Source organism: Dermacentor albipictus, unplaced genomic scaffold (assembly GCF_038994185.2).
Source record: "Dermacentor albipictus isolate Rhodes 1998 colony unplaced genomic scaffold, USDA_Dalb.pri_finalv2 scaffold_14, whole genome shotgun sequence".
In the NCBI taxonomy this organism is placed as follows: domain Eukaryota; kingdom Metazoa; phylum Arthropoda; class Arachnida; order Ixodida; family Ixodidae; genus Dermacentor; species Dermacentor albipictus.
Genome location: NW_027225568.1, coordinates 4,052,186 through 4,124,274, shown reverse-complemented (window position 1 = coordinate 4,124,274; position 72,089 = coordinate 4,052,186). Strand labels below are relative to the sequence as shown.

Sequence of the window (72,089 nt, the reverse complement as noted above, 5' to 3'; positions counted from 1 at the left end):
CGGCTTCCGTCGCGTGCTTTCACTCACGCATGCAGCACACGACGCGCGGCGACGGTGTTGTCGCCCTTAGACTTCATACCGAACTTCGCGGTGACGGCAACGGGGACGCCGACGGAAATGTTGCGCCTGGAGTGTCCATATAATTTGTATCGCTGTAAAAGAAAATCCTAGAGAAAGAGAAAAAGAATGACATGAGCGCCCACGGCGATCTTTCCATAAACAGAGCAGTTTCTTCGTCTACGCTTTAAATAGCGCCAACAATTCCTCTTCCTCCATCCTAGGCTCGGTAGTTTAGGGTAGACATTGACTCCGCAGTTGAGTTCAAGCCCCATGCTATCAAGATCATATCTGTTTGTTGGACGGTAATCACCTACAAATGGTTCCAGGATATCATTTAATGTTATTTACCGCATGCATTTCCCAATTTCCAGCATGCTCGTTCCAGTGTGTACGCAGGTGACAAAAATGTTTGGAAAACTTTGTGCAATAATCTAAAACAAGGAAAAAAGAAATATTCCTAATGCGCGCGCAAATGCTGCACCTGTGCATATGATGCGGGTGAATCCTGCTGCCATGTGAATGGCGTAACAATAACAAGGGAAAAGAATAAAACAAAAAGCTATTGGGAGCATATTTTTCCAACACGGCACCTTTTCCACACCGCAGTGAGTCATAACAGCGCTGTATAAGAGGGTGAATTTAAGGCCATTGCCCCTTTGACAAAGAATACCAAAATTGAACACACAACTGTAGTTATGGAAACGGTGGTAGAAGAAAGTGCCAAGAGCACGAGGAAAGCGCGTGGCATTCGATATACTTATAGCATCGTATTTGAGATGTATTATGTTCGTATACTTTTTTATATTTTTTACTTTCTTTCCTTGGTTCGAATACTTGCGGAGAGCGTTGTAGGATGTGCTTTAGCGTCAAATCCGTGCGTATTTAGGTATTACAGCAAGAGCTGCTAAGGGAATGTGAGTGTATGAATCTACTCACCCTAAAGAGCGAATGTCTGGTTCCATTATTCGGGATTTTCTTTCACTCGCATATAGCTTGAACTTTAAAAGAGAAAAGAAAAAAATGCCGCATCAAGCTTACAACACTGTACTTAGTAATATATTACAAACACATTTCTATAATCTACCTATTTATCAGGTCATAAGATAGGGACAGCAACATCGATACTTTGTCGTAAATACAGAGGCGCAAAGGAAAGGATAAAGGCGTGGGCTTCTTAACGTTTCCCTATATTTCGGGCACCTGAAGTATGCAGTCATGGAAGAGGCACAAAATGAGTTATTAGTCAATCAGTCGGTCGGTCGGTCGGTCAGTCAGTCAGTCAGTCAGATAGTTAGTTATTTAGTTAGTTGTTGGGGTTTAATGGTGCAAGGACTATTCTGGTCATGGTGCGCCAGTCACAACACAATAGAAAACGCAACGATAAAGCAGATAAAACAGCCTTCCATTATTTTGTTATATAAATAACCAGTTGTCTCGAAAAAGTCAAACAATTAAGTTAGTAAATGGCAGTAGCGGCTCTTTCTCCAGTAATAGGGCAGGGTGTAAAGGTATCTGTAAATTATATAGGTTGTGTAAAAGCTTCCGTTTCTGTGTTTCAAAGTATGGAACTGTCATAAGAATGTGTATCATTGTAACAGGTTGGTGGGATTTTTCGCAAGTCCGCGGGTTCTCTTTTCGAAGGAGAAAATTGTGTGTAAGATGTGTTTGTCCAATCCAAAGTCGACACAAGGTCACCTCATAGAACCATTGCTGGTGACTGCACGACTTCCACTCGCCAGTTACGGGTTTAGTAAGACGTAGCTTGTTCGCTTATACAATGGTCCCATTCGTGTTGCCATTTTCACCTCAGGGCCTTCCTAATGGCAGTGATTATTTCTATACATGGACGCGTTGTGTTTCTTATGTCTTTGTACGCTGCCATTGATGCGCATCTATCCGCCGCTCCATTACCCGGTATATCAACATGGCATAGTACTGAGCAAAACCTCATTGATCTGCCGTATTTGTTTGTAGTCATATTGTTTAAAATATCCTCTAACAGGGGTTCACATACGGATTTCACGTGTACAGTATTCAGTGTGCTTAACGAATTAGTATGTATGACTGTGTTTTCGTGTTTGTCAGCGATGATCTTTTCAGCTACAGAAGATATTACGCAGACTTCGGCTGTGTAGAGAGATTCATGCTGTCTACACAACCGCTCGCAAGTTGCCAAGTTCTATGCACGACGAGCAATTTGTAGATCATCAACATATAATGAATGCATTACAGAGGATGGAATTACATTATTTACCTAGTTCAATTTTACCAGAAACAGTGTTGCGCTTAATACACATTCCTGTGGCACACCCTTTTGATGAATGAATACGCGTGGCAGCACTGTTCCTAAACCCGCTTGAAATGTTCGGTCGGACATGAAATCGGCTAGACACTTGAACATTCTACCGCGGATCCCCAAATTCGCTAAATCCCTCAAGATACCAAATGTCCATGTTGTGTCGTACGCCTTTTCTATATCAAAGAAAACAGTCCGAAAGTATTGCTTGTGCAGAAAGGTCGCACATATCTGGTGTTCTACGCGGACTAAGTGATCTATTGTACAGTAACCTTTCTTGTAGCCGCACTGATGGTTATCGAGCAGGTTCTGGGTTTCAAGGACGTATGTCAATCTTATGTTTATAATGGCTTCACAACACTTCACGAGGCAGCCTGTGAGTGCTATGGGTCTGTAGTTAGTTACTGTTGTAGGATGCTTTCGAGATTTCAAGAAAGCAATTATGATAGCTTTTTTCCGCTCATTCGGCATTTTCCCCGTCTCCCAGATTATGTAAAAGAAAGGAAGCGTGGTTTCAACCCCTTTAAGAGATAGGTGAGCGAGAATTTCGTAATCCACTGCGTCCGGACCTGGCGCACTTTTTTTTTTTGCCAGTACTGAGCATTTTGTTCATTTCCGTAAGCGCTAAGGGGGCATTATGCGATATCAATCTGAGTCTGTTATGGTCGCAAGCTTTAGTTTTTCTGCTGATTGCTTAGATTCCAGCGCTATGCCGCCGGCGTCTTTTCGTCGTTGACATACATTAATTCTCATGCAGTCCTTGTCATATACTCATAGTGAAGCCATCATGACCCTTCCATTGTCGTCACTGCAGATTCCTCATCCCATTTTCATCATACCGTCATTGCCATATGTCTTCGTCGTCAAGGCAACGCCGTCATACGCTCGGTCACCATCCCATTATCATGCTGCCGTCGCCGTCGCACCGTCCTCGTTACACTGTCTTCATCATTTCGGAATCGTCATGCCACGGGTATGCCGTCGTTTGCTTGGCGCCTTCGGATGCGCTAAAGTATCCCCAGAACTCCTTCGAGCGCTCGAGAATAGCATATGAGACTACAACTTTAAACGAGAACGCTATGAAGTTTTTTTTTTCACATTGAAACTTCATAAAATAAACGGGACCTTCAAATTCCCAAGCGATTTAGCGAGCTCGAGACAGGGAGCGAAAACGTCTGACCCATACCGCAGCCTACCGCTTGAATGTTCGCACTACACACTCTAGCCGCGCTATGCCTGTTTCCGTCGACGTTTATTTTCTTTTAGCTAATCAATTCTACACTCCAAGTAAAACAACAAATATCTCCCTTATGTTTTCTTGGTTTAATTATCTGTTGATTATATATGGGTTAGGGTACCTTCAAAGTGCTAGAATAGGCCATGATGAGACCTCAAAGAGCCGGGGCGTAATGAAGGAAGGCCAGCAGTTCGGCCAAGCTTGTACTCTTCGTCAGCTCTGCCGACTCCGTCTGATAAATGAACTAGTCATATGGAGACATGAATTTTAACCCCAGGGACGCGTCTAGTTTTATTGGCTATCATTACTTGCACGTCACCTCTTGGGCGGACGGCAAAGACAGACTCACGTGGGGAGCCTTCTTTCATTTGTTAATCCTTCCACAGAGTGCATATGCCGTGCAAAAGTTATTAACATGAAACATGTTTTGTAAGTTCTATTACAAGCTTTGCGAAAGTTTCGCAAACATATTTTAAAAAAAGGGAACCCAACGGACGCGACATCTGCTGAAAACATACAACGCACTGACATCAAACGCACGTTCTCCACCAAAAACGACGTAGTATACGTGGACGCAGCCGCACAAAATCGCGAACGAGGATGCAGAATGGCCATGGTCATCAACGCAAGCCTTTCCGAAATTACAAGTGGCTCAATAAGCTCAAGAAGCGTGACTCAAGCTTAAGAGCCGTCGCTCTAGCTGCGACAGAGCGCTTAAGAAGCTGCCAATCACTAACCATTCCATCTGATTCACAGGACGCCTGCCAACATTTCCTCAACAGCAGAATAGGCAACCGTGTAACACTCCACATAACCCAGCCACAGCCGATCCAACACAATATCCTGTGGGTGAGCTTAAATGGAGGAATCGCGGGGAACGAAGAGACGGACAGGGTTACTCGATGGTATACAATCCGTGTACCCGAAGAATGCAAACTCAAAAGTCCACCTTCTGTTCCAAGCGAATACTCGGATTTATTGGCACACTAGTGCAGGGGAACCAGGATACGATATCCTGTCCACATGAATAACTCACGAGGGCGGAGGTCACGGATTCGAGACAGCTCCAGACAGGAACCTTGCCCAACTTAAATCCACCCACTAAAACGTGTACCCCGCCAGATGCGCAGCTAAATACCCGGAGGCCACCATTTATGAGAACACATGGCAATGCCAACATACGACAGCAGTCCCCAAAACCATAAATCCAAGTGGGGAGCAATGGCAGGCACGGCTGGCCGCCAACCGCTCCTAAGGCCGAATTGGTCTCGTGCAGCGAGCACGCAGGGCAGTTGAAACCGCTGGGGCTCTGGACAAAGGGTCCCGCCCCTGCTAAACCCAGTAAAGAGCGTCAAGAAAGACCCTGACAGACTGCCACAAAAGACCCTGTAAATAGAAACCGATAAATGTTTTGGATGATGTTCATGATGATGATCATGATAAAGAGACGGTGCGCTCTCCTGCACAACGATGTGTGCGTAGTGCGCGCGTAGGAACTTCTTGCCTTCTCGACGGGGAATGATACAAGTCAACAATTCAAGAATGATACAACGATACAAGTCGCCAGAAAGAGGTGATACGCCTTCGCAGGTGCAGGCTGCATGCCGCTTCGCGGCGTCTGCAGATAGACAGGCAGGCATTCACGTTGACAACTTGCATTGCTTGACTGCCCTGACGATTTCACACCTTTGAACGCGCTCTACCACGGCTAACAGTATGTGAGGCATGCCTTAGCTTTAGCTCGGGAGCCCTCATCGTGTCATTGCAAGAGCAATTATATAGACACTTCCAGAGACATTTCCGCCGCCACCGTCGACATGATATCCCGTACACAGTGCAAGTTCCATAACGGCGTGGCCGCGAGCTGCATGATATAGGAGCGAGTGAGAGCGTGCGAGGATTAGCCGAAGATGGTGGCTGGATCTACCTCGTTAAAGGATGGAAGGCGGGGAGCAAGCGCGCCGTCTTCCATCGTGCGCAAGGCAAGAGAGATTCTAAGGAAGGAAGTTGAAGTGTGGGATTTAAGTGCAGCGCAGTAACTGTCTCTCCGCGGAGGACACCTCAACCGCGCTGCACAAGGGGAAAAGGGGAATTAAAAGATAGGTGAGAGAGAAAGATAAATAAAAGCGCGGCGGCGACAGCCGCAGCGGCAAGGCCGTGGGTGGGGCATGTTTACAGGCGGCTTCGAAGCGCCGCGTCCTCGGCGAATGCCAAGAGCGCGCGGAAAAGGCGCCTGTGTTGCGAGATGCAGCCCGAGGGATGCAGCAGATCGTCCAGCGTAGCACACGGTAAGTTGAGCGCACGGTACACTTGCGCAAGAGCAGATCGGGCGGGCGAGAGAGCAGGGCACTCGCACAGCAAGTGTTCCAGTGTCTCGGTCGCGCCGCAGTCCTCGCAGCGGGGAGAGGGGGCTCGTAGCAGACGATGCTTTCTCTCGGCGGGCCACACGGAGCGAGTCCGTAAGGCGAGGAGGAAGGCGCGCTCGCGCCTAGTGAAGCCGGCCTCCGGGAGATGGCGTGGCGGGCGTCCCCGCGCCCCGCGCTAAGGTCCCTCTATAATTGAGGACTTTTACCCCGCGCAACCCGGTCGCGTGTTTCTATTTACGCCCAAGCCCAGCGCTCGACCGCTGCGCCACTATGCGGTGCTCGCACGAACCACCGTTTTAGGTACTTTTTCACCGAAGCGGCGCGGCACGCGCCCTAGATCTCACTAGGTACGTCCCTAGGCACTAGGGAGATGCGGTACGCCTGGGGCGCACACGCCCAGCACTCTGCTCAGCCCAAGCCCGCTTTGCCTGCATTCGCAAAGTTTGGGCGCGTGTAGGTAAGCTTTTTTTTTTTTTCTGCATGTCACGCGATAGTTTGTTTAATATGCGTAATGTGTGGCGCCTGTGCCTTGCTACTGTTTCGCCTGGAAGAGAGGCAGTGATGTGAAGAAGGACGCTTCGTTGCAGCGATGATATGGCTGGTGCGAGAAACGCTCCATATACCACACGATTATCCCAGCTTTTGTAGATCGAAGTGCCTCGCGCACCATATACACCTCGTTATCACGTCCCTTTATCCCCTTATCCATACTGAAAAATTTCGTCGTGTGTTACTCCTAGCGCACGCACGCACGCAACATTTATTTCGGAGTAGCCTAGGCGGCGTGTATTGAAAAACCCATACGCGTTTAGCGACGCGATCACTTGTATCAAGTACAAGTGCTCCACATGTAGAACGTATTGTTTTGTAATAAACTGGTAGACACTCGTGCCGCCCCTTTTCAAGGTTCCAACATAAATGTTATTCTTTTTTTGGAACAGTATCAAACGTGGCTTCATACCAATGGAAGCTATCCCCGATGAACTTTTAGCGACTATACTTTTCTGCGATTTAAAACGCGACAATGTATTTTGCATTATTCGTCATTCATTTTTGTCACCCTGTTGCACTCCTGTATTCCCGTTTCACATGGTGAATTCGCGTGTGCAGAATCATATACGCGAGAAACCATGTGAGCCGCGCAATTTTCCGAAACTCGGTGCGAATCCGCATTTGTGGTAATTGCAAATGCTCAAGCAGCAGCCAAAAATTAAGTTATTAGTATGCTCAATGTATGAGGGGCAGTGCTGCAGTTGAACAAAAACATTGTACTCGTTTTCCACTGCCAATTAAACAGTGAACCGCATTTGTATGAAGAGGCCGTACCATTACTTTTATTTGATGTTGATGAGCCCGTGTAGCTACATTTCTGGAAGTGCAAATTAGAAAAAAAAAAGAAAACGCTGAACCTTTAAAAAAGCACACAACATTGCAAAGGCTCAAATTTTCAACTGAATAGCCTCATAGGCCTCTTACCCACACTGATGTGCTCGGTGGCATTTCCAGCCACATAGATGGGAAAGGGTGCAGTAGCTGAGCGGAGTTTCAAGGTGTTGCTTGCTTGAATGAATTTTTTTTTATAAGTCCTCATGGGCCTCCTGAAGCTCCGATCCTACAGTGTACGCTGACAATTTGTAGAAAAAAAGTTTGTTGTGTTAATCATTGTAGCAGCTCCACTGGACTTTGCTATTGTATACTGCAAGGTTGTCCCACTTTAAGGCTTTCTTTTTTTGCAGGTCGTCAAAACACTGTCATGAGAATGCATTCAAAGAACAGGATACAGAGCGTTGATGTGACCAAGCACAGAGTTGTTCTGAAGGCGATTTTATTATTGGCAGCCAACTTCCATTGCTTATCATGTGGTGAAGTGCATATTTCCCACTCAAAGTGCTGTACAGGTGCCATATGGGGGATCAAGTGAAGTGACCCACTGTTTTGAGTTTCTCCCCTGCCAATAATTTACTTGTAGCACACAGAGAAAGACACGCTATCTTTTGTACAAAAAGGTGCCTGCAATAGTGTGGCTCTGGCCTGCTGCTCCACCCATTCCCTTTACTTATTGGCAAAGTGCAACTCATTGCTTTAGTTGTTATAGCTACTGGGAGAGTTCATATTGAAGACAATGAGTAGGGTCGGAGAGTCAGTGGCAGGAGAGGCCCTCATAGCATTTCATATCAAGAAATTGGGAAATGTATGTCAGCAACACATCACTTTCATTGTACAACACGGGAATTGCTCTGCAGCATGCTGTAGTATAAGGAACGTATTAATACCCATGTGAACCTCCAGTTCTATATATATAAAAAAAATTCTGATGTTTAAAGCAAAACCACCGTATGATTAAGAGGCATGCCATAGTGGATGGCTCCCAATTACTTTTGACGATTTAGTTCTTTTTTAACATTCATTACAATGCAGGCAGCAGATGGATGTTTTTGCATTTTGACTCCATCAAAATGCAGCCACTGTGGCTGCAATTTAATCCCGCTGTCTCATGCTTAGCAACAGTTCTGCCTTAGCCACACATGGTGGGTGTTATAAAAAAAAAAAAACTGTACTGTGAAAAAAATTCAGTTGGTAGTGGCACTTTGTTTGGATAAACTTTATTTTGTGTACGGTTAGGCACGCATGTACATGCACTCTTCTCGCTGTCTATTTTTTACATCTCTTCTTCATACAGTGGTAAAGAAGAAGGCAAATAACAGTAAAGATATTCACACATCATTCAACACACAGGCTTCTCGGCCACAAGCACCACCTCCACAATGTGTTTGTGCACCATATATTACACAGAACATTTCGATTAACTGCAGTCTCAAGTGCCCAATGTTAAAGGTCTAACACGGCTTCAAGTGTGTATTGGGCACTGTTTTGTCAGGCACCCAATATATTTTTTTCTTTGAAGAGAATATTTAGTAACATCTGGGTGCTTGCTATGTGCACCTTTCTGGTAGTTTTAGAATCGCACTCAACAAAACTCCTGCGATATCCATCCAAATTAGTATAACGAAAGGTGCATAGTACTAAATGTACTGTCGGGAACAAATAGAGACTACTTAACAATACCACGTGTTAAAACAATTTTATGTGGATAATAAATGCATATTTTTTCAGATAAGGGGATTCAAGTAATATTAGTCTCAGTAAATTACAGGTGTACATCTTCAAATTCTAAATGAACATGTCAACAAAATTTAATGCAAATTTGTCTTTACTTTGGAATCGTGATTGCCAAACTGCACCTAGCTCGTGCAGGAAGAATATTTGACAGAAGCTTCATAAGCGGCACCAGTTTAAAGATATTCCAGATGCAGTGACATCCTGGTCTCTATTCTACCCGCCTAACTATGTTTGGTCAGTGTGTGAAAGCTTTGCGTGCAACGTTTAATTCTAGTGCACATTTCTTGAAGCTGCTGCCAATTGACGTACTTACTAACAAATACTTTCCCGACTGGCTAGCTTTGACTTTCATTACTACATGGCCTCTAAAAGCAATAGGTAAAAATCTAATGAGCAAGCTGTTTGCATGTTCATAAGCAATTTCAATATATGCACCTGATGTCCACCACAGCAAATAATGGATTACTGGAAGAAATGCACAAATATATGCAACTCTTTTTTTTTACATTTACTTGACTGAAACACATGCTATGTGTAAATGTTACTGCAGTGTTGCAGTATATGTATACTACCTGATGTCCTGAGAGAGACAGATGGTCTGGCATCCATTTCCAAGTTACAACACAGACATATCTGTGCACTCCAGTGCAGTTTGCACTCCTTGAGAAGCTTTTGTTTCCACCGGATATAAAACCGCTAAGAGTAAAAGGTTTCTGGCTTGGTAACAAGTGAAATAAGACCTAGGTGCCTCCATAATGCCAAACAGCTTAAGTGCTGACTAGTAAAAGAAGCCTGTGGATTGAAATATATAAATCCCTTGCCATCACAAAAAGTGCATGTTTTCTTGTTAAGTAATTTATTTAATGTACCTTAGACTCTTCAAGGAAGCATTGTGTAAGGGGGGGTTACATGACCAATAACACAATACTACATAACTTCCGTCACAAGCTTGAGGTGAATTTTTTGCAGTAGTGCTGTATTATGGATTAGTCCGATTAGTCCATAATTTGTTCATTTTGTGATGTGTTGCACTTTCTTCTTCACTTGCAGTCAAATGCTCTTTTAGTGCTTTTTCGCAAACCTGCTATGGTCTCACTAGTGACTGGCAGTATTGTAAATAAATAAAATAAATAAATATTTTGTTGTGTTGCATATTTTTGTTCACTTGCATTGGAACCTTGTTTTGTATTTTGCAATTTGCTTTGTTGCATTACATTTTGATGTTACTAGTTTGCTTGTACTTTCATTGTAATAACTAAACCCCCCTTACTCAATGCCCTTTGGGCCTGTAAGGTATTTTAAATAAATACATAATCATTCTCGGAAATAAAAGTCTTGAAGCCAATAATTAAAAAGTGAGCAGTTCCGATCATTTCAAGTTAATCAAGTGCAACACATAGTGCAAAGAAAGTTAAGGCACCGAAACTGCAATTTCTATCATGAAGAAATCTTTAAATTATTAAATAAAAAATGTCAATGTGTTGTATATGTGTATACAGTAGGTCCAGTATGGGCTACATTTTACAGAGCTGTTGTTAAATATGTGCTTGCTGTAAATGATACTTGATCTCTGAAACACCCCACCCAGCACTTGTATCAAACAGTAATGAGGACAGCCATTCTTTTATGAAAAAGATGCATTTTTATTGCACAACCAGAAATTACATTCAACGATGTATATATGCATCTCAGTATGTCTATTCTTAAACAGTAATTACTCTACTTCTTGGGTGACGTGGTAAAAACTGCAATACACAATGCAACCAAAAGAAAAAGGCTTAGTCTTCCACACCAAAAACAAAATTGCTCAACACCAGTGATAAGCAACCACTAATAGTATTATAGTTGAAAGGCTCACACTAGCACGTTGCTCAGAGAGGAGAAAAAATAGACTAATGTAAGTGCATGTTGAAGATTTCACCTTTTAAATTTTTTAAATTTGTCAGACTTGGCTGCAAAATTCGTTCAGGTTCACAGTAGTACCAACTGTAATTACTAATTGAACCAAGGTGATCAGTGATTTGCAAGTCTGTAACCTTATATCTTAATAATTTATAATGCATGTACTGCTGCCTTGCTTGTGCTCTCAACTATGTGCACAGGCAGCATTTTCAGCCAGCTACATACCCAGCCACTCGCCGAACAAGCTGACTGGACAGGTGGTCTAGCCTGCAAGATAAAAATGTGACACGTTTCACAGGTCAGCCAAGAAACCAACTAGCCCACCTTGCACCTGAAAATTGCTTTGCTTAGGCACTGAAACGAAATGGCTTCATTTTCCCATTTTTCCCCTCGAAGAATTATCTACACAGTCTAAGGGTACTTTTGTCCTCGTCACGGTCATTAGAACGGCTTTCATTATCTTGACAATTAGCATGGGGAGGTTGTGAGCAGTGACAAGTGATACGCTCCGAGAAAAGTGGCCCTCGTAATTACTAGTTTTATGGTACATGAGTATCCACAAAAAGCTTGAGGGGCCCGGAAACACTTTCTATGAAAACTGAAATATGCATTGCAGCGAGCGCATTGCCCTTCCCAAAGGCTTGCCAGAAATAATTTTTCAGATTGGCCGAATATTTTCGGAGATACGAAAAGGATTCTGCATAGTTGTCACCTTTTTGGTTATTATTATCATCATCATCATCAGCCTGGTTACGCCCACTGCAGGGCAAAGGCCTTTCCCATATTCCTCCAACAACCCCGGTCATGTACTAATCGTGGCCATGCCGTCCCTGCAAATTTCTTAATCTCATCCGCCCACCTAACTTTCTGCCGCCCCCTGCTACGCTTCCCTTGCCTTGGAATCCAGTCCGTAACCCTTAATGACCATCGGTTATCTTCCCTCCTCATTACATGTCCTGCCCATGCCCATTTCTTTTTCTTGATTTCAACTAGGATGTCATTAACTGGCGTTTGTTCCCTCACCCAATCTGCTCTTTTCTTATCCCTAAACGTTACACCTATCATTCTTCTTTCCATAGCTCGTTGCGTCGTCCTCAATTTGAGTAGAACCCTTTTCGTAAGCCTCCAGGTTTCTGCCCCATAGGTGAGTACTGGTAAGACGCAGCTATTATACACTTTCCTCTTGAGGGATAATGGCAACCTGCTGTTCATGATCTGAGAATGCCTGCCAAACGCACCCCAACCCATTCTTATTCTTCTGATTATTTCTGTCTCATGATCCGGATCTGCCGTCACTACCTGCCCTAAGTAGATGTATTCCCTTACTACTTCCAGTGCCTCGCTGCCTATTGTAAATTGCTGTTCTCTTCCGAGACTGTTAAACATTACTTTAGTTTTCTGCAGATTAATTTTAAGACCCACCCTTCTGCTTTGCCTCTCCAGGTCAGTGAGCATGCATTGCAATTGGTCTCCTGAGTTACTAAGCAAGGCAATATCATCAGCGAATCGCAAGTTACTAAGGTATTCTCCATTAACTTTTATCCCCAATTCTTCCCAATCCAGGTCTCTGAATACCTCCTGTAAACATGCTGTGAATAGCATTGGAGAGATCGTATCTCCTGTCTGACGCCTTTCTTTATTGGGATTTTGTTGCTTTCTTTGTAGAGGACTACAGTGGCTGTGGAGCCGCTATAGATATCTTCCAGTGTTTTTACATACGGCTCATCTACACCCTGGTTCCGTAATGCCTCCATGACTGCTGAGGTTTTGACAGAATCAAACGCTTTCTCGTAATCAATGAAAGCTATATATAAGGGTTGGTTATATTCCGCACATTACTCTATCGCCTGATTGATAGTGTGAATATGATCTATTGTTGAGTAGCCTTTACGGAATCTTGCCTGGTCCTTTGCTTGACAGAAGTCTAAGGTGTGCCTGATTCTATTTGCGATTACCTTAGTAAATAGTTTATAGGCAACGGACAGTAAGCTGATCGGTCTATAATTTTTCAAGTCTTTGGCGTCCCCTTTCTTATGGATTAGGATTATGCTAGCGCTTTTCCAAGATTCCGGTACGCTCGACGTCATGAGGCCTTGCGTATACAGGGTGGCCAGTTTCTTTAGAACAATCTGCCCACCATCCTTCAACAAATCTGTTGTTACCTGATCCTCCCCAGCTGCCTTCCCCCTTTGCATATCTCCCAAGGCTTTCTTTACTTCTTCCGGCGTTAACTGTGCGATTTCGAATTCCTCTAGACTATTTTCTCTTCCATTATTATCGTGGGTGCCACTGGTACTGCATAAATCTCTATAGAACTCCTCAGCCACTTGAACTATCTCATCCATGTTAGTAATGATATTGCCGGCTTTGTCTCTGAACGCATACGTCTGATTCTTGCCAATTCCTAGTTTCTTCTTCACTGTTTTTAGGCTTCCTCTGTTTCTGAGAGCATGTTCAATTCTATCCATATTATACTTCCTTATGTCAGCTGTCTTACACTTGTTGATTAACTTCGAAAGTTCTGCCAGTTCTATTCTAGATGTAGGGTTAGAGGCTTTCATACATTGGCGTTTCTTGATCAGATCTTTCGTCTCCTGCGATAGTTTACTAGTATCCTGCCTAACGGAGTTACCACCAACTTCCATTGCACACTCCTTAATGATGCCCACAAGATTGTCGTTCATTGCTTCAACACTAAGGTCCTCTTCCCGAGTTAAAGCCAAATACCTGTTCTGTAGCTTGTTCTGGAATTCCTCTATTTTCCCTCTTACCGCTAACTCATTGATCGGCTTCTTATGTACCAGTTTCTTCCGTTCTCTTCTTAGGTCTAGACTAATTCGAGTTCTTGCCATCCTGTGGTCACTGCAGCGCACCTTGCCGAGCACGTCCACATCTTGTATGATGCCAGGGTTAGCGCAGAGTATGAAGTCAATTTCATTTCTAGTCTCGCCATTCGGGCTCCTCAACGTCCACTTTTGGCTATCCCTCTTGCGAAAGAAGGTATTCATTATCCTCGTATTATTCTGTTCCGCAAACTCTACTAATAACTCTCCCCTGATATTCCTAGTGCCTATGCCATATTCCCCTACTGCCTTGTCTCCAGCCTGCTTCTTGCCTACCTTGGCATTAAAGTCGCCCATTAGTATAGTGTATTTAGTTTTCACTCTACCCATCGCCGATTCCACGTCTTCATAGAAGCTTTCGACTTCCTGGTCATCATGACTGGATGTAGGGGCACAGACCTGTACAATCTTCATTTTGTACCTCTTATTAAGTTTCACAACAAGACCTGCCACCCTCTCGTTAATGCTATAGAATTCCTGTATGTTACCAGCTATATTCTTATTAATTCTCTTCTCCGGTTCTGAATTGCCCTTGAGAGTTTTTTTGGTGTTTCACAATATCTGTCAGTGTTTATTGCTGTCTCAGCAGGCAGAAAGTTGACCAACAGTACCCTTTTCCAGTCCCAAAACACAGTTGCCATGACTTTATCGGCAGACTGTGTTAGAATTTTTGTGGCTGGGGCAAAGAGGGATGCCGCAACTTGTGGGACTGTTTTGTCTCAGGTGTAAAGTGGAATGCCATGGTACCCATCTTGGACACACCTTCCGATATTGCAACGTTTCCATTAAAATCCTGTGGATGGTGCTTCAGGAAGCCCCGGGAACCAAAATGCAGAGAGTACCCAGAGTGACCCTCCGATCTTCACGCATGACCTCAATCTTCGCAACTGTCTCTTCGGAAACTGACGCCCTACCGCTCCTTTCTTTGTCGTGAATTTCAGTACAGCCGGCTGTAAACTCTCTACACCACTTGCAAACGTTCTTGACATCCATGCACAAGTGGTCATACACTTCCATCAATTACCTATGAATTTCAACCTGCTTAACACTTTTTGCATTAAAAAATTTAATAACTGCGCGAACTTCACACTTGGCAGTAGTGTTCAACGGGAGCTTCATTTTCAATGGCTGCCAAACCAAGACTGAGCATCCGAGCAAAGTGCACACGGGCTTATTTGAGAGTGGAGGAAGCGCCACTCACAACAGTGTGGTGAACACCGTATTAACAGTTTCTCTATGTCCCCCAAAAATAGGAGAACTTTCATTTGGAATTTTCCTCGTATGTAGAATAACAAAATCGAAGTTACATTCATATTGTATTCCAAGCTCGCTGTTTTTCTGTTAGTAAGGAAAAGCGACTAATATCACACCTTTTTTGCCTCTTTTAAGCCACGAAATGACATGAGCTTGGGTTTTCAGTAGGGGGTGTGCAAATATAAAAATGTTTGAATATGATTACTTACAATCAAACATCAAATGATATGCACATGCATTTATTAGCAAGTTGGTTTAACATGTTGGAACACTGCAATTACATTGTCATTGGTACAAAAATAAACTAGTAAGGTATACTAAAAGATTGTTATCTCTTGAAAATTGAATAATTTCCGCTGGTTGTCTGTTCTCACCAACCTGTGCCCTGTTATACTGCATGAATGTCCTGGAAACTCAGGGGCATTTGACCCTGCACCAGCCGAAACTCATCGAATTTGCTGACAAGCAATAAGCTCAGGATTGCAACCTGCAAAAGAGTGCACCCTCGCTGTTTACAAATCCGTGTCCTTTGTCAGAGAGAGGTTAGCTTCGCTGCACAGCTTAGAAGTCCAGCGGCTAAGCATGTTTTACAAATGAAATTTTGCCAGCTGCACAAAATCGCGAAATTCAGCACAAAATCACGCACTTGCTTACCTTGGTTAAAACCAAACATTATGAAGCGTGTTTACTCCTGCACCGAAAGAAATATATTCAATTTATTTCAAATATTCCTATCCAATAGAATATTCAAAAATTATCCAGTACCTATTGTCGAGTTGAGTATGATTAAAAATATTCAATATTTTTGAATATTCGCACACCCCTAGTTTTCAGGGCTCCTGTATCAATATTTCACCTACCATATGTTAAGGTAGCAAGCACACAAGAGAGCGCAAAGCAAGCTGGTGAAGGCTGGTCTGGGAAACTACTACTGGCACTACTCTCTAAAATGCTTCGTTTATATGACCGGTGCACCAGCCAGTGGGAAATCGCAACGACACCGCTGTTGTAGAGGAGTCGTGTGTGTGATCAGTTAATGACAGTTACAAAAGAGGTCCAGAATATTTTTTTTTGTTAACATATTTGTATTAGACAGAAAAACCTATCCACACATTGTAACCGAGACTACTTTCCCCACATACGTCTTTGTTTCACACAGAAAAAATCTTGAATAAGATGAAGTGCAAAAATGCCGTGCTATGATTGAAGTGCATGCCGTGCTATGATTAAACTCAACTTACCTTAATTCTGTGAGAGAGGTTGTATAGATGACTTTTCAATGTGTACAAAACTGTATTCTCTATACCACTCGCTTTTTAAGTTAGAACATTCTGAAACATGGATGTGACAACTTAAAAAGCGAGTGGTATAGAGAATACAGTTTTGTACACATTGAAAAGTCATCTATACAACCTCTCTCACAGAATTAAGGTAAGTTGAGTTTAATCATAGCACGGCATGAACAAAAATGCCAACTTTCCACTTTCACATACAAGAAAAAATTGGTGGCTTATTTGGCATTTTGAAATGATGGGTTAAACTTCAAAGAATTCATGCAGGAACTCCACAGGTGTAGTCCAAGTATGCATAATCATTGTGCCACTTGCTCATCTCCATGCAACCCAGTACCACCATCAATCTTACCAAACTTGATCCGGCCAGTCAGTATAAATGCTTATCAACCCTTATAAGTCATTACAAATCTTATCGCAATTGATTGGCTCCTTATTAACATTTATCTGTCCTTATGGGACACAATCCAACTGCTATCAACTACTATCAACCTTACTAGTATTGCTCTGATCATTATAAGCCCCTTTTTAGCACTTCATCCACCCACATTGAACCAGTAGCAACCGTGGCAAGACCAATGCTACCCATCATCACTCCTTATATCAATTCATTGACTCCTTGTGTATCTGTGCTGCGAGATGCGAAGCACACGAGCCCTTGGATATCAGTGGCATTTCGGTCGGTGAAGGAACCCTCAATGCAAGGCGCATCACGTGACCACTGAAATGCATTGTGGATGTGGCATGTTTGGCATTACATTTTCCCAAAGTCTGAGTTTTCATGATATGCACAACGCTCCAAGATGGCTCTACGTGAGGTTCTATAGATGGCTTTTATTCCACCATCATCAAATCTTTCAAAAGCCTTCACAGAAACTGTTCTTGACATTTGTTTTGTACTGCCGGTACAACATTCATATGGTTCAGCTATATTCAGCAAGCGTGGGTATATAGCCCAGTGCATAAGAAACTCAGTATTAGAGGGTGGGGAGCCCGGACGTCAAACTGCAATTCAAGGCCGTCCAGAGGGCCCAAGAACTGGCGGAGCGTCACCACGTTCCCGTCCCGACTTGGGCGTCGCCTACGGTTTCGGCCCAAGGAGCTCGCCGCGTGCGATCTCCAACGGCTTAGACCCCTCAAGACCTCAATAAAGTTCTTGACTGACTGGAGTGTGGGGTGTTAGGTTCAAAATTCAATATTGCCAACATTTTTCTTTTCGAATTTATTTTGTTTTACACATTAATTTCTTTATAGCGATTCATCTTACATGACGGATGGATGGGTTTCCTGGTTGGGTATGCCTAGAACTGCTTACATATGGAAAATCTTTTGCTCTATTTGTAATGTGCTACATAACTTACAAAAGAGTGTATTTACCATTTTCTTTATCGCTAGGAACTGGATGGTAAATGTAAAAAAAAATCATAAGTCAGGATATCAACTATTTTTGTCTTCAAAAAATACAAATAATTTCCGATTTCTGTAAAATTACTTGAGGTTCATCTCTTGTGATCAGTTTCCTGCAAAATTATGTTGCTATGTTTTGTTATTGATAAAAATATGCAACATATATACTGAGGTACTCACTTCACTGTTCAACGATGGGGGTAGTTATCAAGGTCAACAGCATACTTATTCCAATTTTGTTTCCAAGAAAACAAATTTCACAGTAACTGGAGTTGGTGGAAATCATGCACAGGCAGCCAGAATCATTATTGTGATAAAGGGTAGTTTTGATGCTATGACGAGGCTATAGAGATCGACTAATTTATCATTCAAAAAATAAATTATGGGTTTTTACTTGCCAAAACCACTTTCTGCTCATGAGGCACACCGTAGTGGAGGACTCCAGAAATTTTGACCACCTGGGGTTCTTTAACGTGCACCTAAATGGCTGTTTTCGCATTTCACCCCCATCGAAATGCGGCCACCGTGGCCGGGATTAAATCCTGCGACCTCATGCTCAGCAGCCCAACACCATAGCCACTGAGCAACCACGGCGGGTTTATCATTCAAAGCTTGGGTTGAGAGGTCTGTGTCTGATGAACTTATATGAAAGTGGAAGAACCGTAGCTTTAGGTTTACGACTTCGGAATGTAATTATTTGCGTTATTTGTGCCCAGTAAGTAACCATTCAGAGAAGTAAGTACTAATGCAAACCGAACATTCTTTTTTCACTCTGTTCATGCACACTGCACAACATATAAGGAATTTCATTGGTCAGGTCGCACAACGTAATGTTATTTCACATACTGAATTCACCTTAGTTCAATAGATCTATAGTGAAATGTTTAATGTGTAGAAAACTACTCTCTATACCATGCGCTCTTCCAGTTGCAAAATTTTGCGGCCTGATAATGCGATTTTAGCACTTTTTTACAGTTGAGATTTCTTCTGTGACAAAGTAGTCTCTGTCCTATTCTGTGGGATGGTTTTCGTGCCTAAAATAAATATTTGGAACTGCTTCTACAATCTGTCCTTGTCTAAACACACCCAGCTGACTCCTCCACTGCAGTTGCGTCACTTCCCACTAGGCATATACACTGGTCATGTAAATGGGATGAATTTCAGATATCAAGCTTAATTAGAGAGCAGTGGCAGTAGTACTTTACCCAGACTAGCCTTATGCTTGTGTCATACAGGCACCCACAAACTTCTTCACGATAAAAGAGTTCGACCTCAAGGAAGTCGTGATTGTGTACGGCCTATAAAAGAAACCGTGAGAGGTGCATTCAGTACAACAATGTAACTTACTGCTAATTATGCTTGTAGCTATTACAGTGAACACTCCTTCCACAAAAATATTCAATATATTTGATGCATGAAAGATACACCTCGTTAAAAAACAAAATGCGCTCGCTAAACAGCAGTGCTGACAGCCACACTAGCCACCCTGTGCTTATCGACATTTTCCTTTGCGGTCTAGTGAGTAGGCTCTGCGTTCTGCAACCTAAACTGCTGCAAACTATACTAAAACGCAACATTTCATGCAATGGTCACCTTGTGAGCTTTCTTATTTGGTCTACCCCTGCATGACTAGCACGACAAAGGCTGCACTTACATTTACCCAACGCAAGTGGGCAGTAAAAAATTGGGCTGACTGAGCCCCACGTGACCGCGCTTACATGAACTCGCTTCTGACAAGTCCAGACAACGATGGCACACGGTGTCGATCTGAGACACCAACGCGTCCTTACTGAGCTTCTGGTTTGTTTCTGTCTGCAGCAGCTCTATTCCATGGGTCTTATTGCTACGATGAGGTTGGGCTGCACAGTGCTTGTTTTGGCCTCATCTTGATGCTATTCCCGCTGCTGTCACCTAAATCGCGACATCACAGTGTTCCTGCACAAGTCTTGGCATTGGCGGGCCTGACCCTTCTACGTGTGCATACACGCTGCAAACAAGTTGGGCAACCCAACTCAACACTTGTTCAGTCCAACCAGCTAATGTTTACATGAACTTGACAGGTACCGTATTTACTCAAATCTAGGCTCAGTTCCTAAAGTCCAAAGCCAACAAAAAAAAAAACTATATATTACCTCGAATGTAGGCCAAACAAGAAAAGTCAGGACAGCGTTCACAAAATGCAAACAGCATTTATTGAATCTGAACGTGCAGAGCTCATTCAACGTCATCATCGCTGCTAGACTCGTTGCTATGTTCCTTGTCACTGTCACCTTCAAACAGTGCACTATCTTCGGTACCGTCAAGCACATTAGATAGGCTGCACTTTCTAAAATGCAGCACACGATCAAAGTACCTGGGATGTCGTCCCACGCTGCAGCTACCCAGCCCGCAAGCTGCGATTGTGATGCACGTTTGATGCTGCCCGTTGCCGTTAGCATGTAGTCTTCATCAGTCAACCAGTCCATGTAATATTTCCGCAGACGATCCTTGAAAGGTTTGTTAATGCAGACATCAAGGGGCTGCAACTGGCCCGTCATGCCGCCCGGTATGACAGTGAGCATGACATTTCTTGGGAAAGTTTCTCGAGCAGGCAGTGTCTTCCTTTTAAATATCATATAAGGAGGGAGTTTATGTCCATCAGCTCTGCAGCACAGCATCACAGTTGCGTGCTGCTTCCCGTAGCCTGCAGAGTGCACCTTCACCTCCTTGGCACCCTTTTCATTCACGGTGTACGCCACTGGCATAACAAAATACACAGCCGTCTGGTCGGCGTTGTCGATTTGCCCAAGGTTATAGCCTGCTGCTTCTCTCTTTCGCAGCATGTAGCGCTGAAAAGCTATCAGCTTTTCTTCGAAATTGCTTGGCAGCTTCTGGGTGATTGAAGTGCGATGTCGGAGGCTGAAGCCGAAGCACTTCATGAATTTCTGAAGCCAGCCCCGGCTGGCATTGAAATCATTTCGCGTTAGGCCTCGCTCCCTTGAAAGTTCCCTAGCTTTCGCTTGGAGCACTTCTGTTGTCACTGGAAGGGCGGCTGCTCTCTGCGTCCGAACAAAGTCAGCCAAAACTGTCTTCACTTCGTGGCGATGGCCTTTCTTTGGTCCGCTAAATACCATCCTTGTTGCGGCGCACGCAAAAAGCTGCTGTTGTCCCTTTCAATGACAGACGTTTTTCTTGTCGACGCCAAAGTGCTGCCCGGCTTTAAGGTTCGACGATGCCTCTGCGGCTATCACAACTTTTTCGCTTTAAAGCGGCACTGTAGTGGCATCTCCTGCTTGGTGCCATCGTGATAACACCACGGCCGACACGACACAGGTCAAAATGGCGACCTCGCTTGTGTACGGTTGGCTACTGGCACGGCTAGTAGCGGCTGCGATACTGACTTTTCTAGATGGTGCTAGCTATGCACCATATTTAGCAGTTTCAATGAAAAACTGGCACGTTTTTTTTAAAATCCTCGAATCTAAGCCAACCCTAGGTTTGGAATATGATTATTTGAAAAAAACTATCGGCCTAGATTCGAATAAATATGGTATATTCCAGCCCGACAAGCCGGCTCAACCTGATCCTGTCGGGTTCATGTAAACACCCTGAAAGACGAAAAAAACACTGTGCCAAGCAGCCTAGGTCAAGGGTATTGTGCAGCAGCAAGTACAACTGCTGCTGAACTGTGCTTGAGCTTTTATTTAATTCAATACAAACGTTCTAAACACACACAACAATAAAGTTTAATGCAAACAATCTCAATTTTACAACAACCAGTATGGGCACGAGAGTGCTCCGTTTAGCCGTCGAGGGGTGTCGCCAATCTCCTTTGACCAAAAGCTCCATTAAGTTCCCTTAGCGGAAGGGTGACTGTGAGCCACCAAGTGCATCTCCCTCGAGATAAAGACGGCAATGTTAAAAGGAGTTTGTGGGTGCCCATGTCACAGGGGTATTAAACAGCTCGCTGTGCCCGCTCTCCCATGCTTGCTACCTTAACGTACCGTAAGTAAAATGTGGTTACCAGAGCCCCAAAAACCCAAGTCTGTCATTTCGTGAGTCGGAAGAGGCAAGTGCAGAATCTGGGTCACTATTCTTTAGTAACAGAAAAACAGCGAGTTCGGAATGCAATGTGAATGTAACTTTGATATTATTACAACTACACACATCATAGGGCTCTAAAAAATAGGACCAATCTTTCTGCCTAAAATAATGCTGAATGTTCTTGCAGCACTAGATTTATGACTCCTGTGAGGGTGTACTGTAAAATTTTGGTGACTTCGCCATTTTCTTACAAAATAAATACGCAGTGTAGCTGCAAATTTTTTACGTTAATTTGCAAAAAACTTCTTCGAAGATTTGTCTGGAAATTTTTCGCTTCGCTGCCCTGTCTAAAATAGCCCCACATGGCCGCTGATCTCAGGGTCAATGAGAGGCGCTTGCTGAACAAGAAAAGTACAGCAACTTAAAAAAAAAAAGATTGTGGGTGGCATAAATTTAAGTTTTTTTGGGCCAGTAGTTCCAATAGTTTATTATTACAAAAAATATGTTTGGCAGTGTACAAAGTTTTATTTTTGAAGTGATTGGTCTTCAAGTTTGCAAAATCTGAAAGTCACAAGAATGCTCTTCTCCACGATTACACTTTCTCCAAATTCGCGCTGAATTTCTTAACACAAAGGTTGATCGATTCTTTTCTATAGAGGGACTAGAGCACATGCCCACCTCATACAAAAACATTTCGCTGAGAAGGAATAGTCGGCACCCCCCCAAGTGTGTCCTCATCTGAACACGCCTACGCCGTTATTTCTCACTTCCTAGTGGAATTCTTCACTTTCTTCTTTTTTTTTTAACTGATGCTTACAGCTTGCCTGTCTTCTCTTCTCGATTTTGCCTTACATCAAAGTCAAGAGCCGCAGCAGGCGAAAAGACACTCTTTCTTCCCTGCGCTCGGGGATAACACGTAACCTTTTTCGTCGTGTTCCTCTTCGTACATTGCTCTCAACACCATGTTACGTACTGACAACAAGAAAAGCAAATGAGAGCGATCAAGTAAGTTCCTAGCATTAGCCTATGATTCAACTCTGAAACAAGGGCGCTCGTACGAGAGACGCTTAGTCAAATGTGATGCACGCCAACAGAAACATCACAGCACTCCTAAATGCTACTGCAATATAAGCAGTCATCGCAAAAAAACTTCATTTACCTTTCCTGGAACAAAAACCACGGTGAATTGTCATGCGAGTCGCGCAGAGTGCTGATGCCATAGAGTTTCTCACTACAACACCTAGAGGGTAATCTGGCGCCACCGTCTATGGGGGTTTCTTAAGGGGGCACCGTGCCGTCATGGGAATAACAGTATATGTGTTTGCGAGGCTCGTGTTGGCTGGTGTTGTAAGAGGCTTCGTCTAAAACGCCGATATGGCTACGCAAATAACGCGTTCTCAAAGTAAAATCTTCATAAAATGTTTCCATTCACGCATATTACATCTTTACTCACCCACGATGCATGACCAAGCGAAGAAAAGCAAGAACAGACGACCAACTGTTTCAAAGCGAGCGCAAACATTGTCGTCTGTCCTCCAACTTTAGCGGCCCGCTGATACTTCTTACGTAACATGTAGTCGTACACACAATAACAAGTTCTCATAGTTGAACAAAACATGTTTTCGCGTAGTAATAAAGCTAATACAGCTTTTCACGTGCTGTTCTGGTAGAAAATGAATCATTGTGACAGACGGAACGGTACTTGCCAAGCGCGTCTTCAAGGTGTCCTGCCTCTACGAGAACGATGCCAATCCGAATCCACAATATACCGGCATTCCCATGCATACCACAGCGCAGCAGCGCCAGATTTCCCTCTAGGTAATGTATTGAGAAACTCTATGGCTGATGCTACTGGGGGACGCCATGTTTGAAACACTTCACAGAGAGGCCCCTGGTGACAGGAATCGAAAGTAACGGGAAGTGAAAACCCTATTAAAGTTTGTAAACCGTGTGCTCTACCAACAATTTCAGATTAGATCTATAAATGTTCGTGCTGTACTAAGCTACTGCAAAAGCCTTGCTTATGGCATTCACGTAACTAACGTAGCGGCCACATCATGTTAAACATCCGAACGTCGTAACGGCAACATGTGCGTGGAGAGGGCAAGTGGCATTTGGCGTTTTTTGCGCCGAAACCGAAACCGTAAAGTTCTCGTGCTCCAATTACCTGTAATGCCGTTTATTGTTTTGTTTTTCGCGTTCCGCGCTTTTTAAAAGACTAAACTGCTTCTGCGCAGACATGGTGGGAGCCTACCTTAATCTTTCCAAAACGATAGCTGCTCATCGCGTTGCGCCCAGCTTTTTTCCTGCGGTGACGATAGCAAATGGCTATCACATCCAGCGTGCGGGTAGCAGTGGTGTGTGGTACAAATGTTTACCACCGTTTAGCAAAACTGAGCCGGAATCTGGCTCAAATCAGCACAGAACAGCATAGGGAAAGCAGAAAGACGTCAGCTCATGGCAGCTTTCCAGAAGGTAGAGCAATGTTTCAGATAATACTTTTGTTGCGTATACTTAGATACTAATTAGTAAAAAACCCTGAAATGATTTTGACGATTTTGTACAAACGTACTGAGTTGTTAGGGTAGATCTTTCTGATCGTTAATTGACATATCTAAATGCTCCGCGTAAAGCCTGTAATTTATTATAAGGTTTTAAAAACGTACATTGCTACCAATCGCACCATGTCACTCGGCTGAATTTTCAGCCACCCCTAACTATTTGACGCAAGTTTTCCTAATGATGGCAGTATGGTGAGTTATCCCATAGGCTACCTTGAGCGCATCATCTATAATTTTTCTAACTTTATGGTGAACAAATGTTCGTAATAATTGGAATGTTAATTTTTTTCTATAAAAAGAAAGTAACACAACGAGAATGCACCAGGACAATTTCTCACTACACTTAAGCACTTGTGGCACAAAGCAAGTGTTTGCTTTTGTTACAACGTGTTTCGTGTAAACAAGAGCCCCACAGTCAGTGTTGATCTCGATCTTTACTTTCACAAGCACCATGGTTCACCCTTGTCACGTTGTGGGCGGCAAACCTAGCAACTGGCAACACGTCAAGCTGCAACCTTGTGTCCCTATGCAAGGAAGCAGACAAGCGGAGTGGCTACAGCGCATAGACTGTTGCTATCTGATCGATGCCATTTTGCGCGTTTGTGGCCGTCACTTTACGCCTGAGAATTATTACCACAATAGTGTTTCGCATGTCCATTATTTGGGTAAATGCAAGCGCAAGCAGACTAGACCAGGCCATTTGACTGTGCCGTTTTACAGGATGAGCAGAAGTGCAAATGTGAATAGTCTGCACAGTGAAGCCACCTGGTTGCAAAAGCTCAACCAAGGACAGTAGCTGTAGCGAAGTCTATTATACTTTGATGCTGGTGTAAATTTTTCTCAGAAGCATAATCGTGGACACATAGTTTTTGTAAATCTTTAAAACGTTTTACACTTGGTTAAAGCAATATTAGCTCTTTGGGTGGTTAAGCTCTGTACCACCAGGTGGCTGGACCATGCAGACCAATCAGGCCACTCACATCTATGCCAAAGCTTTTTCATTAGCTTGAGTTTATGCCTCCACCCACCCTTTGAAACGCTCAGCTCGCTTGCGGTTACCGAAATACCAGACATGTTCAGCGCTGCGACAGAATGCTCGCAGCGCAGGCTGCTTCGATAGCTCTCGCTCACACCGTGGGATCGACTGCCAAGCAGCTGGCGGAGAGGTTGGAGAGGCTTTGAGCGCTCGCTCCTAGACAAATGGAAGTAGATGACATGACCTGTCATCATGACGCAGAGCCAGTGAAGGCGGAGCTTAGCCCCGATCACTCGGTGAACAAGTTGAGGAGAAAATGCATCACTATGGAGGAGGGTAACTTGTACTCGTCCCTAGCTATCTTAACATGCGGCGCTTCCTACGAATTGTGATGTGAATAATCTACTGTAGCTGAACCCTATGCGTCTACAATATTTCTCCAAACTGTTTCAGGGGCCCTTTCAGTAGCAAGAAATTTAAGATATTTAAGAAGACTTGATGCAGTGTCATCAAAACTTCTGGCATGAAACTATGAACTACTGAAGTTATGTATCTATGAAGTCAAATTGTTTTGGTCAGCTTAAATATTTTTTGTGATCTAATTTTATCTTAGACTGGTAGGTGTACATTGGCTCGGAATGCTTGGATGTCAGGAGGCCTTAGTTTGCTCATTGAACATGGTTTATTAAATATGGCACACTGAACATTATGCAGCTACAGCAAACAATGAGACAATTATCGGAACTTCTGAGAACTGTTCACATTACCAAAATTTTGGGGACAGAACTTTTATCCAACAGCTGCCCTACGATGCCTATGTAACATGGATTCCTGCTTCAAGTGACATGCACCTTGAAATGTGTGTAGTACTTTGCACATTGTGAAGTGCTATAGATAGATAGAACAGATAGAATAGCTTTATTTCCATCTACTTGATGGAAGAGGCTGCAAGTAAAAACTGCTCCAGTAGGCAGCTTGACGAGGCCCGCAGCCCCCTCTACAGAATATTCGGCAACAGCATACATGCAAGCACATATGCATCATACATACATATATACACATACATTGTATACATACATATATATACACATACTCGTAAATACTCTCATGAACCCACATACTCGCATTTACACATGCACACCCATATCTATACAGAGCCACTGGTGACTAAACCAACAATACTTAGGATAGCTTGTGTGGTTCTCGTGGTGATACAAATGAGGCAAGAATACGCCGCTGAACATTATATACACACATATATAGTATACATACACATGCATTCATATACCCGTATATGCATACACACTCGTATGCATACCTACACACACACACATATACAGAAGCATATATACACACTTTATATACATACTAGCCGAGAGGATGTACACTCAACCAGTAATTTAAAAATCATGCATATACAAGTCTCTCAGTTGTTGGGCCGTTATTTGGGTGATATCAACGCCTAGATTATTATATTTATTTAGAAGCATTGGCATTGTGTGTGACAGCTTCTCCCTTAGATAATTTGTTCTGGGTGTGACCACCCACCATATCTCTTTATGACGGGTAACATAAAATTTGTCATTAAGTTCAAGGTTAGAAAGTTCTCATAGAAAGGAGCAGTTCAGTTTTACTTCCCGCCTAAATGCAGTTGTTAACTTGTACTGGTATAACTTTAACACAGAAATTATGTTGGCTTCCTGAAATAAGTTTATAGTATGGGAGTTGTAGGGGACATTAAAGAGTAGCCGAACAAACTTCTTTTGCAAGACAAGTAGTTTATGCAAATTAACAAAGGTAGTTGTACCCCATACCAATAATCAATAATAGAGGTACGAATACAAAAGCGAGTTATAAATGAGAAGTTTAACTTTAAACGGCAATAGTGATTTACATTCCACGTCACGCCGATGACCCTAGATAACTGGATTGTGACTGCGTCAATGTGTTCGTCCCAGAGCATATTATTCGAAAACGTTACGCCGAGAGTTCTCATACTAGTAACTATTTCTATAGTTTTTTCCCCGTACATAATGTTAATATTTGAATTCACTGGCTTATTTTTGGGCCTAAAGAGCACAGCTTTGGTTTTGTTTGTATTTATTTCTAATTGGTTCATTATTGACCAGTCCCTCAGCTTAGAGAGCATGAAATTCGTTTCATACTCTATATCTGTACAGTTTGTTCCTGAAACAAATATACTGGCGTCATCAGCATACAGGACATATTTCGCGTTTAGGTAAATATTAGTTACATCATTGATATAGGCGTTAAAAAGAAGGGGCCCCAAGACACTTCCCTGCGGAACTCCTTTTGAAATAGGCTTCATACTTGAACAATGCATATCTATCTGAACAAATTGCTGTCTGCTTGCTAGGTAAGATTTAATAAGTGCTAAAGAGTGACCTCGAATGCCATAGCTATAAAGTTTTTCAATCAATGTTAAATGGTGAATATTATCAAATGCTTTGCTAAAATCCACATAGACGCTAAGCACAAGTCTTCTTTCTTCGAACTGGGATAAGATGAATTCCTTTTGTTCCAACAGTGCATATTCGGTGGACTTAAGCTTTCTGAAGCCGAATTGGGCAGGTGATATTATATTGTTCTCGAAAAAATTATTAAATTGGAGATGTAAGATTTTTTCCAGGCCCTTAGAAAAGATGGGCAATATGGATATAGGCCTATAATTTTGGATATCATCTCTGTCTCCCTTTTTAAATAAAACACTCACTTTAGCGATTTGCATTCTTTTCGGAAAAGTTGCACTGGACAAACATAAATTAATAATATATGTAAGGTACGGTGCGACAATATCTAACACTTACTTTATCGGTCTAATTTGCATGCCTTCAAAATCACACGAGGAACTATTTCGCAGTGACGTGAAAGCAGAGAAAACTTCATGTTCAGAGACAGGCTCAAGAAATAATGAGAAGGAGCTAGCAACAGGCTTCAACTTAAGCAATGTCCTAGATGAACTGTTTTGATTGTTGCTAACAAAGTGATCATTAAACATAGTGGCCAGAGGGATGCCAGATATCTCATTGCCATTTATGTTCAGTTTTTCTATACGAGAATGCGATTTATTACGATTAAGGACAGTATTTAACCTTTTCCATAAGAAGTCAGGTTTTGGTGCAGAGCACTCAAATTCAGACTGAATGTGTCGCACTCTACTTAGTTTTATTTCTTTATTCAGTTTATTTCAATAAGGACCCAGATACACTGAAACAATTCAATGTTTCAGTGTATCTGGGTCCTTATTTCGAATAAATTTATGATACAATTCATTTTTGCGATGTATTTTTGCAAGCAGTTCAGGCGTTATCCACGGTTTACGAATTTTTTTGCCTAAGGTAATTCTTTTTTCGGGAAAGTGGTACTTGTATATACCAGAAATTATATCTATGAACTTCGTATATGCCTCTTCAGCGTTCGCGATTTGACCGATAACTTCCAGGTCACAGGTTAACATCGTTAATGCCGTGTAGCATTAAGTATAAACCCCATGCAAGCGATCTTGCACGCGACAGCGACAAGCGACGCGATGGAGATGGCTGTCGCGTTCGCTCGTCGCCCAGAAGTCAAGCTCCAAGCGAGCGACCGCTTCGCGCGACGGCTTTCCAGTGTTGCCGGTATGAGGGCAGCAATATAGGCGCCGAAACTAGCGTGACGCATGCTTTATTAACTTAAGTTGATGTATTTTACTGTAAAAAGCAGCATAAAATATTTCTGAAAGTCTTGCAATAGGTTCTTATCCTTGCATGTATAAAAATTCAATCGTTTGCTCGTTCCGTGCGACAGTCCGAAGTACTGGAGTTATGTACATCCAGTTCCGGCTTTGCGCTATTGGCTAGTCGCGCATAGCACTTCCGGGCGACGAGCGACGAATTCTAGATTTGCAAAACCGAGCGATCTGTTCAAGCGACGGCCCGATCCGTCGCGCGAACCCGTCGCTCGTCGCTGTCGCGCACAAAATCGCGCCAATGGGGTTTAGCCTTTAGACAAAGGAATGATGCACTGAAATGCACCATGGGCCAATGAAACACCAAGTCTTATGATGGGTCATGCGACTAGGCAGTAGTATTAAACAATGTGTATGCACAGTGTGTTTGCAAACTGCAACAAGATTTGGTAAGTCTTTCTTTTCCACTGCGAATCCTCTAGCATGTTCAAAGATGTGAAAACACACATACACAGACAAAAATAAGAACAAATGGAGCTTGGCAACAAAGAAGTGAAATTAAGAAAGAAGAACCGCTGCGCACTCGTTACCGAAGACACATGATATGCACTGTCACATTAGTGATGGAGTGTAAACCCCGTGAACAGCGCAAACTTCGTTTTACTCCTTAAGCCACCCAACTTGCAAGAATACAAACAGATAAGTGACATCTTCCACTCAAACTGACATACTGCGAGCACACATAGCAAAAGCACCAAATATTCACGTTTGCAGTTGTGGAAGGATGCACATGCAGAAATATTAGTGTCGATAACAAGTGTGCACCGCTATAAGGTGCAGAAGCCTATTTTGCCATGTGGTTTCATGCCATGCAATATTTTGTGGTTGGGGGTCAATCTATTAGCGCTTCTTTATTGCAGTTGTTTGCAACTAAACTTGTCAAAAGTAACACGCCGTTCATGTACCTCACAATCCAACTTGCCTGTGAAAAAAAAAAAAGGAAGAATAGGTTACATCCCTTTCTTACTGCAGGAATAAGTGAGCTGACTTAATTGCGTGCATCATCTTAGAGGCAATGTGCACTACCTTGTTCACTCTCTCACTCCAATTACAATGTAGAGGCATAGCATAATATCAAAACAGAATCAGCACAGCATTATGGCGAAGCTGTGCAGATGACGGGACATGTGAAAACGGGACAGGACAAGACATGTCCTGTTGGCATTGTTTCACCATAATGTACAGTCAACCAAAAACAGACTACGGGAGGACCCTCATGCCACCCAGCATGCTAATCCAAATTTGTCATACTTGTACTGCTCTGTCACGTCTCTCACATTCACATAATTTCCTCATTCATGGGAGCTCTGTCTGAGGTAAGAACGTAAATTATTTCAAAAACAAATATCCCAATTCCAGCGAAGGCCTCTTGTGTCACTCTAAACTCAACAGCCTTATTAGTGTGTTCATACCCTTCTATATATTTTAATTTTTTCTTGTTTGCTGCATACTTTGTACAAATTAAATACCAAAACAATGCAGCAATCCTGTCTCTCCACACCAAGTAATTTATTCATAATTAGAGCAGAAAAGTTGCAAAAATTATTTTCATGCTTCCGCACATGCAGTGCTATCTCTAAGCTCTTTCAACTGAACAGCTTTCAATTGAGATTAATAAGAGCAACCAGGAAATTTTGGCCATGACTTTTCTTTGGCTAGCATGAACCAGAACGCATAGTACAGAAAAGAATGTCATACACATGCGCTCACAAACACACATCACTAGAAAAACTACTATTTATTAGAAATGTGATTCCCATTAAAAGGCAGAAAAAGAGCACGCTTGGAGGGACTAAGCAGTGAGCCCACATGACCCATGCTGATAGGCACAGAACCTACACTAAGAATTGGATATTGAATTTCCACTATCTTGTAATAATTTATTTTTCAAGTGACATTATCACCACTTAAATATATTTTTTGATAAGTTATAAGCAATAAAACACAGCACCTTCTACTGCCTTTTCCCAAAGGCCTGTGCATGTGGTGTCGAATTAGCATGAAATTTGGCAATCTTTTTTAACAGTAACAGAAGAACAGGAACACAGCATACAAGTTATTGTAAAGTAAAAAAAAAATATGTAGCTGAAGAGAAGTCATACGGAAAGCAAAGTTACTGCTATCACTGACACGTGCAATGAAATGAAAAAAAAAAGGAATATATCATGATACTGTACACTTTCCATGTGGAAATCTTTTCTGGAAAAGTTATACTTTTCAATGGCTGCAAAACTCTGCTTTAACAGAGAAATGGAAATAGCAGATAACGAGATATGCTGAAAACAAAATGCTAATAAAAAAATGCATACTTGAACTGGTGTTTCAGATTCTCTATGCAAAGGAGGAGCACAAACTGGAGACGGCCATTGCAGAGCTTCAGTCCTTGCCTCATATGCCCTATGTTCAGAGAGTGAACACGTTTCTTTTGCGCCAATGTGAGTGGGTGCTCTTGTATCGTACTGGTGTGCTAACAAGAGGCCAAAACACAACTATTCGGAGGCTTCTGTCCGTATTCTAAAGGACATCATCCTAAACAGAACAAAAGCCTACAATGCAGTAGCTTTAATTGAATTTGTGATTAGTATTTGGGAGAAATATTTCAAAACACGGCTGCTGCGCCACGCACACAATCGGGAACCTACCCACCGAATTGGCTAAGAGCACCTTCTGCAAGAAATGCCGGAATCCCCCCCAAAATCAATTCTAAAAGTAGAACAAAATTGCTACCATGTTCCGAATTCTTCTGGAACTGGGACATATGAGGTATGGGCGGACATTGGGCTATGCAGCTGCAGGGCAGGGAACCAGGGTGCTTTCTGTAAGCACCAGGCTGCTGTGCAACAAGCCTTTGGTGGTGCTTTCCCGAACAGCCCAGAGCTGACAGTAGGAGACCGCACAGAGCTTGGCCAGCTTGCCCTCGGAAAGCGTTGTCCAGCAGCAGGCTTTTTCATGCCTTTGACTGCACATGCCCTCACCTTGGCACCCTCATCTGTGTGCGAAGCAGGACCATCGACTTCGCACAAAGACGTAGGGCAGGAGACGCAGACAATCTCCACAGCGCCAGAGGTGCAAGGAGAGATGGCTGACTTGGGCCAAATACATCTGGTACGAGGTTTTGATAGCATTTTCCTTTATAAAATGTGACGAGCTCAATTCTGAACAGGTTTGATTCAACACTATCAACATAGAAAAGATGCGTCCATCACACAATTACACCAGCATTTATAGTACTATGCATTACACGACTTGTCTATATCCACTAATTCTTCTTAGTGTTGATTTGAAAGTTAGGTACCTTGATTTCACTAGCTGTTCTCTGCTTTCTACAGCAGTGGGAAGAGTAAATTTTTTTTCCTATACACTACAGTTGTTCCTTTTGTCAACCAATGCATGACCCTTACCTCCTTTTCAAACTTCATTGCCACCAAAAAGCTTCTGCCTAAATGCTTAGGTCTAGCATTATACAGCTCTTATAGTGTGCTAAGTATATCTAGAAATGTGAATAACTTTTTAAGATATCCAATTAGGGCTACATACAACTCTTCCACCTTTTAGCTTACTTAACCTAGCCAGTGCCACTCGGCTTCCATTACCAGTTGGTGCCCAAACATCAATAATGGGTAACGCGTCCAAAGGAAGGCATTCACTTTAAATGATTAGGAGGGGGAACAGTGATAAGCTCATGTGGCTTTCTTTCTTAACAAAAAACGTTACCATAATTTTGGCATGCAGTAAAATACCTACAACTTTTGAAGAATATCACTAAGCTGTCATTCAGGAGCAGACACTGAATTATATCTCCATTTCTTCAAATCAAAGGCAGAAGATTAGAATTTACGGGTTATGAAGAAATTTAACACAAATTTGATGGTGCCTGTAAGTTATCAATTTTCTAATCTACATGCCTATAGATGCCAATTGGAATTTTAGCATCTCAATTTCTGTGCAAGCAAGTGGCACTTGATGCATTGTAAGAAGTGTAGCCCTTATATCTCCATTACCTGCTCATTGCATCAGGAACTGTATGAAATGACAGGTTTGCTGCAACATTCTATTAGTCCATGTGGTAGCCTGTCACAAATCCAACCAAGTGTATAGACTATGAAGGGTTGCACAATACTGTTCCTCCCCTAAGTGAAGGCTTTTGTACTTTAAGGTAGATATGAGACATAACTTTACTAGTAGTTTTGAATATTGTGCAATTCTATATTCACAACAAAAATAGTTTTTCAAAGTGTAATAGTAATAATCGGTCTTTTTGATTCCGCTTCGTCGCAATACTAGTTTGTCATGCAGTGAAGCATATATACCATGCATACACGTAAGCTTACGTGTATGCACGCGCTCGCTACAGTGTCAGTATGAGCACCAAGATGTCTATTAAGTGTAATTGAGATGTCTAATTAAGGTGAAAGCACTGTTATGGCACCATCCCCTTTATACTTCTAGTCATAGCTGTAGTCTAATTGTTAATGCGTGCACTGTTTTACTTTTGTTTCTTCTCATTAACTTACTGCATTCACAAAGGCAGTTGCACCATGCCTTACTATCAATTAACCTCTTTATAGTTTTTGACATTTATTTAACAAGTCCTACAGTACCATAGTTTGAGCTCATTCTTCCACAGAACAATTAGTACAATATTCAGTAGTTACATTCCATAAGCCCCCATTTCACCCTGATAAATTAAAAAGGTTCACTCATTCATTCATTCAAGTTTGCAGTGAATTCTCTACACAACAGCTATTCAATATTCGATTGAGAAAATGTTCATCCAAAATCAATATTTGCTAGCTCAAAATCTACTATTCGCACATGCCAAAAAAAATTACTGTGTGCAAACAGCTTGTGCATATTGTGGCCTCTATAGCACCTAAAATACACCTTTAGGTGCATTTTTTGGGTGCTTAATATAGCCTTTTTTTTTTAATGGCTAATATACAATCTCTATATATAGCTTGTAGATTTCTAGAAAATGTACTCTGTTAAGATGTCCACAAACTAGAACATGACTTGAACAACTTATCAAAGGAGTGTATTTTTGATGGCTTCATCCGTCTGCATCCCTGTTCTCTTCTTTGGCTTTTTCTTTTAACACATATGTAAGTGCGTTGGCTTTAGCAAACATCACTTCAAAGCAAAAAACATTTGTTGGCTTAAAGGACTTTCAAGATTTAAACATGTTCATTTACGTGACTTTTTGCAGGACCACAAAAAAGAGTGTGCTGCATTCAATGAAGCATACCAGCGCGCCCATGGACTTGGTGAATGCATTCCTCAGTATGCTGCTGTTATCAAGTCCATAACAGAAGACCTGTTAAAGTTGAACACCAGCAGCGCTGTGTTTGCATACATGTTGAAGCAAAAGGCCATGGGAAGGGCTATCAGGCACGGTAACAAAATTAAGGTACAACCAACAAGCTTGGCAAGGCGCCGACCTGGCCTACCGAGAGGTTCGGGACGCGTTCCTGTCGGCCGACCAAGAACAGCTGGAAAAAGGAAAACAAAACGTGGACATGTGCTCAGCCAAAGTGTGCGGGATGATGTACCTGGGGCCAAATGCCATTAAGAACTCAAACTTTATGGAGACCTCACAGTTGACCCACTAAATATGTCTCAGCATGCTTAAGGACAGTGAATACGTTGAACACACATCATCTGTCATCGAAAATGCCCATTTTCGGCCTGCACTAGGATGATTTTTAAGCAGTAATTGTAGCTCACAAAGTCTGATTGCAGTGGTTACTAATGCTAACGTGCCCCTTTCCTTTTGCAGTTTGTTATTTTTATGAAATTGCATAGCCAGCTGCTCCTGAACCCTATATCAATTGTCTGTCCCTTCTTGAGGTGGTTTAAATACTTCATGCAGCATCCGCACATTACCAAGAGTCCACCTCTAGTTCTGTTGCCTTCATAGTGCCATTGCTTCAAGCGACTTTTCAAGGATGATATTGCTATTTGTATCGAAATCTAGCACTAATATTGTAAGACTGAGACTAACCAAGCTGTCAAGTGCTTTTTATTCCAAAAAGGAAATGCCCCAGCTCATGCGTGAAGAAGTAGAACAGGGAAGATGATGATGGCTATGTACAAATTAAAACGACGAAGTATGTTAATAGTGCTTACAATATCTAGGTTTGCAAGTAAAAAGATGTTTACTGAACATGGGCCATGAATGCAGAAAGGTCCGTAGCGATGAGCACTGGTTCAGGTCGAGCACTGTCTCGTGCTCTGCATTGGCGATCCTGCTTGCACTTCAGCTGTCCTCCACTCCTTCATTTTGTGTGTAAAAACCACCAGTGCTGTGGTTATAGTGAGCTGTAGGGCTAGCTTTTGTTTATCAGGCAGGGCTTCTTGATTGGTAGCAGTAAGGTACAGCCCAAAGCATTGTATGAATAGCATCCGTTCAGCTTGCAAGTTGCCAGCCTTGCGCATAAGTTGTGCTTCAAGCATTGATGCCACATGGTGGCCCTCGGTTGCTCACACCTCAGTAAATTGTGATTGGCAGTGTTACACTGGCGCTCTTCGTAAATTTTGTTACTTTGGTCACAGGAACATTTCTAGCTCTGTTTGTGTCGTTCTCAACCTAGTGTGAATAGAGTGTGAATTTTTTAAATATTTAATTCTGGGTTTTAAATGCCAAAACCATGATTTCATCATGAAGCACGCCATTTTAATTTTTTTTGTAGCGTTAGTCCTGTGTTGATTAGATATGCGACCAGCACCAATACACGCCATGATGCAACATCAAGACATGCCTTGATGCCACAGAAATGCATAATAGAGGTAGACGGTGCACTGCATGAAAAAGGTAACCATGGAAGAGACGTAAGATGAGCTGAACAAAATGCTATCTTCGTTCTGTACCATATCCTTTTGGCATTGTAGAGCTCTTTATTTTCTTTGCAACCTCTCCTCTGTGACTTCACTTTTCACCTTTTGTTCTTTGTTGTACTGTCTGTTACGTTTTTGCCGCGCAAATGTGCCAAGTTGTTTTGCAACTGCTGTTGACACGTTTAAAGATTAATTTGCTTTCATTGGCAGCCTACTATTCTTTCTTGTTTCTCTTTCACAACAATCTGCGTCCTTCGATATTGACACGCAACATTTGCTCTAATCATTTAGTGAAGTTCTTATAACTGAGTACTGACAATGGACATCACATTCCAGCTTGAACAAGCAAATGAGACTAATGATCATGAACCACCTCTTAGTAAACATACCATGAATTATACTCAAAACATTTCACATGAAATATGTAAGCCAACTGAGCGGCCATCCATCAAACTTCTATTTTTGCCAAACTTACCAATCACTATCTCAAAGATCTGTTGCCCTTTCTAAAACACGAATCTGAGCATTTTTTTCCATGTCAGTGTGGATTCATCTAGAGTTACTGATGCGCTTGGCTGAAGTTACAGTGCCTGCGCTTATGATCCTCACTACTTTTATTGTTAATATATTTACTTGAAAACATAAAATAAAAGGTGACAATGAATACACATGGCTAAAAGGTGAGAATATTAATGTTCTTAGATCTGGCAATTGTTCCTTCTGCAAACTGTAAGTATGGAGGTAAACTGGAGTAATATTACCATTTAGGTAAGACATTCAGTAGGATAGTCTTACCTAAATCTAAGGTGGGGTTAGTTTTCTTTATTTAGATTTGTAAGGAAGTGAGTATCGGCATATGTGCACGTCTTAGTTCTTTGTACATGCAGTCCAGCTAATATTATTGCATTAATGTTTACAGCTTACAAGCACTCACAGATTAGACAAGTGGGCGCGAGGCCAGCAAGTTAGTTTTTTGATAGCTACATGAAATAAGTGCAGGACATATGCAAGTTATCTATTTTTCGCACTTTGATTTGCTTACACCAAGACAAGTCAATAGCGTGCAGGAGACCAACATATTCAGGCATGCCTTGTAGTGAGGAATTTTTTAAGGTACTGTCACGCACTGGCTGGAGCGCTCCAGATGGCAGAAAAAAAAGCAACAAATGAAAATAAAGCTTTATTTTGGCAAGCTTGTGCCCAACAGGAAAGCCAAGAATAATTCATTAGCAGTGATGACAGAAAATGTATTCTGTAATCATAATATGAAATCCCACAAGCGTCAGCTGTCGTTATTTATCTCAATATCATCACACTTTCATAAGTAATGGCAGCAATGGGGTAAACTGCAGAACAAACACAATCATCTTCAAACTTGCACATAAGATGATATGACGAACCCACTTTCCTTGAAAGAACGGGAGTACTCAAGACACGTGCCCAATCCGACTTCACTAGTGCATCATCATGCGACAGTACAACAGAAGCTAGAGCTCATTTGCCCAGTGTCAGATACATGGAGAGTATGTGAACTCAATGTTAAAAGTAATCAGGCCAATGGAGCCTCAAGGTACGGCATGCAGCCAACTATGTTAGGACATATTTTGATAGCAATATGATGTGGCAATTCATTATTAAGGAGTTGAAGAACAAGGCTGAGGGCAGTGCCCTGCAGCACATGGGATGAGACACATGCAAAAGGCGAGTTATTTCAGTTACAGGACTTGTTAAAGGGACACTAAAGCAATTATTAAGTCAAGCAAAAGTGATAGATCAGTGCTTGAGAATCTCTAAGGCGTCAAAAACTGCACCTAGAGTCAACCAGGTATTAATTATATGAAAGAGTTAAATTCAAGGTAAATAAAAATATGTTTACACATTGTATTTTTCAGCAGGTGAAGAGAGTAAACCCATACTTCAACTAAATCGCTTGTAATTTTTTCAAAAGACCCAAACCGTGACCACAGTGGTTGAATGTAGTACTTCAAACAGGAAAACAGAAGCCAAGTAAATCATCAATTTTGGCACAGCATGGTACAAAATGATCACAAAAAAAGTAATAGAGCCATTAATCACATGAGTGAAATAGGGAAATCCAGCGTAGAAAACGTTTCTACATGAAACAGGAAGGGTACTGTTAGGCCGCTCATCTCTCGAACACGCAGAATGGACGGCGGAGGGCTGCATGATTGTTTTGTATATACTTTTGAAGTGCCGCGAGTTGCCCGCGCGTTTTGTGAATGGGGACGCGTCCACCCCCCCAGCGCCTCGGGCGGCGACCGTTTCTGTGGTGAGGGGTCGGACGGCCCGCGTGGTGTTGGGTGACGAGCCGAGGCGCGCGCCGCCGCGGGGGGCGCGGTGCAGAGGCGGTAAACGGATTCGGAGAAAATGCTTTTACGCGCGCTTTGTTGACATTCCGCCGATGGTCATAATAGGGCCACGCGGACAAAGCTCGAGCGGACAAAGGTTGTATACGCGACGTTGTGGCGCCGGCTCTTGAGTCCCCTGCTAATTAGAGACGCAGCTGCCAGCAAGGTTGACCACGTCTGGCGCGTACGGAGCGGGGGGGTTCACCCCCCTACGCATTCGGACGGCAGCCACGTGCATCTTGTTTTGAGCGCTGGGGAGAGCCCGCTTTGTGTCGTGTTACAGCATGCAGTGCGCGCCGTAGAGAGGGGCGCGGCGTCGTTTGAAGAGCACCCGAGTCCGGATGCCGCCAGCGGTAATTAGTTTTCTACCAGGAAAAACCTTGAGGGGGGCTACGGTACGCGGTGTTGGGACACCAGCGCCCGAGCCACCCTTGCTGGCTAGAAACGCCGCTGAGGTGCGAGATGGCCTCAATAAATCATGCAGGCCTGGCGTGTTTGACGAGGCCGTCACTGACCACGTGGAAATAGGAGGGGGAGAAGAAGAGGTGGGAAGAGGGAAAACAGGGTAGTTTTCCAATAGACTCACTTATGAGAGTAAGCCCATCCCTTTGGGTTGTGGCTTAAGAAACTGTCAACTCTCATTGGCAATTGCTTCCGTGGGATGGGCTAACGGCCCTACCGCCCTTTTTCTTTGTCTCTTTCCCCTATAACAACCGAGACGAGGTGCTTGTTCCTCAGTCTAGGCTGTAATCACTAAACCTGATAGAACAGTAAGACTCCGTACGATGCAACGCTAGTCTGGGCCGTAACCACTTAGTGGTAGAACAGTGAGACTCGGTTGGTCGTATGTAGTGACAGTTGTCCTAGGCTCTAACTTAAGAGAAAGTAGAAGAGTAAGGCGCTGTTTACTTGTGTGTTTTGTATCAGTGTTCTTTTGCTAACTCTGTATTTGACTGTGTAAATATTTCCGTTACAATATATCTTCAAGTTTTGTTACCTCCAACCTGCCTCCTGCTTCATCTACGCCGATAAACACCTTGAAGAGACTTTGGTCGACTTCAAGGAGAAAAGAACCACATAATCATCGAAAACTCTAACTGGCGCAGTGTGTTAGGCCGCTCATCTCTCGAACACGCAGAATGGACGGCGGAGGGCTGCATGATTGTTTTGTATATACTTTTGAAGTGCCGCGAGTTGCCCGCGCGTTTTGTGAATGGGGACGCGTCCACCCCCCCAGCGCCTCGGGCGGCGACCGTTTCTGTGGTGAGGGGTCGGACGGCCCGCGTGGTGTTGGGTGACGAGCCGAGGCGCGCGCCGCCGCGGGGGGCGCGGTGCAGAGGCGGTAAACGGATTCGGAGAAAATGCTTTTACGCGCGCTTTGTTGACATTCCGCCGATGGTCATAATAGGGCCACGCGGACAAAGCTCGAGCGGACAAAGGTTGTATACGCGACGTTGTGGCGCCGGCTCTTGAGTCCCCTGCTAATTAGAGACGCAGCTGCCAGCAAGGTTGACCACGTCTGGCGCGTACGGAGCGGGGGGGTTCACCCCCCTACGCATTCGGACGGCAGCCACGTGCATCTTGTTTTGAGCGCTGGGGAGAGCCCGCTTTGTGTCGTGTTACAGCATGCAGTGCGCGCCGTAGAGAGGGGCGCGGCGTCGTTTGAAGAGCACCCGAGTCCGGATGCCGCCAGCGGTAATTAGTTTTCTACCAGGAAAAACCTTGAGGGGGGCTACGGTACGCGGTGTTGGGACACCAGCGCCCGAGCCACCCTTGCTGGCTAGAAACGCCGCTGAGGTGCGAGATGGCCTCAATAAATCATGCAGGCCTGGCGTGTTTGACGAGGCCGTCACTGACCACGTGGAAATAGGAGGGGGAGAAGAAGATGTGGGAAGAGGGAAAACAGGGTAGTTTTCCAATAGACTCACTTATGAGAGTAAGCCCATCCCTTTGGGTTGTGGCTTAAGAAACTGTCAACTCTCATTGGCAATTGCTTCCGTGGGATGGGCTAACGGCCCTACCGCCCTTTTTCTTTGTCTCTTTCCCCTATAACAACCGAGACGAGGTGCTTGTTCCTCAGTCTAGGCTGTAATCACTAAACCTGATAGAACAGTAAGACTCCGTACGATGCAACGCTAGTCTGGGCCGTAACCACTTAGTGGTAGAACAGTGAGACTCGGTTGGTCGTATGTAGTGACAGTTGTCCTAGGCTCTAACTTAAGAGAAAGTAGAAGAGTAAGGCGCTGTTTACTTGTGTGTTTTGTATCAGTGTTCTTTTGCTAACTCTGTATTTGACTGTGTAAATATTTCCGTTGCAATATATCTTCAAGTTTTGTTACCTCCAACCTGCCTCCTGCTTCATCAACGCCGATAAACACCTTGAAGAGACTTTGGTCGACTTCAAGGAGAAAAGAACAAAGAATCATCAAGAAAGAAACTTAACTGGTACATAAAACTAAGACCACATTATGATAAAAATTGAAATTCGTTGAACGCGGTGCGTATACCACGCAACGTGGGTTACAAAAACGGCAAAGTTCTGACTTGGTGTTGCAGAACTTGGCGGCTGGACACATATTTCGCGACGAAAAACGTGGCTCGCGACTTACAACACCAGTCAGAAGCGCGTTAGCAATTAAAAAGCATGTTTCGTGGGCTGATCTGTTTCAAATGCCACCATTTTCACAGCGTATTTGCGACTTCTTCAGTGAAGCTGAGACACCAGCATCAAAAGACGGAAGCGTACGCTTAATCTCCGGTGAGAAACGCGGGTTACTGCACCAGTAATAGCGTTCAGTATATAACGTTTGCCTTCTCCCAGCCCACACAACAGCCAAGACGCAGCCGCCACACAGCGATGCCAAAGTATCACACCAAGTTCAGAAACAAAAACAAGGAAATGCTTACCTCTACACTCTGCGTAGACCCGCAGTGTATGCGCACAAAAACAACGGAGTTCTTGCCGAAGACCCAAACGCGTAGAACGGCGGGGCGTCGCCGAAGGCCGTTGGCGAGCTGGCGAAGCGGACTGCGCCACAGAACACCTATACAAACTTAGAGAAGGGAAACTGTACCTTCCACAGTGCTACGGAAATAAGCGTAGCGGTGGCGTCGTGAACTAAAGTATGTGACCACGGGTGGCGCTGTACAACAGGAAACGGAAACGGGGTTTTGCACACGCTTTACTAGCTGTTCTGTGGCTTTACTGGGTTTCTGGCTTCTGCGCCTCGATCGTGCTCCCGCCAGTTTAGTTGGTTTAGTCATAGGTTTAGTTGCTATGTGGCAAACGTAGCGCCTATATTAACCCTTTCGCTGTCGGACCTTTCTGACCGTGACGCACCCCCAGTGTCGGCTTGGTTTCAGGGAACGAGCATAACAGGGAATGAACATAGCAATTTATTTTTGATTATGATTGGTATACAAATAACATAGTCAATGTAATATACGCATTTCAGTGTTCTGCAGCTGTTGTTAGTAAACATCATCATCATCATCAGCCTGACTATAAAATCCCTTCAACACCCGAATCTGACGATGCGGAACCCTCTTCCTCGCATGCGACTCTGTCTGAGTCCGAATCCGAGCTCGGCTCGTATTCTGAATCGGAATTGAGCCACCGCTCCAATGAGCAGACGAAGGTCCCGCGCGCTGAGCCATCCGAAAGTAACCGCGCGCAGGGAGGATGCGCTTTCAGTCGCCCGCACTACGGAGAGCAATGGGACGTTGCGTGATCAAGAAGACAGAGAGAGATGGAAAAAGGCTAAACAAAGTTCGAAGGGCTTTACGTTTACTGCTGCAAGTCGAAAGCGAGGGTGCGGCGAGAGAGCGAAAGCAGCAACGAATCGCTCTTTTCGGAGAGGCAACGGCACGTGCGCCTGAACTTGACGCGCCGTAGCAGGCACACCAACAGAAGAAAAATAAAAACCTTCAAACCAGCGGAGACGGCAGAACAACCCTTGAACCCATAACCACACGCGCGCGACGCATGATACAGCGAACACGGAGCCACCGCGCCACTCAGCAAAGAGTAAGTGGGGAGTGGCCGTCGCGCCCTACTCTTCAATACATGGAGTAACACAGGTCGGGGCGAGTATACGAACTTGTAGAAAGAGTCAACAGAGTGCGTGGCCAATCCAGGAGCGCCATGCAGCTTTGCGCTCTGGCGCGAAATTTTGAACGCACGATAGAGAACGTACCGGTACGTCAGTGACAGTTTTGGGGGGGAAGCGCGATGACGTAGCGGTACGTCCGTGACAGCGAAAGGGTTAAGTAGGCGCTACGTTTGCCACACAGCAACCAAACTGGCGGGAGCACGATCGAGGCGCAGAATACATGTAGCGCTGAGTCATATCGAGTTAAGGCACACTCTGAACTGACTTTTAAGGGCATCCCGAGCTGTTTTTCGTTTATTACGCCGCCGTTACGCCGGGTTGTGCCGCCGCGCTCCAGCTTTTGCATTTCGTGTAGGGCTACTGACAAAATGCGGTTTCCAGGTGGCACGATGGCCTCGACTGGAATAAACGCACACGACACCAAAGATTGAGTAAGCCTGAAAATATTTTATTTGCATTTTACAAGTACAGCAAAAAGCACACGTCTACGCATCCACACAAACGCGGTTACATAGTCAAGAACATAGGCAAGAAATGGCTCATTAATAAGGGTAGCACAAACGCACCAGAAAGAAGACCTAAGCTACAAAACGTACGGTCGGCTGCTAAGTATAACAATTTCCCTGTCACCGCGTGTCACTTTTATACAGCACTACCAGGCCGGGTAGTTTGGCGGAAAGAATGCAACAGCTTACGGCCGTCAGCTGCCTCTGTCATAAATATCCTAATCTCCGCATCAACGTCGTGCAAGTCCGCATACAGGCATCTGTATCTGAACCATATATGTGCCAGCTTAATACATGTGTAGTGAAATTATGACAACCACTGCGTCTTATCAAACGTATTGGTTTTGCAAATGCGCATTACAGCTGACGGAACGACATACTGTAAGTGAAGCACAAGAGAACAAGGACAAAAGGAGGATACAACACTTGAAGAAATGAAGAATTAGTAGGCGTACAGCAAACAAGCGATGACGGAGAACACACAATGATCGGGTGTTCTGTGACATCGCTTTGCGTATTTACGGTGTTATGGAGATCAACGGCATAAAAACGTACCTTCAAGCGTACTCCCTCAACCTCCGCCGCATTCATCATGATAATCAACGCCTAAACAAAATGAGGCACTATTTTTTGCCAAGAGTAGACCTCTTTACAGCAAGTCTATGTAATGACTCGCACACGAAACCAGCATGCTTTCGAAAATGTTTTACCGCCGTAGTATTCGAACGCCAACGGCCAGGAAACACATCGATGCCAATAGGCTGTCGGCTGTCGGTGGTTAATCAAGTACAAAAACCTTGACGCTATAACTAAAAAGCAGCTTCAACATTCAAATTTTAAAGAAATCAACTGCCTATTTGCCTGAGGTAACAAAACATTCTTAGAAACCTCGAGTGTTTATGTCAGTGGTTTGTGTAAAGTAAAAAATTCAGCATGTTTAGCGCCCCTAGCAGAGAAAGCACAAATTAAAGTATTCGACCAAATTACAGTAACTGCACTTGCGCGCTTACGCTGAAACGCGCCTCGATTGATTTTTCGCCCTCTGTGGCCATTTGTTGAACTTGAGAGTGTACGGGGCCTGTCCCTAGTCCCCCAAGTACCTAGAAGAATCTAGGGGATTTAGAGCGCTTGCCGTGGTGCTTCAGCAAAAAAAGTACCCAGAAGCATGGTACGCGCGAGTGGCGCATGGCGGCGCAGCGGTCGAGCGCTGGGCTTGGGCGTAAATAGAAACACGCTTCCCCGGCAGCGTATTTGGAAAATCCAGAAGGGACAACGCATGGCAACCGCAGCGCCACGCTATTGGCTGCCGCCTGCGGGGACGCGCCGTGGCGTCATGCCTAACAACGTACTCTCATCACCAGCGGTTTCGCGTAGCTTGTTGCGTGTCGTGGCCAACGCCGTGGCCAACGTTTTGTCGTGGCTGGCACGCAGACGCGGCTACGTGAAACTGGCGTAACTGTGTGCTGGCGCGGTCGCGAGCCGAGGGTGACGCGACTTTCCGTCCCATCCATCGAAGCGCCGTCTCCGCCCTGCCGATTGATAGGAATCGCGATCTACGCTGGTGCGACAATTTACGCTGCGAGGATCGCTGGGCGAAACCCATGCCGACAACCGATTGATAGGAATCGGGATCTACGCCGGTGCGACAGTTTACGCTGCGAGGATCGCTGGGCGAAAACCATGCTGACAAGATCGGAACCTGTGAGATGGAGTCGTATTCCACCACTACTACTAATGATACGCAGCGCGATGCCCTCAAGAGGAAACAAAACGCCCTTGCGATTACTGTGCTGCTCACGTCCTGTTAATGCAATTCGGCATACATCGACACGGCGTGCAAGCACTGAATAGTGTTTTAACGTATGTGCGCTGGCACAAAACGTTATAAACAGTCCCGAAAGAGCCTATATTGCATTGGATGTTAAAGTTCACCCTAGATATCAATAAATGTTGCAGGTATGTGCCAATTTCTTCACCTAATTGCAGAGAACTCTCTCGGGCCGTTATTGCATTTTTATGGCTTCCTCCATGTCCCAATATGCTGAATTTCAAGTACATTGAAGTTGTTGCAGATGCGAAATGCCACTTTTATGATGTATTTGGTTCGCCTGTTAAATATAGTTTAAAAAGTTCTGTTCAAAAAGAAATTCCCATCTTTTTACAACTGGGATAAACAATGTTAGAGGTGGAAAGCTGTATAAGTGAAAACTAATACTTTAATTTACTAGCACTGCTTTAAGTGAATTTCTAAAGCACAGCAATTTTGCTTGCCTTTTTCTGTTTTATAAATTAAAATGTACATCTTTGAAAGGCAGCCTGACCCTCTTTAAATTCGATATATTGGGCACAGACTGGGAACACTGCTTTCCAATACACTTGCTGAAACTGCCTTATCAGAACACCCTAGTACACAATGCAGATCCATTAAGAAGTGACAAGACAGTTTGACAATTTTCATCATTGAAAGACTTAGCGAAACCTTTTTTGGGTTGTTTTTCCTTGCTTTCAGACACTGCACATTGCCCTTTAAGGCATGTTTTCAGTGTTTCTTTTTTTATGGGGAAGGCGTGTTAACATCTTTTACACCATGTCAATTATGTTGTGCCGTAATGTGTTCTTGGATGGAGTCTTGCCCTTTCATTCAGTACAATATAATGTAGTTTATTGTGTCATAGGCCATTATACATTTGAGTATGAGTGTAGCATTTTGCTAAGTTTTGCCTCTGTCACCCAAGCTTGCAAGTTTGCTACCCACTGCTGGTGACGTGTGACACATGTGACTTTTGTTCAATAAAAGGAAGTCTATCACTTATCCTGTGCACGGGTTGTCTTCTTGAATTGCAATTTGTTGTCTATATTAGTTCTTTTGTTGCATCTCAGATTAGGAATGGCTATCATAGTTGACATCATTTAACCATATTGCACAAATGTAGATATGTACTTGCAATATGTGGCCACCATAAGTATAAATAGAAGTTAATAATTCAAGAATAGTGCCTTTGAATGGCGGGACAGCCATGAAATGTAGCTACAAGGTACCGGCGCTGTAAGTAGCACTGTTTGTGCAGAATATAGTTGAACTCAACTACTTTCAAACATCACTGTTTTTGTCTGCATTTGTATAGCTCCAATTCCTGTGAACAACACAAATCTGGTGGAAGAGTGGCTTGCACCTGCAGTTGGACCCAATGAATAGCCAAATCTCTGCACGTTTTCATGTTATTAGCATATTATTAGAGGCGGTCATTCTTGTAGTAGCCTGTTTGCCCAGTGTAGAAGCCACTACGGGTGTCAGGATGTTGTACACATCTTCGGCTTTGCAGGGGACACAGCATCTGGCACATAGTTTGTCACAGGCCATGTCTTTGGGGCAAGTTGGGTTTACTCACTTGCAAAGGGAGAACCAAGCTTGTTGGATAAGAATTAAATCGCCTGTACACTCAGTGACCTTCATTTTGTGTGACATATATGGTTATTGCTACCCTTGCTTTATGCACTTCTTGTCCGACAGCAGTCTTGCTTTTGAAACACTCGGGACAGCTTTCAGCAAGCTGGACAGGAATAGCACTGAAAAACCAGCAGATGTTAATTGTCGCACTTGTCATGTGAAACTTCATACAGTATGATGAGGGCGGAAATTAATGAGGGTGTTCCACAAGGCCTTGTAGCGCATGTCATGAGTTTGGAGCAACGTGATGTATAGCACTTTTCTGATCGCATACTATAGGTTCAGCAGGTGTGGCCATGGTTTAAGTGCAGTGCAAGGTCAAGAAAACAGATATCTATGAGCAGCACCCTGGTAAAGGAGACGCTGAGAAAACTAATGGGAAGCCTGTTGTACATCTAATTGACCAAGTTGCTGAATTATGGGGTTTTACGTGCCAAAACCACTTTCTGATTATGAGGCACGCCGTAATGGAGGACTCCGGAAATTTCCACCACCTGGGGTTCTTTAACGTGCACCTAAATCTAAGTACACGGGTGTTTTCGCATTTCGCCCCCATCGAAATGCGGCCATCGTGGCTGGGATTCGATCCCGTGACCTCGTGCTCAGCAGCCCAACACCATGCCACTGAGCAACCACGGCGGGTGACCAAGTTGCTGGCTTCATCAGGCAAAGGGTGATAAAGAGAAGGAAGTCATCAACACATCAGAATGTTTTTGCATATAGACACTGCTAAGGTTCTCAGGCACGCCAACAAGTCTTAGTGCGTAGGCTATGCATGACCAACTACATATGCCTTCTGTTTGGACAAAGAACTGCTCATTGTAACTGGATGAAGATGGAGTGGACAGAAATAAATGGCAGCTCCATTAATCTGGTTTCACTGGCATCAACACTGATTTGTAAGTGCGCATCGCCATACTCCACAATGCCTTCTTGGGTGACATCAACAAGGACCAGCTTGAGGCAAAGGGTAATAGACATCTTTACAAGCTAAAAATGCATGCATGCATGGAGAGCACTTTGTGTACAAAAAGTAGGCACTTCCACAGGAACTGGAAAAGGAACATATTATTGACAGTGGGCAAAGACAAGCTTCTCTGCTACTATACACCCATCATTGTTGCCATGTAACATCTGAAACAATCCCTCTCAAAGAGGAAATCATCTTTGTGTATCCATAAAGAGGGTAGCAGGCAAAGCCCCTTCAACAATGATGCCAGCTTCAAAAGGCCCACTTGCACATCCTGAATGCTTCCTTCTTAGACTTTGCTGGGTGCAAGCACTCTACTGTCCAAATGTTGTCATTGAGAGCACTGTTCGTTTGGTTGCAATACAGTTCTGAAGTGATTGCAACAAATTTCCCTTCCTAGTTGGTCTGGAGGCCTACGGTGCTCATGAAGCAACACCATGAGATAAGCAAGGTGACAGGATGCCTCCAAGCCCTTGTTTGTTTATCACACTGTTTTGTTAGTAACAACCATGAGATCTGAGACCAACAAGCTCACGTTCGGCACTCTAATGGTTATTGTGGAGGATCCATAATAAAAAGCACAAAACACAAAACTCAACAGAAAGGATAAGGCAACATTTAACACTTAGTATTGCTGCAGCCCACCCCCTTTTAGTCTGGTCATGCTACATTTTTTTCTATAGATAGGCATGAACTTATCCTGTGCGCAGCTTACTGCAGAGAGCATAGGTGATGTTCCCAATCGGTGTCCAATGTTTATATAGACTATGTGCTGGCTCAAAGAGGCTCGAAACACTGCAATGGAAGCTTCTAGTAGAAAAGGTACCTCGAAGAAAAAAAAAACTGTGCTACAACCACCTTGGCAACATCTTGTCCTCTTAATAAAGATTGTGCTTCCGTATCAACTTCAGCCCTCCAGTTTAGAGTAAGTACCAGTGCACTTATGAACAACGAATCAGTTCTCAAAGAGCACGTGCAGTCCAGCCAGAAGCATAGGCATGAATCCGCATTGTGCTCCTGCATTGAAGGTGAATAATGCATTACAATATGGCGAATGTGCCTTAGTAAGCTTCCTGGCAATATGAATTTGTAATGTACAAAGAATTGTCAATAAAGCTTACCAAGAGCACAGATGCACTTGCAAATTATATCACAATTGAAAATAATGAGTAAACCTATGTGCCCTTTCCACTCTTATTATGCTTTACTGCACGATGCTACACCCCTGTATTGCGGTGTAGCAAGCTACGAAAGAAACGTTGCATAATTGAGCTTTTTAAGATTACCTTTTTCGCAATACTCCTATGTACTGCGGTGAAGCATACTAAAGGGGAAAGGGGCCACTGTCACTGGACATAAAAAGAGTTCTTTAATTATACACTCGCGCACCGCCGCCTCTCAGGTCGCCTGAGTGGACATACTATGCTGGGTGATAGCGGTCCCCTCCCACTTTTAGTATCCTTCAGCGCGCAACTAAAATGTACTGCGGCGAAGAAGCAGTACATTTGTACTCCATGGGTGAATAAACAAATGGTTTTTACAACAGTACAGAAATAAACGCGCACCATGCATCAGTCTACCACATGGAAGAGGGTCGCAACAAAAGGTAGCTGATTCACACAGGCTGTGTAGCCCGCTTATCAGTCGTAAAGGCTATTATGGGAAATTCAAAATTTCAGACACACAGAAATATGTTTATATGTTTACGTTTATGTTTAAGACTGCCAGAACTTCCACAATAGGAAGTAATTTACAACACACAAATGCAAACAACACAGACATATGCCTTGTTTTCAACTCGGTCATCATGCAAATGACACATAGCACGGAAAAACGCGAACATGCTGTGTGTTAGCATCGTAAACTTCATACTAGGCAAGGAGCACACCACAATCCCGCGACAGCCGCTAATGAGACCAAAACGGGAGCACATATCTGTGAACGTGCAAATGGAGACCCCTAAGCCACTCTGCTCCTCCACCACCCCCCGCTGCACGGCTGCACCACTCGTTTCAAGCACAGCACACTTAATTGTGTACACAATCAGCGCTGAACAGTGCATGGGCGATCGACGCAGTCGCATTTACATGACTTGTAGCGAGCAGCACATCCCTCAATGTCCGTTAAGCAAAGTCGGACACGGCGACGCCACATCGCGGTTCGCAGAACTTCGCTGCCGAGGCGCTAGAAGCACGGGTCACAACGCAGATTCTGTACTGCCAGAGCTCACCGAGGCGAAAGTCGCACTGCCGCACCACCACTACTCGCGGCTTTCCGCCAAGTAACACAGAACCTACCACCAACACACAAGCAACGCAAGCACGATCACATAAGCAACGTCGAACAACGCACGGTCCGCGCGAGCCGGAGAACGAACATGCCGAGAACGAACACGCCACGGCGTCGCTCGGCGCCACCATCATGCCTTCTCAAAAACCGTAAACAATCCTGTCCCTAGGCACCTATTATCAGGTCACGTGAGGGATTTTTGTACGGAGAGCACCGGGAACGAGAGTTATCGCTTGGCGCCGTTGCTAGGAGTGACATCACGGCGTCCCGCAGGCTCGTAAGCCAATAGCGTGGTGCTGCGGTTGCCATGCGTTGTACCTTCTGGATATTCCAAATACGCTCCCCGGCACGGAGAGAAGCGTATCCCCGCAGGCCGGCTGTACCCGGTTTAGAGGCAAACCGGATGTGACGTGAGCCAGTGCCGTACTCCCTGCCCCCAGATAGGTACTTGTACGCCTAGGGAAAGACGCTGCTAGGTGCTGCTGCTAAATCCCTGTGGTTTCTGCCGGCTCACGTAGGTTCGTTCGCGTGGTCTTGTTACGCCTCGCTGGATCGTGTTCAGTCATGCCGTCCTTGCGCGGCGTCATTGTCGGCGAGTCAGGTTAAATTCTTTAATAGGTCGCGCCTGTGCCTAATTGAGTCTATTAAAGACTGCACATTCAGTTTTGCTGGCTACAATTCAGTGTGGCTGGCGTGGGCTGTCTCCACGATGCGCTTCGAGCGTGTCGATTTCGCCGTTCTTTATGTTGGCGGAAATGACCGTGAAAGCAACATGGATCTACAAGAAATATGCAACAACATCAAGGTAAGTCTACTGAAATCACAAAATTTGAAACAATAAGCGCTAATAGTTGTGTTTTCTTTTAAATTTTAGGCCTTGATTGTTCAGCGAGACGGCGCCCGTCGTGCTGGTTTTCAAGGTGCTCTCTCGCTGGCTAGAAGATGCTGATGCGGAACAGAAAATGCAAAAACGTCGCTTGCTCAACCGCAAATTGACGGCTACGCTGAAGCGCATGCCGTGTCTGCGGAATTTGAACCCCGAGGTATGGACCCCTTTTTTCCAGAGGCATGCCGTTACATACCGTCAGGAACACGCTTGGCTTATTTCTGACTCGGTAAAAAAATGTTTCACTTTTTCTCGCTGCTCGCTGCTGAAGAAATGCGGACCGTTTGTCGTAGTTGTCTCACAGGGTGGCATTACTGCGGTGAACAAAGCAAGTGTTGCCGTACATACTGTGCGCACTTCACCCTTTGTTGGGCGGTCGGAAAATATTGGTCCCACTATTCAGGGCAACTTCGCTACTCTGTAGCGGTGAAGTGTAATTTCTACCATTGAACGTTCCTGTGTAGACATGTTTCTGAATCACGTTAAGCACATTTTTTCGTCAATTTCTTTGTCAAACATGCGATAGAGCGGTTGCGCAGATTGTTTACTTCCCTTTCTACAATGTTTGGTTTATTCTGTCGCCGTCCTTCAAACCACCACAGCGGCAAATCGACTCTTTTGATCGAAATTCCGCGTTTTCATAATAGCTGAATTTTGGTGCGGTTAGGTGTCTAAATTTCTCGTGCCCACAGCTACCAAAACAGATGATCAAATTATTAGCATCGCGAATAAATCGCATTCCTACATATGCAAGCTGCTACATATTTTTGATTGATTGATTGAATAACTTTAATGAGCGGTTCTTAAAACGAAACCCGCTTTGCCTCTTCCTTGCTCAGTGGGTGGTGGCTGCTGCAGTCCTGCCAATATTGGTCACTGTGTATGGCACTGGATATGTGCTGCTTGGCATGTGTCCAAATGGCAACTTGGTTACCTGTTAAGTGCAGCTCAACATGTACCACTGGGTAGACACGTAGAACAAGAGGCAAGAAATTAAGTATACAACAGGAAATTTAAGAAGTCAGCCACAGAGAAGTCTGAAAGTCGGCATCGAAAGCAACCGAGTATGGACAAAAATGAACTAAACGAGACCAGGACATGCATTGTGTGCAGAATTATAGAAGTAAACGAGTGGTTGCATTTTACTGAACATTACAAAGGCTTCACTTATAACCGATTTTCACATATGCATGGAATCTGCTAACTTTTCTGTGCAAAACTCTACCGGAAAGGATATATTGCATCCATCGGTGTTAATATATTTCCTAGCATATTTTCTCTTTTTCAGCCAACATACACATCCCCGTTAAATCAAATAGATCACTGTAGATGGCTGCCACAAGCATATTACAAGAACTGTGAATTGGAAGCTGTTGGCTACCTGTGGCACGAAGTCATGCAAGGGTACATGTAGTCTTTGTGTGCACATTGACTTCATGTTTTAGCAGGGAAGAAGTTTGGGCGTGTTGGTGGTATGCATTCAGACTGGGATACATAGCGCAAGTTAGCGCTCGTCCTGTGTTCTGCTTGTCCCTGTGTAATTTTTTTGCGCTATGTATCCCAGTCTGAATTCATGTTTTACTCATTTGACTGGCTCCTATTGCACTCCGGCTGAATAGCAATAACACACAGGCCACTTTACGCTCGAGAAGCCTGCGAAAGCTGCAGGTACATTCATAAAAGTTCATAAGTACATGGCATTAGTGAAAAAAATTAAAACCTTTTCTGGTACAGCCGTGCGTTGTCGGAAGTGTCTCAATGCATTGCAGTGATTAAACAGGCACATATTGGCTGTACCACTTGGATTTCAGCGTGCACGCGTTGGCTGGATAAAAAATTCTACCATATTTTAACACCGAACATTAGCTCACGGGTGGAAAGCGCTGTTTCTGTTGTAAATAGATGTGGCTTGCACACAAGGTATGCTGCATGAACAGAAGGTGCTGCAGCCACATAACCTGACCTTTGATCTTCATTATGCTCACAGATTGAAGGGATGGAACTAAGTGCGTCTTTTAAATGCTTGATTTCAGCCAGTTAAATTTGCCAACACGGGGGATTCAAACCACTGGTGTCCATCTGCTGTTGGGCTGGATTCTCAATTTAGTGAGAATACTTGCTGCGTTCATTGGTGCTGACAGATATCAAGTCAGTTGTAGCTCGGCATTTACTGTATTCCGTTTGTCACCAAAATGCTAGAGAACCACTCGAGATCCTTCGATGTCAGCATCGTCATAATCAGTGGGCACCCCATAAGAAAAATAGGTCAATTTTGGATGGTATCCTTGCAAGTGTGAGAAGGCTAGGCCACAGAAACTCTAGTTCCTGATTTGTGCACTATTCAGCCACGTTAAAATGTGAGGAGCCTAGACATCTAAAAGACGAGGAGCAAGCAAATTGAATGTAGCTACCAAGCAAAAAATGTGGAAGCGTAAGCTGTTGATTTTTTACTCTAAAGGCACGTTCACACTGAAGACGGAGCGGCTAAACCGGGCAAAGCTCTTGGCCAGGCGGATAAAAGCAGGCGTTAAACGTGGCAGCAAGCCCGATCGCTTGCGGACCACTTTTTTTCCTGCCCGCCAGAGCTGTCCGCTTTGCTGCAGCCAATTGGAACACCAGACGACGCTGGCGTGTGCGCGATAAGGATGGACGACCGGTGCCAGGAGACGGCGACAAGTGCACCACAAAAACGTAAGATACTCCGCCTCGGCGGTGCGGGCAGCCAGGCAAGCTGTCCAGTATACAGGGTGTTTTAGCTAACTTGTGCCGAGGCTTTAAAAGAGAAAGACCGAAAGAAACTAGGCCTGCAGTACTCAAATGCAATCAATTCAGTAAACTACCCTTTTGAGCAACTTTAGTACTTACAGCTCATTGAGAAACATCTGCTTTATTTTTATGTGGTTATTTTTTCAGGACAAAAGAAAGTGCACAAAATCGAAAAAAAGTACCATGCAACTATGCACTTTTTAGCAGTGATGAACAATGCGGCATGCAGACAGGATGTAAAAAATATGCAGTTCCGACACACTGAAAATTATGTAAGCAGCTTTCTTTGCTGCTTCTGTTCGTTGATGGCATTTGGCAGTGATGTGTTAAATGTTACCTTGCATGCACCACTTGTGTTTGTAGTACAAAGAGCTCACAGACAGACGTGCGCTCCGATGCTCAAGGTGGTGTTGTGCACCATCCATATCCTGTGAGAGTAGTGGCACTGTCATTCCCTCACATGGCGCATCGCATGGCGGGTGAGGTAGAGAAATCCGTTTATTGAATCCTTAGGAGAAATAGTTGCTGCCACGTCCTGTGCCCGACAGAGCAGTGCCTGCTGGCCACCCAGTGTTGCAGTGTAGGGACATTGAAGTTTTGATGCTGGACCACCACATGCATACTGTCGTTTTGACGGCGTGGTGCTGTATTGCAGTTTTGCATCTGCACATCCTGTGTCAATTGTTGGCATGGACACACTTGCCGTGTTTATTTTTTTCAGAAATAGCATAAACATGCCATACCACACCTTGAACTATCATTATATTTTTAGTTTGCCCACAACTGTCACCATGTCTAGTTGTAGTGTTTTTCTTTTAAAGAGACTCCATACGAAAGATGCTTTCTGATGGCATCTTTACCTTCTCGTGTGATCATTCAGCGAGCACAAAGTACTGCAGCTTCTGCAATGCTTTTGTCTATTCCTTCCAGGCACACTACTCTCAATGTATCATTAGCGCTGAAATAGAATACCACCTGTTGCTCAGAGCAGCTTCAATATAGATTCTAATCGGAATAGGCAGACTTGTGGCAGTATACAACTTTCTATAGCCATAAAAGGCAAGCTAGCATAGTGGGGCATCTCAGTGCTCGTAAAAGCATTCAACTGCATGTATCTCCAAATAACTAAGCTCAAGCAGACACTGTCAATATCTGTGCTTGTCACGGTGAGTTGGTGCGGGAACTTGAAGGTGTCGCTTTTCCTTCATATTTGTGTGTCTCTTATGTTTTTGCTAAGGCTCTTGCCACAGCAAAGTTGCTCTTGTGGTATTTTAGAAGGGTAATTTACTAATCACCTAGGCGATGTCATTTCCTACATTTGGTTGCACCGTGTGCATCAGTGCAATAAAATGGGTCAAACGGCTTAATACGAGATGTTGCCAGGCCTTTTTGGCACGACACTTGTGGATAACATTTTGGTGTGGCTTGGGCGAGACCGAAAGAGAGAAATTTACACATACGAGCACAAAGGCCAGGCACTGTTCCCTTGTGGCCTGCACAACCACTAGAATAGCAGCTAGTCTTATCAATTCATACCGAGTATCACAAAGTGGATTATTGCAAGAACTGTAGCTTGGTTGATACAAGGCACTTACAGCTGCAGCTGAAACATGTGGTGTGATCAAAATGTACAAGGTTACAACACTCTTCACCCTTTTTGTATTTAAGACTTTTTAAACTTTGCCCGCAATTTGATTACAGCTTTCCAGAGTTCCTTGGAAAATCCGCCCATGCTCCTGCCATGTACATTGCCCCCCTCCTCGATGTGGCATGCAAGATGGCAGCAGCAGCTGTGGAACAGTTGAAGAGGCGAAGAAAGGTCCACATTATAATAGGTTGTATGTAAATAAAACTGATTGAACACAACCGATTCGGCTTCCACTTTCGTCAAGACAATTGTCAGCAAACAAATGGAGTAATTTCAGTAGGGCGATACTAATAGTGCATAGAAATTCTTGGAAGCCTCGTCAGCTTTCTTGCTGAGGTGGTTTAGGCAGGGAATGCCAATTCATGAGGGATGGTCATGGCCACCATGTTCAATGTATGTGCAGCATCAATCAGTTCTCTAGACCGAGTGCACTAATGTCATGGCAGGCCAGCACTTCGTCGCATGATATATTTTCAAACCTCGCATGCTTTGGGGCTCTGAGAAAATTAATGAAGCATGAAACTAAAATCGGCATGTTGCAGTTTTCAATACAACCATCACTGCATTTGTCCATTCTTGAAACAAATTTTATTGTACCAAATGCATACAGAATTGTGGAATATCCGAAGTACATTTTGCTTGTTTTGGTCAAGCAGCTGGCAGAACAAAACCACAAAGTTCCAAAGCAGGAAGGTAACACTTCTTTTGAAGTACACGAGTGCAAAACTTGCCGCCAATTAAAAAAAGAAGGGAGCTGCGACACACCATTTCTTGGTTCTTTGACCATTTATTTTTTCTTTTGTGGCTGATGTTTAAAAATCCTTGCTATAGCAAATGCAAAGACATCAAAAATCAACGCACGACAGATATTGGTACTATGGTGTAAAGTAATGAAGATATAATTTTATGCACATTATTTCGTCTGAAATAGAGGGATATAGCACAAACGTTGCTCTTCAATCCCAATAAAATATAAGGAACTCGGCTACAAGAGGGCTACGGCTTCTGTAATGTGCAGCTATACTTAAGTACACAAGCATTTTTGGAATCTGCCTCTACCTGGGTGCAGCTTTGTGACCTGGAATGAAAAGCCACAGCCATTGAGCAGCTGCAGTGGTGACATCACAGTAAAAGGGAATGGCGAAAAATTAAAACAATAATATGGCCATGCAACTTGCAACAAATCAGATAGGTCACCTGAAGCTTCTATTTCCAATTTTTCTGGTGTTGCATAGAAGGGCAAAAATCTTGAAATAGTGTACGACTTTCATGCATAAACAATTGTGCATATCTGCTTTTTTTTAACCGTGCAGATATTTAGCAAAAAGTTTTGAGCACGGAGAGCCCAGCGTTTTTGCAAAGGAGTTTCTAGGTGAGGTGGACACACTATGCTGCTAATAATGCGAGTTTCAGAAAATTAATTTTGAAAAATTCAGTCACTTTTTTTATTAGTAACTTGGCGGCAGCCTTCTAAATGGCATATTTGGAGGCAGTCGCATGTGAACGCACACCCTTTCTTTTTCTAAATCTCGAAAATTGCACTTATTTTGAGATATTCATTATCACGCTCAATTGAGTACAATCAAAACTTGGTGCATCCTCCTCCACATCAGGCGGCAGTGCCCTGTCAAGAAGTGTGGGACAAAGCTTAAATGATAGCCTGATATGGCACACTGACGCACATGCTTGCCAGGCAAAGTGTGTCGTATCAGCAGCTACAATGACTGGCCAAGATGTTTCCATCTGATGAGATAGCGGGACCTTCTTTTTTGCACTCCCAGCACACTCAGTTCCAATATTGCCTCGATTTGCCAGTGAAATTCAATGATGAATATCTTGAATTAGGTGCAACTTTCAAGATTTGTAAGAAATGAGAGTGCATTAGAGGAATTCCTCTGCAAGAATGCCACATTTTCCGCGCTCATAACTTGAAAACAAGAAAATCTGTACGGTAATAAAAGACGCCCTATACGTATACAGTGCATTGGAGCATTTCATGCAACCAATATTCAAGCACCTTCTGTCTACAAAGAATTCATAAAGCAAATTTATGCACTAATACTGGAATCAGTTACGAGCACTGGAAATGCAAACACTGTTACGAACCCTGGTCACATGCCAGGCATTGTGTTGCTGCTCTCTGCGTAGGGCCTATGAATAAAAACCACCTTCAACATCGCACAGTAAGCTACTAATTGCTATGTGTAGGAAGACTTACAGTTCTTCAAATGCAATTATGACCTAGACATTCTAAAGCTTTTCTAATAATGTACTTTTAGTGAACAAGTCCCCAAAACTTGGAACAACTCTGAAGCTATAATGCCATTATTATCTGAAAGATGCACTACACATTTTTTTAACGCAGTAAGGAAACATTCATAATCGACAATGCCACCATAGACATGAGAGTCATAATATTGCACTGCGTGCAGCAAGGATAGCACAATCTCGCACAAAAGATTAGTCTCTCCCGCAGCCTTTGAGACCCCCTTTATTATGTCTCGCTTATGATGCCGTAACATAGTACGAAACCATGATGACGTAACTTATGATCGTGAGTTACTCTTGAAAGAAAGCTTGTGCACACATGCATATTCCTGCATTGTAACTCTGGAGTGCACTTACAGTAAGGACACTGTGAAAAGAAGAAAAATAAGGCCAACAGCAAGAACCAGGCAGCGCAGTGCGATTTGCACCTTCTCGGCTGTTGTCGGTTTAAGTCACCTTTGCTGCAGCAGAGTCGTGTTATGCGGCGAAGCATATTTATCATCAAGCAGTGAAGCATATCTGAAGTTAAAGGAGACACTGTCACGGGGCCCCTGCGGGTGCTTATGGTTACCCGACACTAGCTTAAGTACCTATACTGTGACCTCTTCATGCATTTGGACAACACCAATCGCCATGTGTAAACCTCTGTGTTCACTGCTAATCTTGCCAAGAGCCTAAATTGTTCCAAACTACAAATTTCACCAAGTGGCAAACTTGGCAATGCTTCTGGAACCTCATTCTAAAGTACTTTAATACTACCAGGATGCTTCAATGTCAAACTGGATTAACAACCTGAGATGAAATTGCGCCAGCTTCTAACTTTCTGAATGTTTGCTTCACCTCCTACATCAGTGAGTAGGCAGTGTTCAATTGGCGCTCCCGCTTCACCAAGCAGACGACCGCTGACGAAAGCACAGTGAAGGCGAATAATGAGAGCGCAAGCAAACATTCAGAATGCGAGATCTCGCCCTTGGATTTAGAGAAAGGAAGGGTAATTTCATCACCAAGGAACCGAAGTATGCATTCAACAATAAAAGCTTCTGAACGGGCCACTTCCACATCAGCACTGTGGAAAGACTCTGATGAGCTTATCAACCAGCAGAAATTTTCACTCGTGGCAGAAATTTTCACTACCACAATCGCAGGTTTAAAGATATTTGCATGATGACATTTTGGTCCAAAAAGAAGATCCGTTTGAGCGATGGTGTAAGCGTGGTGCCCACTGTTGGCTCGGCTTGCGAAGGGCGACCTGCTGATACCAGACACTTAAGCAGCTCTTTTTGATGTCTGAATCGATGGTGACATGCACTAGGTGTCACTGCTCTTCGAACATGTTGAGCTGTTGTCCTTGCTTCATGAAACATTAAGTAACTACAATTATGACATTGTCAAACAAAAGTGTTGTATTAGAGAATTTTGTTAACCACGAAGCATAATATCCCTGTACATTATTTGCTATGCAGTCTATGTAGTATAACTATTTTGCACCTCTGGTTGGTGAAAAGAAATGGATTTTTGCAATACCAATAGTATTAATATTCGAAAAATATTCGCTTCGCACTTAGGTTTCATTATTCGAATTAGCTTTGAAATTAAAAAATTGATATTTCCACACCCATAGTTTTTACTCAAATACCTGGAGCATAAGTCATTTGAGGACGTAACTTCAGGAATAGCAACAGTATGCCACCAAAGAGTCAACACAGTTCAAATTTTTTTTACATTCTTTTACAATTGTTTTCTACTGTACAACATTAAAACGATCTTAAGCCTCAATAATTGACTAAACTAAGCTTTGATAACAGCTGCATGCTTGGAACGAACGGTGCATGTTCCAGCCACTCTAGGGTAGCAGTTTAGGGTAAAAAATATCTGTTACTTAGGAATGCCACTTGGTGACCTTGTGCAGAGAAATCCCAGCTGGACTTTGCCATTTGAAGCTGCTGCGCACAATGGCTAATCACTGGCTTCTTTGGTCTTCTCGATGGCATCTACTTGCTTGAGAAGCTCGACCTCAATGACGTCTGACCACTGGCAGCACATATTTCTGTTTATCACAGATAAAAATTGCCTATGAGCTCTTATTTCGCCCAAAACACAGACTTTTGCCACATTTAAGAAAGTGGCACTCTCCAAGTCAGTGTGGTCAGCATGTCTGGCATGCACTTTTATCTCCTGCGTCAGAGTGGAGTTACTATCCTAAATTAATGTGCTACAGAGATGACAGAGAGGTTGGCAAAGAAGTTATGTGCCCAGACAGAAAGAATGATAATATTTATGTCTACTGCAATCAAAGCCATCTATTTGAGCACCTTGCACCACCAGAGAAATCCTAATGGCTTCCTTTTCTTCCATCTCATAATGTGGGCGGTTACACCCCATTAAATGGTCCCTAAGATGGTTTTTGTCAACCCTGAGGAAATCTCTCACAGAAAACTTGTAGACAGTCTTGATAAGTGTTGTCAGATTACCTTTCAATGTGTCCTTTATCATCACTGTGGTGATCGTAATTTCAATTCATGTGCAGCACTCACACAGTGTGCACTCCTTGCAGACATCTGTAACTAGTGGCAGTTTACCAGCATACTTGAAGGGAGGAAAAAAGAGCATGGCCACACCAACCACATCACAGCATGTGCATACATCAGATGACATTGTGGAACCTAATTCTATGTCAGCAGGAAATGCATGGCTGCTGTCGCTATTTCGAGTGCAAATATTTGTCCCACGGGTACAGAGAAGTCATTATGGCAACCACATAATCCAGGCAGCTTAGTGCTGGGCAACTGCAATATTTATGAAGCAGCACACTGCATTCAAAGCCAGGCACTGTCACACTTGTCTGGGAAAATCGGTGCTTGTAAACACAGGGGCTGGACCATTTCAAACCACAGTCACATTGGAACTCTGTCCACTCTCGTAGGGTGCATTTTCTGTGTAGTCACTGCCACTGCAGGAATAATTTTCTTCGAACTGCACAAACAGAAAATTGTAGCACTGTGCTCTGCAGCGCTTGGTGCAAAGGCAGAGCAGCCATGAGCCTTCTCCCATCCACAATTCAGAAATCCGCCAATACATAGATGGGTTACAGTGGCATCTCTACAGGCAGCACACACCACCTATATGCTGCCACTTAGATTGCAACACACTGAGGGTCTCCATGCCTTTATGTAAATGCTCAAATATACTACAGGACAGGATCTTTAGGGAATAAAGGTTGTTTCACGGTCCTCATATCTATGCTATGACAAAGCCAACTCCAACTGCACAGGTAGAAATTGCTGTGGAAAATTAAATTTTACAGTTCCATGTACCATATTTTCCATACAGTACTATAGCCTGCAGGATCTAATTTGGGCTGAAAAGCCCCTCTCATTAAGCACCATGGCAAATTTTAGTTATAGGTACATTGGAAGTTGTAAGATGCCGTCAAGGGAGCATTTCCTCAAACAAATATTTCTAATTAGTTCATTATTAAAGGAAATGGAAGAAATTGAAATGTTGCATTTTCACGCTGCCAGGACGCGAGTGCTAAAAGTGACGGCACTCAGCCCCTTTGCCTCCTAGTGATCTTCCTTCTTCATCTTCCCCCATGACGGAGCCAAGGGTTCACGTCATACTCGCTTACGAGCCGTCTTTTCTTTCCTTTTTTTCTTCTCTTCCTTTTTTGCTGTGGGGCACATATCCAGGGATGGCATTTAACATTGGTTGGCTTACGAAAGTCACGTGCCATGGTTGGTGATATTGCAGGCAGCACGTTTTACATAGAGACATTTGTGCATGTAACCTTGACTCTGGCTGAAGCAGGGCTTCGTTGAGACCATGATGGCTTTTGTTTAAAATTTCAGTTGTTTTCCCACTGTGCATCATTTTGATAATTTGGAGACAGGATTGTTAGTGTGTGATCTATGCACTGCACTTGTCGGTTTGCAACTTCCAATCTTGGTGAGATGCCTTTTCATATAACAAAGTGCAACTGAACTTCCTGAAGGCATTTGCCTCCTATGTTCAAGGGAAGCAGCCCACATCCGCATACCTTATTCACAGATGTCAATTCTTTTTTTGTTGCTGCTCCGTATTAAAGATGGGAACCCAAGACTGTGGAAGTAGCATGGGCTTGGTGGTCTGGAGCTTACCATTGGTTGTCGGATCGTGCCGCTGACTGCATTTTGCAGCGGCTCATGAGTGCCAAGGGGGCCAGGCAGGAGATACGGCAACAATTCAACGAGTAGCAATGAATGTTTACTTCACATTGTTACGGAGTGGTCAACTCTGCAAGTTTCCCGATGGTGAGCGACAGACATGCTAGTTTGCTCAAAAACTGAAGGCTGAAGTCCATTAGCGAAGACGTCCTTTATAGTGTTTGGAATACCCTCGCTCAAGAAAAGGAGAGAGAAAACACTCTCCACGCTGGCGGCTGCCGCTCGATACATGGAAGTGTTCAACTAATTTTCTAACCCCCACTGGCTCAGAAGGAAAGGCACTGACATGCGCATACACACACACACACGCACACAACGCTGGCATCTTCCCTGCCGAGGACAAAGAGAAATAACGAATGCACACACGAAGCTTAATCGTCCCACTTGCTGAAGGGAGACAACACTGTGGAGACTAAGCAGACATCAGGGTGTTGTGCAAGCCGTGGGTAAGAAGGCGAAAATGCCTGCACAAATGATAAGGTCTTATTGCTATTGGGGCCTCCTAGGCGTTTTCCAACGGTTGCAGGCGGCTCGGCGTATCTGAAGGGTCCAGCCTTTCGCTGTTGCTTTGGTGGCGCGACACAAATCGTTGACCACACAGGCCAGTCATAACATCAGTTCTTGTGACTAGTTCTTGTGCACGCTCACGGACACTGAGCTTGAACGACGCCATGAATGCTCTGTCTTTTCAGTGCTATTAGAACTGTTCTTGTATTTTCTGTGTATACGAAGTCGATTATAAATCTCTTGTGCATTTTGCAACGTGGCCTTAAATATCCAAGCACTGAAACGCAGCCACATGATCAGAGTAAGCAGCATTCACTTGCATATCATGAGTTGCCAGAATAAATTGAAAATATTGTGCTGCGACTATCATTACTGCGTCATGAAGCAACCAGAAATGACAGTACCATGCTTCACAATGCGACTTTCATTTCTCCCCTGGTGCACTTGTACTTCTCTGGTCCCCTTTCCACTGTGTAGAGCTCCCAGAAAAGCTTTTCTCAGGACAGGGGACCATACTGTGCGCTCAACCAGGTGGCACCCATCACCACAACATTGCCCCAATCAGTCTCACCTTGTCATCTCTCGTCCTGTCCAGTGACGTTCTTCACATTTCAAGGATGAAGGTTTAGCACTGTGCTTCCGATGACTCTTTAGAGCTCTGGGACAGTGCTTCCGCTGCCAGGGATAATGCTACAGAACAGCGAGTCCACTGACGCAGGTACGCAATGTTTGAAGAGACAAAGATAAAATCTTGTGCAGGCTGTCCGACATGCATATACATCTTTTTCTGCGCCTCTTTCTAAGCAACAATGCTTTCACTGGTGAACAGGAAGGCAGCCTTTGTTTCTTTTTTTCATTATCGTTTCTCAGTTTTACAAGGCCATAAAAAAATAAAGAAAACAGAAAAGATTGCGAACCAGCCCTGCAATTTTCTTGAATTATTGGAAACGAATATGTGCGAACAGAGGATGCCAAATGAAATGAACAGCCAGGTGCAACAACAAGTCACATCATTCAGGTGGTGCAGGCGGTTTGGGAGGCCCATAAAATGCCTTAATAATGGGATTTATTTGACCGTGAACATGGTGAGAAGGCTGCTTCTGTCTTGCAGTGGTATAAAGACTGCTGCATGTCTGGAGGTTAAATGCTCATCATTCTATCATGCATGGAAGTATTCCGACTATTTAGTGGAGACATGGGAAAGCCACTCAAGCCTACATTAGCAAAATGTGTGGTACTGATTACAGCGAACGCACTCCCTCCATGTTCATGCAACCGAATGTAAACATACTGAAAGCTGAGGTGTACCTGACGAGTGTAGCATTGTGATGCTTGCCAACAGCCCATAGGACAGGAAAGGCAAATCCCTGTGCACGCATAGTGAATTCGTCACTACTGTGCATGCTCATTTCGGCAAACTGGCATAACAGATGTATTGCGAGTGCAATATGTGACTGTAAAGCATGTGGCGCGTCTTTGTCACCATAGCTTGAGCTTGGTGAGAATCAAGTGGTTTGATAAATGTACAACAGAGTCAGCAATGGTGGGACAGTTCTTAGAAACTTCAAAGCATGCCCGTCTGGCTCTACAATGTAAAAAAAAAATTGGCTTTGATCCAAGAGCCAGATCTTTCTGACTGGGCAACATTCATGCACCAGCTTTGTCAGTTTTTTTATGCTCCCACTACTTGTGCTGAGGTTGTGAGAAAGGCCTGGAGAGAGTATACAATTAGAGAATCATGTACCTCTTACATTGTGGATGTCCTGGAATTGTGCTAACGCATGAACACCACCACGTCTCAAAATGATCGAATGCGACATATTAAAGGCACAAGCACTGTTACCTTATATGCCCTTGGTATGCAGAACCCCAGCACTTCTAAGGAACCGCTTTATTCGTGCCGAGCTAGAGCTATGGCGAGGAAGAAGCGACACACTACGTACGGATGAGGAAGATGAAGGAAAGCCACATTGCGCTCACAATATCGCTAACGTGGTAGTTTCCCAAAGGAAGCGGTCACACTACTGCGTATAAAGTGTATGCACAGGGATACTCATGTCTTCCCTGTCCAAGGGATTGGTGGCAAGCACCACAGAGCAGCACTGGTCAGGTGCATTCCAGTTAAATTCTTAAGAATTGAGAAAAGGCCGATTCCACACAAAGCAACGACCTGACACCCTTGCCAACAAATATGTTGAACTGGCATTGAGTTTCAGGTATTTGCGGCCACACATAGGTAAACCAATGGGCAAGGTTCTGACTGGTGTTGTAGAAGTCGCGGGGCGCTTTTTTCGTTGCGACTATAGATCGGATTCATTTACAAGTACTGCTCCAGGAGGGCACATGTAACCGGCAAACAGAGGCCTCAGGAGAGCATTAGACTGGAAGCAGGGCGGTCCCAAACTGGAAGCAGGTTATGTTGCCCCAACCCACGGACCACCCTGACTCCTGCTTTCTTGTCCGCGAAAGCGGACAGCTGATCTTAAAATGCGTCAGAAAATTCGGGAAGTACGACTTACACACAGCCTACGGGCATCATAGATATACTACTAGCACGCGCAGGCCTCGGCGAGCCCCAACCCATGGACCAGTCCGGGTTCTAGCTCTGGTGTCCCCGTTACCGATTTGGTGTCCTGGAGACGCCGCCAATAATATGAAATAGTGACACGTTGTTACTAGTAAAAAAACACGATTTAAGCCGCTAACGCTACGTTCAGCACTGCCGCGCCCAACAACTTCTGCAACACCTGTGAGAACTTCGCCAATCAATGGTTGTTCTTGGCAATACTTAGAACTTGTGAATTTTGTGTACCGTTCATGCTTAACTTTGTAGTGCACTGTGGCTTAATGAAGCACTACGCTTGCGTGTAGCATACGTACACATCTTACCTGATAGACGGTGAACGGGGTCTTGTACATATATCCGCTGAAGAAGAAAAGACTACACCTTCACATGTGTTAAAACACATGCCAAACTTGAAAAAACAAACGTACAATGAACCTCCACACGTTAAAATAGCAAAAGAATCACTTATAAGGCGAAAACTATTGAAAACTTCGCAAGCGCCACGGCAAGCGCAAATCCGCCATTGCTGCTGATATTGATGTTGATCAGGCTGTCCCCTTGCGATCGAGTCGGCAAGCGCGCGGAAGCGCGTTTCTTTATTCTATGGAAGCGCAATTGGCGCAATGTAGCCAAAATAAGTAAATAAAGAAAACTGTGCATCAACTCCAAATACACACACGCAAAATAAAATAGTCGGGATTCTCTATAGCGATGTTTCCAACCCCTTGACTGATATTTCATACAGCTCGTTGCATTAATTAAAATACCTGCAGTGCATTGTTTTCATAACGCGCAAAAAAAAAATTCTGCGCTTAAGTTTACCCGCACAAACACGCGGCGCAAATTCGTAGAACGCCACCAGTGCAGCCCCCACCCTCCAAGAATATATATAAAAGACTAGTCAATAATAATAGCATATAATTATAACGTGAGCGTCGGTGCAATCAATTCATTTATTTGTTATTATTTGAGAATTCGATTTTATTTGTTATAGAAAATCAAATGCAATGCAGTAAACAATGGATAGAATTCAGCATACGGCTTCCTGGAGTCTAAAAAAAAATCTGCCTTGAAACTTGACATGGTGACGAGGCAAATTGTGGGTATACGATTGAAAATAATTGCTATAATGTGTTCGCGTATGAGTAAGCTTCTCAAAAGGAGTTTCAAGTGTTTCCATGGTATGGCAAGCTTATATCTTGATTCATAAAGTTTTTTTTTATTCATATTGGTCAATTATGTTTAAAAAGAGAATTGCAAATTTCAATGGTTTTGTTTTTTACCAGGGGAACACAGAGTTGAGCCACTGTTTTGAAACAAACTTTTATTTAAAGGCAGTTACAAGTAACGCCGACACCCTCACTCATGACAAAACAACTTTCACTTGCTGTGTCCAGACACTTGGTTCAAGTTGCATGTAATGCTTCATCTCCAAGCTTTGCGTGGTTTCTTAAAGGCATTGTGAAATCTACACGGTGTTTTTATTTTACACCTCCTCATCTCACAGCACAAGATCTGAAATGCGTGATTAAGAAGAATCAGGCCAGCACATATTCACAGAAACGAACTCTTCACAGTGCAGTTGACAAGTGCAAAAATTACAGCAGAAACTGTCAGTCACATGATATGAGCAAAACATAACTGTTCTTTTTGCGGGAAAGCCTCAGTCCCATGCCGACATTAACCCATATGGTGGTCATCACTGGCAATGTTTGAAAGATTTTCATAAATTAGAGACTGAATGTCTGGAGTGTTTATCATAAGGGAAGTAGAAACTCACACGTCTTCTAAACAGCACTTTGCAGTGCTAAATGTATGCTGGCTATTGATAGTAATAAATAGTATGACTGTTACAACTGTTAAACAAGACAAAAGCTCACAGGAATATGAAGGCTTGAAGTGATAAACAGTGTTTGGAGGGGGAATGTAGCTGTAATGAACCTTTTGACAAAGATTTGTCTTCGTCAGTGCTGCAATTAAGTTCTGCACAGCAATCTTTATGCACGCTTAGCTCACTTTCCCACACCGTCAATGTAGGATGAAGAGGAGAATAAGATAGTGCGTAGAATGAAGTTGAAGTGTAGAAAAGAAATGGGGAGACAGTGAAAGAGAAGGTAGGAGCATTGTTGTAGATTATTCTTCCAAGGTTGCTCTTCCAAAAGAAAAATATTAAATGTGTAAGGAAGCATTGCCAATTATTATTCTGCCACCATAAGCACCATAAAGGATGCAATATAAAACTGATCTGATATGTAGAGTGGCCTAAAGCTTTCTGCATAGTCTTTACTATCATTATGACACTGTCTGCTGCAGCCAAATATGCAGAAGTTTTCATTGAGTGCTCATGACCAGAGCAACTTATCCAGACTGCACACAACACCACTGCATATACCCTCTATTTTGGTAATCTGAAAAATAAAAGTTTATTCAAATGGGCAATAAAGAACATCACATGGAACACAACATCTAGATAGAATTATGAGGCATGCCACAGTGCGGGACTCAGTATTATTTTGACCACCTTGGGTTCTGTGATGTGCACTTGAATTCAACTACATGCTTTTTTTTTTCATTTCACCACCACTGAAATGCAGCCACCTTTGCTGGGATTGAACCCGCAGGCTTGAGCTCAGCAGTGCAACATCATGACTACTGCACTACTGAGTGTTTACACAAATTTATAAGTAGCAAAACACATTGGAGGCTTTTGCACACTGAAACACTACAAACCGTCCAATGCGCTTCCTTACATCTATGTACAGACATACCAGCGGCTCATATGACAAGCATGGAGGCGTGCTCGAACACACTACTATCCAACAGCTGCCACATACCAGAGATAACCACTGGGTCTGTACCTATTTTCACAGAATACTTAGCAGCAGCTCATACAACAAGCATGGAGGCATCTCTCGTGCTCTAACACACATACCATCCAGCTGTGACATATGGCTGCACACCACAGACAAAAACAGACGGGCTAATCATCAGAGACCACATGTCATGATTTGTTTATATGCAAGCCCTCAACCTGCTTCTATAAGGCATGACAGCACAGCACTACTGCACCACTTCTCTCTTCCTAACTGCACTGGAGGCTTGTTACCAGTAATCGTGCCCTGCTGACGTGGTTATCTCTTCAGTTTCTATGTTGCTGTCCCTAAGCTGTTATTTAAGGACTTCCTTTCGAGCTTCAGTGGGCCTTGAAAGGCTAGATGATGGCTGCGACAATCTAGGGGTTTTTGTAGAGTGAAATCTTAACAGGTGCACAACTTTTTTGTTGGCTGGTTCATTTGAATGGTCTGGCATCTTTCTTTTTGGGTCACTTTCACTTTCCACAAGCATGAAAACTGGCTCAAACAAATTGTTTGCCTTCTCAGCCACACCCTCAGAGACTTCACCATCTGATATTGCCTGTCTGACTGAGTCCATTTTTGCTCTTAAGAGTGTTGAGCTTGACACTGCTTTGGCTGCTTCCAGCTTTGTTATACTCTGTACAATGTGCAATGCCCGACTTGCCTCACATGCTTCTTTGGGTGAGCTCTCATGGGCCTTGTTGCTGCTAGTTGGATTAGTGATGACCACACAGTGACTGTGCTTGCACACACACTGCGCATTCCTTGCACCTCATAGGACAGCAAGCACCATCTTTCACCTTTGACACTTTATATGAGAGCCCTTTAATAGATTGAAATGGCACAGTCCATATGCCATCTTCATTTATTTTGGCACAAGCTGCCATTTCAATGCCAGACCTGTCGTTCTTCTGAATTGTTCTCAGCTCCTTACCCTTTGCCCCTTTCATCATCTGGCTAGCCCTTTTCATTAAAAAATGATTTGTCAAGTCCATGAGGGCAGAAATTAGTTTGTCACCATGCTTATTCTGTTTTCTCTCCAGCATAGTATGCTTTAACGTCCTGTGCTTGCTCTCAAGGTGCATGTTAGTGTTGACAGCTGCTCTAGTCCTAAAGCGATAGGCCCACTCTTGTGGCCTAACTGCATAGTGGTCTTTGAAGTACTTGAGGAAGTCCCTCAGTTTTTCTTCCTCACTAGAAAGGAATTGCTTAAAATAATCTTCAAATGCCTTTTCCGCGAGGAACTCTAAGAGTAGCCACACACTATGGTAAACATGTGGCCTTAGCTGTTTCTCTACACACTCGAGTGTCTTCTTACGCCAGTTGTTATCCACATGCCAGGCACAGAGAAGTTTCTGTTTTGCGGCACCTATGACCCTGGACCATGCTTTGTAGAATTGCGAGGCATCATCAGATATCAATGTCTTAGCGGCCACTTTTTGGGCCATGGCCGACTCCAGAGATTTGAAGAATGCTGTCAAAGTTTGCTCGTTCATCTGGTTGCAGATGAAATAAGCTATAGCTACACCTGATCCTTTTTTATCTAGCACCAGAAGAGTGGTCAGCTCAAACTGGTACTCTGTAGTTCCATGTGTGGAGTCAAGACACAGAGTCCCTGCAGGGCCCAATTTTTCTAGTAGCTCCTTCTGAGGCTCTGTCATCAGAACAAGAGCAAAGTCTGCTGAAGAAAATGTACCACTTGGGTCCACTGCACCTTGTGCCTTGTACAGGCGGACAAGTGTTTCACCTTTTTCTTTCATTACAAGCACCCACGTGTCTACACTGACAGCGTCATTAGTGTGACAACGTTCAGGAGCAGCAATGTTAAACTGCTGTTTGATGTTATGCAGGGTTGAGCACTCTGCCAAGTGCACTGGCCTCAGCTTGGATGCCACAGATGTTCTTATTCGCTTTAGTATGGTTTTCATGGGCACACCCCTTTCTAGGTTATCTGCTACACTGGCCTTTTCCTTGTCACTCATTCTCAAGTGCTGAATTTCTGGTTTATGACCATAATGGTTTCTTTGATACCTGACTTTTATGGTGGTGCCTTCAGGTGTCGGACTCTGAGTGTTGTCCATTGTGACGGTAATAAATGAAAGACATATCTTACCAGACCTACAGCTCCCCTGACTTTTCTCCCGACGGTCACTATGACCTTCCTTTTTCCTTGCCTCGCCTGATCTATTACAGTAATAGTGGATCCTTGTCTCTCCACTGGCCAGCTTTTTGGAGTCCCTGGGCAAAATGAACCAGCAGTTTTTGCTACCCTCTTCTTCTGCTTTCCATTCATGAAATTCTGTAATAAAAGCACAAAATAGCATTAGATGGTGACAAGTACTTTGTGGAGAGAGATGCAAACAAAAATAATCACTTTGAAGGCTTTGTACACGGGTAATGTAGCATTTATTTTACTCCCTCACCTTCAACTCGACTGTGTCATGAGGTCACCCTTGATATTGCTCAAATTTCTGTTAAAATTGAATTTCAAATATGCAATGCGCCATAACTTCAAAAAATTTATCATATTAGTTTTGTTTTAATAAGAAACAAATATGAAACTTAAGCATGATCTATGCTCACTCCTTCCTCAATATTGAATCAGACTGTACATTCACAGCAATGCTGTTACGATAAGACAAAGACAAACTGAGAGCACGTGGTGCAAGCTACGCCCCAGAGCAGTGTGAATCCCTTCTCTCAGTTTCTTCTTGAAAAGCTCCTTCTTTTCAAGAAGAGCTTGATTTTTTTTACTGTAGATAGGGGCTTGGCGAGGGAGTGTTCCATCGTCACGCGGTTATGATCTGGCTTGGGCATGCGCCTGGTTCGAGGAGGCAGCATTATGTGTGATTTCAATAAACCAGTTGCTAGTCTGCGTTCGTCCCGTCTTCTTCGACATTGGTGTCTTTTGCCAAGCGCAGTTTAAGTTCACAAAAAGATGTCTTACCAAGTAGCCTCCTAACACACTCTTAAAGAAAAAACGATTGCGCGTGCGTCAAATTTGGCTCTATTTTATGAAATCTACAACCAGAGTCCTTCAATTGAAGGACTGTGGTACTACTAAAGAATTTTCCCAAAGTACGCCGGGAGAGCAAGCCGCTGACAGCCGCAATTGCAAGTGTGGTCCTGGACATACGTCGTCTGCATTCGGACCTATTGCGGCCTGCACTGAGGCGAAGACTGCACCACACACGCAAGTAGCGCAGAGCAACGTACGTCAGAACGCAGAGCAAATCCCTCCTCTCGTTCAAGAAAAAAAAAAAAAGAAGGGGGGGGTGCGCGAGCGTCACATTTCGCTCTATTCTATGAAATGTACTAATAAAGAGTTTGCCAACAATACGCTGGGAAACCATCCCGGCGACATCCGCAAATTCAAGTATGGTCCCGGTTCTGCGTCTCTGCCGCATTGCAACGTGATTGAGGCGAAGACTAGGCCACGCACGCATGTGGCACAGAGCAACGTCAGAACGCAGAACAGCTTACTCCTGTCGCTTAAAAAAAAGAAAAAAAGATGTACAAACGTCAAATTTCACTCCACTTGCTGTGCAGGAAAGCAGACCATGCCAAACGTACGTCATGTAGCGCATCGCTGGGTGCGCGCACACATGACCATACAAAACAAACAAATTATATTTAACGAGGATACAAAGTTCAACATACCCCAACGAAATAAATTGGGCACCTGCGCAAAAGCTGCTCTTCGCGAAACAGATGCAGAAAGAAAAAACAAAGGCCCGCAAGGTATAAACAACTAGCTGCTTTTGGAGGCACACTGCGCACAAGAAATTTAAAAAAGTCCGACATATAATATTGCGTTTAAACGTCATTTGCTCACGATGACTGAGAATAAACTTAATAAAACTGTTCCTCACCCTTATTGTTCCGGAACACAGGTGCACGTAGTCAGCCTCGAAGTTGTGCGCAGTGATCTGGTGCACCGAATACTTCTCCATTGTAAGCAGGGAAGTCCCACATACGTCGCATTTCATCAATTTCTTGACACCCACGGCCATTCTGTGAACGTTCCTGATGTGTTGCAGCATGTTCTTCCCCTGTATGAATAGTTTGCTGCAAAATTCGCAGCGACGATCGTCATCGCCGATGGCAGCTCGATCACATACGTGCGCCATTCCGAAGCGGAGAGGCGGCATTTGGATGCACGTGGTTTTGCGTCATTGCACGCACTAGGGTTGTTGTATATTCCGGCAATAATACAGGGAAGAAACCTCCCCAATCACGTGACACACTAGGTATTCAGTGGCCCCATAGGGACAATTGGAAACCAACTTAGGGAACCAACATCCGGGAACGCAGGGTCACGTGGATGCTGCCTTCTATTGTTCACCGGCCTCAGCCGGCCTGCGGGGAAACGCATGTGCACGGAGGAAGGAAACTTCCTCCGTGTTCCCCGGTCACAGAACACCTATACAAACTTGGAGAAGAGAAACTGTACCTTCCACAGTGCTACGGAAATAAGCGTAGCGGTGGCGTCGTGAACTAAAGTATGTGACCACGGGTGGCGCTGTACAACAGGAAACGGTAGAGTTACTGTATATGCTACCGCAGGTACCTGCGGTCTAGGAAACGGAAACGGGGTTTTGCACACGCTTTACCAGGTGTTCTGTGGCTTTACTGGGTTTCTGGCTTCTGCGCCTCGATCGTGCTCCCGCCAGTTTAGTTGCTGTGTAGCAAACGTAGCGCCTATATTTAGTAGGTGCTACGTTTGCCACACAGCAAACAAACTGGCGGGAGCACGATCGAGGCGCAGAATACATGTA

General features: G+C 43.8%; 2 protein-coding genes and 2 long non-coding RNA genes across 4 annotated transcripts; 2 read left to right on the top strand and 2 right to left on the bottom strand.

The window, feature by feature from the left end:
• Positions 1–31,697: 31,697 nt before the first annotated feature.
• Positions 31,698–35,942, top strand: LOC135915048 (uncharacterized). The gene is made up of 2 exons (XM_065448031.2): positions 31,698–32,190; positions 34,292–35,942. Exons 1-2 carry the CDS (start codon positions 31,762–31,764, stop codon positions 34,652–34,654), a joined length of 792 nt encoding a protein of 263 aa, XP_065304103.1. The 5' UTR covers positions 31,698–31,761; the 3' UTR covers positions 34,655–35,942.
• Positions 35,943–49,986: 14,044 nt separating this feature from the next.
• LOC139051778 (uncharacterized) lies at positions 49,987–55,132 on the top strand. The gene is made up of 4 exons (XR_011509551.1): positions 49,987–50,418; positions 50,488–50,656; positions 52,958–53,190; positions 54,967–55,132. It is a non-coding gene; the product is annotated as an uncharacterized lncRNA (long non-coding RNA).
• A 346-nt stretch (positions 55,133–55,478) lies between these two features.
• On the bottom strand, positions 55,479–65,130 carry LOC139051813 (uncharacterized). The gene is made up of 2 exons (XR_011509565.1): positions 64,780–65,130; positions 55,479–58,430 (listed from the first exon to the last, which is right to left on the bottom strand). It is a non-coding gene; the product is annotated as an uncharacterized lncRNA (long non-coding RNA).
• A 630-nt stretch (positions 65,131–65,760) lies between these two features.
• On the bottom strand, positions 65,761–71,649 carry LOC139051816 (uncharacterized). Its single transcript, XM_070528827.1, has 2 exons — positions 71,184–71,649; positions 65,761–69,610 (listed from the first exon to the last, which is right to left on the bottom strand). The coding sequence occupies exon 2, from the start codon at positions 69,390–69,392 to the stop codon at positions 68,028–68,030; it is 1,365 nt and encodes a 454-aa protein (XP_070384928.1). The 5' UTR covers positions 69,393–69,610; positions 71,184–71,649; the 3' UTR covers positions 65,761–68,027.
• Between the last annotated feature and the right edge of the window lie 440 nt (positions 71,650–72,089).

What these genes read in the sequence shown, in the direction of transcription:
- LOC135915048 (XM_065448031.2), top strand. Translation starts at nt 31,762, where the DNA reads ATGCCGGAATCCCCCCCAAAATCAATTCTAAAAGTAGAACAAAATTGC. An exon ending in ACTTGGGCCAAATACATCTG is followed by an intron (nt 32,191 to 34,291) that starts GTACGAGGTTTT and finishes GACTTTTTGCAG; the next exon opens with GACCACAAAAAAGAGTGTGC.
- LOC139051816 (XM_070528827.1), bottom strand. Translation starts at nt 69,392, where the DNA reads ATGGACAACACTCAGAGTCCGACACCTGAAGGCACCACCATAAAAGTC.